Source organism: Culex pipiens, chromosome 1, assembly GCF_016801865.2.
Source record: "Culex pipiens pallens isolate TS chromosome 1, TS_CPP_V2, whole genome shotgun sequence".
NCBI classification, from domain to species: Eukaryota; Metazoa; Arthropoda; class Insecta; order Diptera; family Culicidae; genus Culex; species Culex pipiens.
Window position 1 is genome coordinate 88963192 of NC_068937.1, and position 72089 is coordinate 89035280.

Genomic DNA, 72089 nt, shown 5'->3' on the forward strand with positions numbered 1-72089 from the left:
ACATATCCCCAAAATTCGATTTCAATCCTGAGATATTCAATGAAAACCGAAAAAAAACTCCGTGCACTGCTGTCACTTTTCATATGAAAAGAAGTTTCAATCTTGTCTTGCTATCTTGACACACCCTAAACATTGATGTAAGTGCGACCACGGGCCAAAGGGATTTCAGGTCGGAACGCGTTTGACACAAGTACGAGTTCGACTACCGTAAACGTTTGTAATTTTAACTCGAAAGCCACCAAATTCAACCCAGCTTTGGGACAATGCACAGAATGGTCAACCAAACAAAACGTGTTTATTATTGTTTACATTGTGTGCTCTCGTTATTGTTTTATCAAGGCCAATCATCAGTGCTGAAAATGTCAGGGGTCATGACTCGAAAATCGGCGACGTTGACACGAATTTTTGAGATCCATTCACTGAACCGCAAAACCGTGACATAAATAAACCCGGCGCAGTCGTGAGTGCCCTAGCTCATTGAGCAGCTGCAATAGAGCTATCTAAGCCCGATCTAACGCACACCAGCTTACCATTTGTTTTTGCTGGTGGGTACAAATTTTAACCTAGAAATCCATCGTGTACGTACACGCAATACAAGCGCACGTAGATAACTCTATGCGAGGCAGTAGTCGACCAACGCTCATTCGACGTTGCACGCACACACATGAAGAAACAAGTTTTTACTCAAAAAGTTCGTATTTATGCATGAAAATGTAATTTTGAATATAATTTATGGGTGTTTTAAGTGTTTTGCACAGTCTACAACGATTCAACTTTTTGAAAATAGTCAAAATAGTGTTTAAAGAGGATTTTACGAGTTAGTCATATGACACGAATTGAGTGAGTGTAGCTCATTTTTTCACGTCTCTCATTCTCCAGGAGCCGACCGGCACAAGTCAGGCGGCAGTGGTTGAATAGACACAGTAGGCTTGCAGTCACATGCTAGCAGAGAACAGACATTTTGGTTTGCTTCATGTTTACACTGGGTTGAAAACTTTTTGCAGGCCTGCCAATCATCATTAAAACGCGTTTCTCGGAGCGTCAAAAAGCGATGTACGACAAGTTAGCGTCGAAGTGATGGTCTGTCTACAATCACCTAACCTAGAACATTGCACGTAGCGTATGCATTTGAACTAGAGACCCTAAATAGGGAGACTGGTCTAAGTTTGCTAAATTGATCTGGTAACGTATGTTTTGAGCTTGGCAACACTGATAAGTTTTGCTTTGCGTAAAGGCAAATGCTCGTTTGGATACGTCAGACTCGTGTCTGTTTGGGTACGTCCATTTCACTTTGACCAGTCTCCCTATTTAGGATATCTAATTTGCCGGAACGCTGTGGTGTAGGGGTAAGCGTGATTGCCTCTCACCCAGTCGGCCTGGGTTCGATCCCAGAAGGTCCCGGTGGGATTTTTTAAGACGAGATTTGTCTGATCACGCCTTCCGTCGGACGGGGAAGTAAATGTTGGCCCCGGTCTTACCTAGAGGTTAGGTCGATAGCTCAGTCCAGGTGTAGGAGTCGTCTCCCTGGGTCCTGTCTCGGTGGAGTCGCTGGTAGGCAGTTGGACTCACAATCCAAAGGTTGTCAATTTGAATCCCGGGGTGGATGGGAAGCTAAGGTGTAAAAGAGGTTTGCAATAGGGGGATGGCGTCGCTATTTTTAGACCACGTTTTCCACTTTTTCTCCATCGAAACCGACTACATTATCGACTTCATTTTGCTGGGCGAGATAGGACGCCTTCTTTTTTAGGCTAGTACGCTGATCGGAAGGAAAGGGGTCAAGAAACAGCTTTAGGGACAAGTTTAGGGACCATCCATAAACCACGTGGACACTTTGTAGGGGGGGGGGGGGGTGGGGGGGTGGTATGGCGAATGTCCACGATCCATACAAAAATGTTTTTTTTTGTATGGACAATTGTCCACGAGAGGGGGGGGTAACAGATTCCCAAAAAAGTGTCCACGTGGTTTATGGATGGTCCTTACGAACAGCAGAACAAAGGAGAGGGAGCGATTTCTTGGGGCTTCTCTTCACCCTCTCTGACTTGCTTGCGCTGCCGCTGCTGCCCATTTGATGTTTTTCTTGACCGGTTCCTTCCGAAGTGCGTATACCGCTTTTAGACGATGACTCAGCACTTCTCCACTTTTGCACTTAAAAAACAGATGGCAACACGATGTAACGCCACGTCGCTATAGAGTTATCTACGTGCGCATGTATTGCGTGTACGTACACGAAAAAGATTGAGGTTAAATTTTGTACCGTCCAGCAAAACAAATGGCGTGCTAGTGTGCGTGAGAGCGGGCTTAGATAACTCTATTGCCACAGCAATGCTATAGAGCATTATGACGTTTCGCGTACACACACTAGCGCACCATTTGATTTAGCTGGCCGGACAAAATTTAACCTCAATCTTTTTCGTGTACGTACACGCAATACATGCGCACGTAGATACCTCTATTGCCTCAACAATCAAGCCTTCGGACCAAGCTTCGGACACTTAGTTTCGAGTAGGACTCTCGCAATCGAGAACGCCAAGGCAAAGCTGTAGAGCGAATAATTTGATTTTTTTAAATTTTAGCCAATACAAAGGGCATCTCCACCGCAGAGATATAATTTCGTGGCAAACCTATCGGTTGGATCCTCAGTTTTAGCTTCCAACCAACATAACTGTTGTTAAATAATTGGAAAATGTTTTGGAAAATGCATTGAGTACTTGTACCGTTATTTTGCAATTATGGCGATTTTTGCGGTACCGTCATCTCACATATTTGGAACAGTTTACAGATCGGCCAATGCTCAAAAAAATTAAAAAATTATAACAGAACATGAAGATTCGCTTTAGCTTTATTGTTTACCTATTCTTGGGATCTTTTGATTGATGAGTCGACAAACTGCACTTTTTAATGTTTATTGCAATTTTTTTTATGAAATGCATTGAAATCTACAAATTCGGAACACAAACTTGGGTACTTTCCAAAAGTGCATATTTTCAACTAAATAATAACTACAAACGTTGAACCCAATAAATCCTTAGGTCAACTATTGTTGTGTAAATTGCTGGATATTTTTTTGTGTCGAATTTTCAATTAAAATTAGGTGTTTCGCAATTGTGGGAGGTACAACAACATCAGTCATAATTGAAAAATTGCAAAAATGAAACACAAAAAATAAATTTACGGAGATTCACGCCTCCGGCTTGCGAGTGCCCTCGTGGATTCCGCGTAGACGATGCATCCGTCCGAAGGTCACATTTTACTTCTCTACCGGCCAGACAACACGCGGCCTGACCTTTTGATACGGGCGACCCATTCCTTGCCCAAACTGATAAGCCGGTCGTTAATCAATTGAAGCTACTTTATGGGAAGCTGCCGTTCACCCTGATCGAACAACGAAGGAATTAAATCATTAGTCTTGAAGTTGCAGTCGTGCTGGTTGGATCGTTCTAATAGAATAGAAATGAGTTTTTGAATTTTCGGAAGTGTCTGAATGTTCGCTTGGTTTGAGTTAATTTAAGGTGTAGCTCATTTGGGACATTGACTAGTGCTGGTTCAAACCATCAAGTGACAGTGCTATTGTTAGCGTGAAACAATGGGTTAGTTGATTTTGTGAAGATCTGTTTTCTCGGTGTACATCTGTGTTTTTGATGCTTGTTAAAAATGATCATCTTCAGAACGACTGCTTACTTTCTGTCTGTTAAATTTATCCTCACAGTGCATCAGCAGTTGAAGCGCCAAAACTCGGGTCTTCCCAGGATGGAGTCCATTTCGCGCTTCGGAAGCATTCCGGTCGTGGAAACGGGCCTCAAAACAGCCGGAACGGTGTACCAAAAAGTGAAGACCAGCAACGGGCTGTTCAACTGGGGCTTCGAAACTGCCGAGACGGTTACGTACGCTCTGGTGGATTCACTGCGACCGGCAGCTAAGCTGATCGAGGGACCACTTCACCAGCTGGACAGCTTTATGTGCAAAAGTTTGGACTTTGTGGAGCAGAAAGTGCCCTCAATGTATCTGCCGCCGGAGATGGTAAGTTGGCTGGATGTTTATTTGTTGCTTAAGTTTTCTGATTTTCAATAATTAATAATTTTTTTTTTCTTTTTTTTGGTGAAAAATTCAAAATTATGTTTTTACGGCAAACATTTTTCACCTAGGAAACTACTGTACGAAATGATTTAAGTAAATTTTTCCTTCACCGTGACTCTTTTGTCTTGTTTGAAATGTCTTTTATAACTTTAATATTTTCACTAAATTGTGTTTTTTTATGGATAGGACCGAATCCTTAACCTACTAAACATATTATTATTTCCCCCGTTTAATTTGTTGATTTTATCTTCTTAATTGTATTTCTAATCATTTATACATCAAGCTAGGCCATTCTCATATGTTTTGCAAGTTAAGGATTTGGTCTCAATTCAATTTAATTTGCTGTTTCTATCACTATTTAAACAAATTATTTTGCAAAAACTTTTGATTGAAAGTTGCTTGTTCACATCCTACTGAGCTATTTATCACACGATTTTAGTTGAAAACGATTCTCAAAAGCTGTAATTGAACGTCAAAATGCTGATATAACAAAATTAGGTGAACGATGGAAATACATGTTGTTCCCTAGTTTAGTTTAATGGATTGTCTAAATTATTTCTTTTTCGATAATAGCTCAACAAAATTAACAAAGGATTATCCTCACCTCTCGAACCTTGCTCAAAAGCCGTGTTGATGACTCGTCACAGCACTTACATTTCTGCTTCAATAGCGCTGAGGACAACCTCTCGGTCACAAAAACTTGTTCGTACTCTCATCCAGCAGCCTCTTTGAGATGCATCACTTGAATAATTCACTCTATCTTTGCTTGCTGGTTAACATTTTCAGATGTACTGGAACACCAAGGAATACATGTCGGATCACCTGGTGAAGCCGGTGCTGAGTCGAGCAAACTCTATGAAGAACCTCAGCCACGCTGTGCTGGATTCGCGCGTTTCGAACTATGCCGCCGATCGGCTGGACGGAGCTCTCAACGTTTGCGACAAGTACGTCGAACGGTTCCTGCCCGCGGAGGATCAACCCGATGGTAAGAGATTCCATAACGGTGGTACCTTTTGTTACTTCAAGCCTGACCTTTTGACTCCGAGCTGTGTTTGAGTCGTGATGCGATAGTGTTGGGATCGTGTGCTATCAACGTAGCACATTTCGCATTCTACAACAGCTTGATTGCAAATATTTTGATAGCGCACTCACAAACAACAAACAATCTTTATTCAGCTGCCGCCGTTCCCCAGCCGGAACCGGACGAGGCTGGCGTGATGCACGTGTTCCAGACGATCCACCGGGGTCAGAGAATTTCTCGAAAGCTTCGCCGTCGGCTTACTTTCCGCACTCGGCAGGAGTTGAGCGCGCTGAAGAAGCAGAGTACCGAAGCGGTCCACGTGGTCTTTTACGCTGCGGAATTGATTGCCACCAATCCCCGGCTAGCGATGCAAAAGACCGTCGAACTGTGGCAGTACCTGAGTGCAGATGAACCGGAAAATCAAGCTAGACCTAACACGTTCGAACAGCTGGCAGTGTTGCTGGCCCGTGAATCCGTCAGGAAGGTCGTCCACATGATCAACTTTACAGCCAGTACAGTCACAAAGATCCCTCAAACGGTTCGTGCCCAAACACGTGAGCTTGTGCATCACTTGCTGTTTGCCACCGATCGATTGATTAAGGTATGAGTGATTTCCAACCAAGTCAGTCCGAAATCATTCATTTGAATCCTTATATTCAACAGGCCATCCACTTGGAAAAAGCGAAAAACGTAACAGTTTCGGAAGCAACCGGCTTGATGCACAAACTACAAAACACCTACGACGAGCTGCAGAACCAAACCAACCTGGCCCTGGTAAGGAACCGTTGAAAAAGAGTTCATTTGTTTTAAATTTCATACAATTACACGCACTGACAAAATTTAAAACGTTCTCCGCCAAATTAGCACGGTCAATTGTCGCTAGCCAAAATTGAAACACATCACGATTTCGTCCATTGGATGCTTTTGAAATTGGTAATTTGCTACATTTTCAACACAATTATCACGAAAGAATATCAAAGAATGCAATCGATAGATTTTGGATCACAGGAAATCGAATATTGCTAATTTTTGACATTCTGCTACGAATTTGTTTAGTTAATTTTCAGCGTGCTAAATTTATGAACCATCTAACGTGTATTTTCCCACTCCCAAAATTTCCCTGAAGGAACGTTTAGCAGTTTTTCTGTCCGGCCGCCTGGAAGCCGAGAAGATCACCACCAGCAGCGACAACCCCCGGCGACGGATCCAGAACCGAACAAACAATAATCCACTCAATAATAGCATCAATGGCGTTTATTAGCGTGCGCACGGCCGAGCTGCTCCAGCAGAGCCTGAGCGAAGCCCGGTGGGTGCGGCTCAACGGGAACGAGCCCAGATAATTTGTGGCTTTTTTTTATTTTTTTTTTTTTTTTTTTTTTTTTTTTTTTTTTTTTTTTTTTTTTTTTTTTTTTTTTTTTTTTTTTTTTTATTTTTTTTTTTTTTTTTTTTTATTTTTTTTTTTTTTTTTTTTTTTTTTTTTTTTTTTTTTTTTTATTTTTTTTTTTTTTTTTTTTTTTTTTTTTTTTTTTTTTTTTTTTTTTTTTTTTTTTTTTTTTTTTTTTTTTTTTTTTTTTTATTTTTTTTTTTTTTTTTTTTTTTTTTTTTTTTTTTTTTTTTTTTTTTTATTTTTTTTTTTTTTTTTTTTTTTTTTTTTTTTTTTTTTTTTATTTTTTTTTTTTTTTTATTTTTTTTTTTTTTTTTATTTTTTTTTTTTTTTTTTTTTTTTTTTTTTTTTTTATTTTTTTTTTTTTTTTTTTTTTTTTTTTTTTATTTTTTTTTTTTTTATTTTTTTTTTTTTATTTTTTTTTTTTTTTAAAGTGCACTGAATGATTTACAATAAAGTTATTTTATCTCTGTAGTTTTAACTCGTCTTGATCCAAGTCTTGAAAACAGTTGAAACTAGGCTTTTCTGTTATTTCTTTCCGATATCCAATGGCTCATGTAAATAATTATTATTTTAATAACGTGTAAATGGCTGATCAAAATGCTTGCAGCACGATACCATTATGTAGTCATCTGGTGTCGTAAATATCCTTCTTTGAAATTAAAACTGAACCAATGTTCAGTTTTCCGGCCAATCAAAGCGAGAGATAGAAATGATAATGGTCAAAATATTTAGTTTTCAACACATTTCTTTAGTCCATTTCAGCAAATTCATCATGGATTCCTATGGTTCCTATACTGCCCATGTTCGCATAAATGTCCCATATGCAAAAACAGCAAGCTGAGAAAAACGCATTTGAAGTTTGTCCCACACATAAGGCTACGTGTTAAGTTTTCACGAAAAAACTGGATTTCCTCCTGATTTCAAGAACAAAGTACTGGATGTTATATGCATTTCTGAAAGATCACACGATTTTGAGCAAAACTGCATACATAACTCAAAAACGATGAAAATGCATATGGGACATTTATGCGATCTGGGGCAGTATAGTGCTGAGCACTCTTAGCTGTTCTATTATATATACATATGAAAATTGCAATATGTAATCAAACAAATCATTCCAAATTAAGTACTGTTGAAATTTGACAATAATCCCATACTTCGCATACAGCTTCCATTCCCGGTTTATTGGATGAATTTCAAACTGTTTATCCAAATCAAACAACATTGTCTACTGCATTTGAAACAAAGTATTCCACGTAGGAATCAGTTTGCGAGGCAACTAGATTGATCAGGTTTGTATTGACCGCTTCGTCAAACCTGAAAGCGCCCCAAATCGTAAAAAGTAGCTGCGCCGATTTCTGACTGAGTTTGAGGGGGCATTTTGGGTGCTAGAGAAGAATAAGATTTGTACATGTTTTTTCAACAAAAATAATAAAGAAAAAAAAAACATTATTTTTAAGAATTTGGTTGAATGGTAGCCTAAATTTATTTATATGTACACAGCAAATAAAGTAGTAATCCAGCTGCGTGTGAAAGGCCAGGGTGTAAAATAAATTTTGCATTATTTTATGAAATTCTGTGTAATATTACACCCTGAAATATGTAGCTCATCAGTATGGGAAACCTACTTGACCGAAATGTCAAGCTCACATATACGTTTATCCCTTCCATTTTTCATCGGTCTGATGACCGAGCGGGCTAAGGCGCCAGTCCTTTCTGTAGGTGCTGGGTTTGAGTCCCGTCGGTTGCAACTTTTTTTTTGTGTTTACAAAAATTGTACATGCAGCGTGTAATATTAAGTGTCTTTTTTGACGAAGGTGATGTGCATTCTTTTGCTTGCGATTTTACCATCGGATTTTTTGCTGTGTACCGGTACAAATTACTCAAGCGCCAAACGACTAATCCCAACAGTTCGGCTGGCTTTAGTCTTAATCATTGGTGTCCACGACGGTGGTCCGCCTGAATCAGAAGGTCGAGTAATAAAAATGTTTGGTTTAAAATCCACATCGCTGACCTCGCTGTCGTCAGATGTGGCCAGCTCTGAAGGTGTCCCGATTATTGTCTGGTCCGGTTCATCCTCCTCCTCCTCTTGCAGCACAAGCTTCTCCAGCGGGATTCCCACCGGTATTTCCTCGTCCGCGTAGGTCGGCATGTCCAAACCGAAATCGGCAAAAGTTTCGCTAAGACGTGCAAAGATTTTGGTAGCCATGTCGTCCGCTTCTTGAATAAGACCGTCGAGGACAGCTGATGTTTGAGTAAACTCAGCACATGTCGATTCAATTTCTTCGAGTTCTCTGTTTGCCTTCGAAAGATATTCCTTGGACGGTTCGACTCTGCTGTTAGTTTCCGGGGTGTAGCCGCAGGCAAAGTTTGCAACTTTTCTGCGGATTATGCCAATCTTGGAATCTATTTCGGCAGCATGTTCACGGCACACGCTGGACATGGTGGTTGGTCCTGAAAATCGTCAATAGATAACTGAATTACAAATGCAATTTTATTAAAATTTCAAACGTTACTATTTACGCGCCTTTCGTCAGTTATTTAAAATTAGTGTTTGTTTACTTTTGGATCAACTGTGGCATTAGGCCAAGATAATTTATTACAGGTAGAAACCATTCCAGAGAGCCAAATAATGACAATTTCTTAGTGTTTTTCAGATAGCTAATTTTTTCAATGTTCAACTAGTGAAATTACCAAAAAAAATGTGCCGATATAAACATAAAATTACGGGAGCGAATGACCCATAGGGTTAAAGTTCTCCTAATAAAATCAACAACAACAACAAATATAAAATGTTATATATTGCAAATTCAAAAATTGAAATATAAATTTAAAACTTAACCAGGTTCGTGTCTTGGCTTTCCAACCTATCGAGAAATTAAAAGTGAGAGTGTGTGCAACATGGAGTTAAACTTTCTATGAAGTTGCTGTGAAGGTTACCATGGCACTTTGAAAAGTTTAACTCCATGTTGCACGCACACACTCTCACTTTTAATTTCTCGATTATAGACTGGCAATCCGGGGATTCACCTCCACAGTTGATTAAAGTGACATTTCTCGACTGACAGTTCAATCAAAACATTGCGCCGTGCTGCTGATTCTGGTTCTTCTGTTCGGATCGAAAGTGCCGAAGTTTAGCCAATCATGTACGGCGGAAAAAGTCCAACGGAGCTGCTTTCGGGAACCCACTCCAAGTCGTGGCTGCACGACAAGTGGGCCCCCACCGCGGGAGGGCTTTTTGGCTTCCTGGGAGCGTGTTACGTCAACTGGGGAATCGGACGGCCTGTTTTCAGCGGTAAGTTTGTGATCACACTCCTATGATGTAACACCTCCGGATTCGGATTGGTTTGGTAAACTTTGTGTGTGTTATTATTGTAGGAATCCAACGCCATGTGATTGCGACGGTTTCCGTCGGTGCTCTTGCGCTTACTGTCGACAAGTGGAGAACCCAATATTTGGCCGAGAAGGATGCCACTCTGCGGCACTACATTGAGCTGCACCCGGAAGATTTCCCTACTCCCGGTAAGCCAAAAACTCACTTTTCAGTGTTATTTTCTTTACCGTTACTTATTGACCTTAAGCAACAAGAACCATCAACTACAATCGGGACAAAAGTATGAATGCTGTTTGCTTGTTTACTTTTTACTCTTTGGTCTGATCGAGGGATAGGACCGATAGGACACAGCACCCTCCTGTATGATTAGGGACAGCCGTTATTAGAGCACATAAAGCTTAAAATTTTGGAAGACGATGCACTATTTTTTGCTCTGTGTCTGTTTTATCCGAAACCAGTAAAAATATCGAAATAATGTGCAGTAGCAAGGCTCTAAAAGCTTTCCCAATTTGCCCCATGTGTCCCGATTTGCGCCAAATGACGGTATACACTGGAGGTTTTAGATAATAAAAAAACAACTTGTTACTTCCTCGACTTGATATATATGTAGTTTAACAAACAAGACAACAACAAATTACAAATCACAAATACAATCACAAATTACGGGTTTTTTTTTTTACAATAGATCCTATCACCCATCGCATTTTTTTTTCTGGAAATATACTTTTAATTAAAAATTATCAAGTATTACACCTGAAAAATGCTTCCTTGATGCACCAGAGCCTTTTCTTGTGATATTGAAGTCGACGCCGTCGTGCTAACTTGTCGTACGTCGCCTTTGACGTTCCGAGAATAATGCGTTTTAATGTTAGACTTTGAATAAACAAAAACGAGAGCACGCAATGTTAACAATAATAAAAAAGGTTTTGTTTGGTTGTTTACAAATGATTACGGTGGTCGAGCTCGTACTTGTGAAAACGCGTTCTGACCTGAAATCCTTTTGGTCAATTGTCGCACTGACATCAATGTTCAGGCTGTGTCAAGATAGCACGATAAGATTGAAACTTCTTTCATATGAAAAGTGACAGCAATGCACGGAGTTTTTTTCGGTTTTTATTGAATATCTCAGGATTGAAATCGAATTTTGGGGCTCTGTGAAGGTCAAAAGGTAAGGCATTAAAAGCTGCACAAAATGGCATTTTTAACTCAATTTGGCCCAAAATGCACGTACGACAAGTTAGCACGACGGTGACGAATGACTTTGATTGTCCATCTCTCGTGTTAGTTTGCAATAGGCCGTAACAGCCTTCACGGCCTCCGACACTCATTAGATTTTTACCTTTTTAATCATTGATATTGTTGTAGGTAATGTTCCAGATGGTCCAAAGAGTCCAAACAAAAAAATCTGTTAAATGTAGAACCTAAAAACTATTCCAAGTTTTAGTGATAAACTTAATATTAAAAAAAAAAAAACATTTTTCACCAATTCAAAACGAAAAAAACATCATAATCTCTCCAGGCACCAACAACATTTCCTCAAATCTCTTTCTGTTGAACCTTTTTCCTTTTACTCCGTATCCACTTCTGTCTGAATGAAGATTCCACATCAAAATCCTCCTTCCTTTCTTCTTTTCCGAACCTGATTACTTCCGTTCCTGCTACCGAATCTACCTCTGCTAAAAGAGGCTTTACACCATCGGAACCTCTATCGTTTTTTCTTCCCCAAATTCTCCTTCCAACTCCAACTTCGGCTCCTTATATCTCCTTCCACCGAAAGTGATTCACCGGAACAGAAAATTTACCAAAACGACAATTTCAACAGCTCCAAAAACCGTCCCAAATGGCGCCTAATGTTTTTTAGGACAAGGGTTTGTTCAAATATTACGTCCAAAGATTTTCGGTCACGGTCGGTGTCACGAACTCCAGAAATGTATTAAACTATATAAAATGAATTTGATTTGGATATTCTAACCAACCAACAAGTCTGGAAAATTGTAACGTGCCGGCACTCAAACCAGGTTGGCAGGCGATGAAAAGCACGTCGACCTCTATTACATCGCCTGCCAATATTTTATGCAGTTCCAAAAAGGCATATCATACGGTCCACCGCCGGAAAGTTCGGGTGAGACGTTCCATCCACAAGACTAAAAATGTGCGCGATACATGTATGTGGACAAACAACGACAAAAGTTCCTTAAGAATCGACATCGCCTTGGACATATTGGTGGCATTGTCCGAAAGGAGTGCTGAGACCTTGACGAAGTCACAGCACATTTGGTTAGCGTCTGAACAATTGCTTGCGCTACAGTGGAATACAGTAACGGCATCCATCTGAAACCACGGGAAGTATAAACACGGTGTGTGAAGTGTCGAGCCTTCGGACAATCAAACACGCGTTTACTTACTTCAAGACTTTGGTTAGACTTAAGACTTTCAAGACTTGGGACGACCGTTCCGGACGACATTCGGGAACGTAAGAGACCGAATCTGCACGAGTTTTCTATGTCTAGGCTTAGCGCTATAATTCTACCTAGACTGACACTGACTGCTCGTTGTCAGTATGCACTTCTGATGGTGCCCTTTTGCGTGTGGTCCTATGTGATATTACATGCGGAGCAAAACAGTTTGTCGCCTTTCGTGAGAAGTGTTTGCTTTGGGTACTGTTGCACTCGATCAGCACACGGAATATGTTTCGCTGTATTAGGTTTTACGCCGACTCGATTTTTAGGTTAGAAATTTGACAGTTCGGCTGCACTCCCCGTAAAAAAAAATCCGACTTTTCGCATAACTAAGTCGGGTCTAGTCGGGTGGTTTCGGCCGAGTCGTTAGCCAACGAATCGGCCGACCGGGCAACAGACTTCTGTGTAATCTTTACATAAGCGTCTGGTGGTAAATCGGTTGTCAAAATCGGCCGACGAAGTCGGTTACAAAAACAACCGATTTTTTATCGATTTAGTCTGTGAATAAAATAAAATCTGACTCAATTTAATCTGACTCAATTTAATCGGTTTATTCGTAGGGCGACTAAAAATCTTACTCCTGACGAATCCCGACTAAATCGGCTAACTGGTTGGTTGTTTTTGATTACCCGATTTCGAAGGGTGTTTCGTTAGGTCGAGAACTGTCAAATTTTTTACGGGGAGCTGTTTACATTTTTTGCACGTGTGTCTAAGTAAAAATGTGTGTGCGTGTGCGCTCGTGACGTCACGCTGTAAAACCTAATTCATTTTGAAAGACTCTGAAAATCCTGATGAAAATGACAAAAAACTGCGCGCAACTGTGAAAGACAGCTGTCAAAATCAGTACACACTTAAAGGAATTCTTTTTTTTTTGGGTAAATTTTACTGATTAGGAAATTTATTGTTTTGGGCTATCTACAATCACTTAGCTTAGAACATCTAAGTAAAGTAGTTACACACAAAGAAAAATTACTCTAAATTTAAAAAGATCGTTCGTTGGATTAAAAGTTCGCGTTGGTGAATATTCGTAGAAAGTTCAAACTTTTCAATTTAAAAGTTGGAAAGTTTTTGATACTACCATGCATTTATGGAACAAAATCGTTGTATTGGTAAAAGTATTTTACTTTTAATTGGAAAAGAAACCTTTTATGGCAAGACAGGCCCGTAGCCAGGGGGGGGGCTACCGGGCTGCAGCCCCCCCCGAAATTTTTCCCATTTTTTTAATTGTACTACCTTAAAAAAATCTCAAATCAATGACTGTGTGTTCTCTTCCCTGAAATAATTTGTAAGATAGAGAATCAAGAATAGATTGATCAAACTAAGTAGTTTACCTGTCCATTGCCGGGCTCAGTTTTTGTAGATTATGGATCGAATCCAATATTCAAAAATTGGGTCTCTCGTGCTCATGCTCATTATGGATCCAATATTCAAAAAATGAGCTGCAGTTTTGAACATCGTTCCATTCAATAACATCTAATTTATCTCGTTTTAGCATTACATTGGTTAGGGTCTGGGCTTACTCGGGGCTACCCCCTAAAATCAAAGATTGACCCATCACTAGCCTAAGTTCCAAATTTGAGCTTTTTCACCAAGTTTGGCAAAAATCGTCCAAATGTATGGAGAGAGCAACTTTTTCATTTTTTTACCTGTGGAAGGTGCAATAACTATCCAGTTCTTACCAATTTTTAGAACTAATAATTATTTAAATTTGGAAAAACTTTCCTGAAGACACCTTAATGGGGGGGGGGGGGTTTTAGCTAAAAAGTTGTTAGCCATTTTTGCGCCGCCTTATGCCGGCTGCGGACATTTTCGGAGGTAATAACTTTTTAGCAAAAATCCTTAAATCACGTTGTCCAATCACGACCCAACTTTGGAGAAAAACCATTCGGCCCTGTCTAAATATATTTGAAGTATTCAAAGTGCAAGTGTTTCTGGGGACCCTAAACTTCATGCTTCCCCTCGAGTTGAGCCTGCGCAGTCATTTTTGTCATTTTTTGTTGGTCAGTGTAATCATATACGACATGTTTGGGGCTCGTTTAAAAATATTTCGAATTTTTTTGTATCATTTCGCGGAACCGCGGAAAGTTTTTATCTTCACGAAAAAAGCTTTTCGCCATTAGCTGGATATTTTGAAAACTAATTATGCAAAACAACTGTACTGATTTAAAGTGTGATAAAACCATGGCTCGTCATTTATTTTTTAATTTTTTTTTCATTGTTTGCTCTACCCTCTCGAATTTGATCAGAGTTTAGTGACATAAACTTCAGAAGAATATTCGCAACGGCCTAATTTAAGATATAAAATTTTTACAGCTTTTATTTTAATCCAAAATAAAAATAATTTAAACATTCAAAAATTTGTATAACAATTACACAGAATATTTTCCCCTGGGCTTTGTCATAATGAGTGTCATAGGTTTGATGCTTGTTTGGCAAAGAGTATGATTTGATTCGATGTGGAATTAAAATCGAAGTGTTCAGTATATTGCTGAAGCTTCCATTTTTACACATGGACACCACTTCATGCTGCGAGAACCCACTTTGGCGCAGTCTCAGGGCTTAATCGATGGCCGGTAAGCTGTCATCGAGACAAGGAGGTTCTCCGATAGTGGAAATATCACATTTGTACAATGAACCGCTACATATGTGATTTTTCCCTATCTCAATGTGGGTGTCAGGTTAGGATGCGGGTTTTTTTTTTTTAAATAGTTTTTGTAGAATTTAGGATTTTAACTATAAATATAAACTTTTTATACTTTGCCTTTAGTTATTTAGGGACAAAATTAGTAACAGTGAATTTAGTAATTCTATCAGAATCGGTGATTTTCATTCAAGTAGCATAAAAACCATTCTGATTTGTCAAAATTTCCATAGAGTCTCGATCAATCAATAGTGAAATGATATCGGACTAAATTCGTTGATCTGTTGAACTAACGGTTGTTTGTCGGATTATGATTGTATCGACCATTGTTGCGAATCGAGGATCTACTGGAATTATGACGATCAAATGGTCGTCTCTTTTTCAATTCACGACTTGTAAAATATGAACTGTTATTCATTTTTTTGTTTTTTAAAAAGAAGCTAGACAGGTTTTAAAAGAAACGTTTTTTGGCTATTAATAAAAATGTCGGGTATTTGAGATAAGAGTAGCTATCGGATAGGTTGCTTTAAATCTTGTATTCAATTCAAGTTAGGTAGTTATCCGCAAATGAATATTTGGACTTACATGAATAATTGAACATTCTGGACTTATGAATAACACACAACTGTGCATTTATTCTAGAGTCAGATCCATACAGCGTCAGTGTTTATTTGGTCGAAGTGTACTAATTCATTGGCAGATCTGATTTTAGTTGTAATGTACGACAAGACTACTGACGGACGTGACAGGACGAGGGCCCAGTTTAGAGGTTTCGACATCAACGATGTGCGGCTGGATCACCCTCCCAAAAAAAAAAAAAAAAAAAACAATTACACAGAATATTTTCCAAAAAATCTGAAATTCCAAAATTAAAAAAAAATCTAAAGCTTAAAAATTTATAAAATAATTAATACAAAAAAATCCAAAATTTCAAAAAAAATATCATTTTAAAATTAATTTATTCAAAAATCCAATAAATAATGTTTTTTTAATCTTAATTTTTTGACGCTTTAAATATTTTTATTTTTGAATTCTATTATTCCAAAATTTATTTTTTTTACCAGAAAATTAAGTGATTATTGTAATGGCTTTTCCCTTATTTTTAACTTCATTCTGAGCAAAACACAAAATCCATACTCAAAATGTTCGGCATTTTAAGACTCAGCGTTATTCGGCTTCATGAGGCAATGGTGGGTTTTCAGAATTCTGTTAGTGAATACATTTTTTTAAACGTTCGTTATTTTCAGTTGCATTCAATTAAACAAATCAAAATTTTTGATTTTTTTCATCAACACACACACACACTCATTTTTGGTTGTCGAGCTCGGCAGAATTCTGCCGAAAACAGAACAACTGATTTCTTCGGCAGAAAAATTCCGAACTTCGGCAAATTAACTGTCATTTTTCACGGAGCAATCGGTACAATGACTCACATTTTGCCGAGATTCGGCATATTTTTTCTGCCGAGCGATAAGTTGTTCTGATTTCGGCAGAATTCTGCCGAAGTTTGGCATAAAAATCTGAGTGTGCATATTGCAAATAAGCACCACGCGAAGAAATATCAAACGCCACTTTTTGTTACTGTTCCTTTTCAGCTGCGTACCGCTTAAGAAAAATCTTCTCGTAAACCTTTTCTTTACCGTTTCTTGAGCATTTTTTGTATGGAGTTTCAAGAGTCTCCGAGCTACACGACAATTTTTTAAATTTTCGTTTGAATGTAAAATATGGTTCTTGTAGCAAAATTCAGACTAAGATCAGATTTACAGGAAAAATCTAATTGATTTAAGAAATCTTTACTTTTTTTAGTTTTCTTTTCTTTCATAGCATCGGAAATTTAAGATAACAATTACACATGATTATTTAAAAAAAAAATCAGAAATTCTAAAAATAAAAAAATCAAAAACATGAAAAAGAATAAATTAATTAATACTAAACAAATCATAAATTTCTAGAAAAATAAACTTTAATCATTTTAAAATAAAGATATTCAAACATTTCAATAAATTAACAGAAAGTAACAGTGAATTTAGTAATTCTATCAGAATCGGTGATTTTCATTCAAGTAGCATAAAAACCATTCTGATTTGTCAAAATTTCCATAGAGTCTCGATCAATCAATAGTGAAATGATATCGGACTAAATTCGTTGATCTGTTGAACTAACGGTTGTTTGTCGGATTATGATTGTATCGACCATTGTTGCGAATCGAGGATCTACTGGAATTATGACGATCAAATGGTCGTCTCTTTTTCAATTCACGACTTGTAAAATATGAACTGTTATTCATTTTTTTGTTTTTTAAAAAGAAGCTAGACAGGTTTTAAAAGAAACGTTTTTTGGCTATTAATAAAAATGTCGGGTATTTGAGATAAGAGTAGCTATCGGATAGGTTGCTTTAAATCTTGTATTCAATTCAAGTTAGGTAGTTATCCGCAAATGAATATTTGGACTTACATGAATAATTGAACATTCTGGACTTATGAATAACACACAACTGTGCATTTATTCTAGAGTCAGATCCATACAGCGTCAGTGTTTATTTGGTCGAAGTGTACTAATTCATTGGCAGATCTGATTTTAGTTGTAATGTACGACAAGACTACTGACGGACGTGACAGGACGAGGGCCCAGTTTAGAGGTTTCGACATCAACGATGTGCGGCTGGATCACCCTCCCAAAAAAAAAAAAAAAAAAACAATTACACAGAATATTTTCCAAAAAATCTGAAATTCCAAAATTAAAAAAAAATCTAAAGCTTAAAAATTTATAAAATAATTAATACAAAAAAATCCAAAATTTCAAAAAAAATATCATTTTAAAATTAATTTATTCAAAAATCCAATAAATAATGTTTTTTTAATCTTAATTTTTTGACGCTTTAAATATTTTTATTTTTGAATTCTATTATTCCAAAATTTATTTTTTTTACCAGAAAATTAAGTGATTATTGTAATGGCTTTTCCCTTATTTTTAACTTCATTCTGAGCAAAACACAAAATCCATACTCAAAATGTTCGGCATTTTAAGACTCAGCGTTATTCGGCTTCATGAGGCAATGGTGGGTTTTCAGAATTCTGTTAGTGAATACATTTTTTTAAACGTTCGTTATTTTCAGTTGCATTCAATTAAACAAATCAAAATTTTTGATTTTTTTCATCAACACACACACACACTCATTTTTGGTTGTCGAGCTCGGCAGAATTCTGCCGAAAACAGAACAACTGATTTCTTCGGCAGAAAAATTCCGAACTTCGGCAAATTAACTGTCATTTTTCACGGAGCAATCGGTACAATGACTCACATTTTGCCGAGATTCGGCATATTTTTTCTGCCGAGCGATAAGTTGTTCTGATTTCGGCAGAATTCTGCCGAAGTTTGGCATAAAAATCTGAGTGTGCATATTGCAAATAAGCACCACGCGAAGAAATATCAAACGCCACTTTTTGTTACTGTTCCTTTTCAGCTGCGTACCGCTTAAGAAAAATCTTCTCGTAAACCTTTTCTTTACCGTTTCTTGAGCATTTTTTGTATGGAGTTTCAAGAGTCTCCGAGCTACACGACAATTTTTTAAATTTTCGTTTGAATGTAAAATATGGTTCTTGTAGCAAAATTCAGACTAAGATCAGATTTACAGGAAAAATCTAATTGATTTAAGAAATCTTTACTTTTTTTAGTTTTCTTTTCTTTCATAGCATCGGAAATTTAAGATAACAATTACACATGATTATTTAAAAAAAAAATCAGAAATTCTAAAAATAAAAAAATCAAAAACATGAAAAAGAATAAATTAATTAATACTAAACAAATCATAAATTTCTAGAAAAATAAACTTTAATCATTTTAAAATAAAGATATTCAAACATTTCAATAAATTATGTTTTTTTAATCTTAATTTTTTGATGCTTCAAATATTTTTATGTTTGAATTCTAGTGCAGACTAAGATTAGATTTACAGGAAAAAACCAATTGATTAAATAATGCCTACATAATGTTTTCTTAACTTTTTATTTAGCAAGGTTTCGTGAATATACAATTTCTAAACCAAAAAATGTGCAGAATTGTTCCCATAGTCAAGATAATGCTTGAATAAACATCGATTTTAATAAATTGTTACAATCCTATATTATTTAACATAATTTTTATTAGTTAAATCCCAGAAATCCAAAAAAGGATTTTATTTGTGTTTTTTTTTTGTTTTGCTTAGGAAAATACAGAGAGTCTTTTCTATAACCACCACAGTAAATTTGCTTTTACATTATTTTTCCACTTTATCTTGTTAAATCATATTAGTTATCAACACTTATTTTGAAAATAAATATAGTTTTGACACTTTTTTCAAAATAAAGAAATGAGTAAATTGAAGATTTTAATTTGTTAATCGTGTTCGCATTTATAATTTTTATCGTACAAGTTTTTTTTTTACTTCAAGAATATTTGTCTCAGGAACTAATAGACCATTTGCTTGAAAATACTTGTTTAACAGTTTTTACACTATTTTCAATAAATTGGATAATGTTAATTTTTGCGTTTTCATAAAATAGGCACTTTAAAGCTTCCTGTGATTTTATTTTTTGTCGATAAAAAAATAAATGATTTCTATGAATTCATAGACTTTCAAATATTTTGACTCCGGATATCTATAATAATGTCTTTAAGATTTTTTTGAAACTCTTTGGTTGAAATTTATCCGTTTATTCGATCGGAAAATTTTATTTTTAATTTATTAAAAAAAACTTTTTGGAGACAAGCAGCACTGCAACGAAACATTGAAATATTATTCAAAAATTACCTTAAGAAATTAAGAACCGATTTATATTTTTTGTCAATTTAAAAAAATATATTCATGCTCAAATTCTGGACCAATTTTTCAGAGTATATAATGAATTTTAAAATGGCGTTTAACCGGAACATTAAAGTTAAACATGAATCGTTTTAATGTTTGATAAAATCGAGGAAAATCATATTATTAGTTAGCTTAAAATGGTTACTATGCATTATTAACAACTTTTCCAGTGAATATTTTGCCGTTCAAATTTAATGTAATACATTTCATCGAATTTTTTAACACATTAAAATTAAACACAAGCACTGATTTTTTTTCATATCTATCTATTAACAAATATCCATTATAGGCCTATAGGGTCGTCCAATTACCACGGAGACACTTCTGAACCCAGAATTTCAACGATTATAATTTTTGTATTTCATTCAAATTATTTATTTTTGAGACGTTACAGGAGTTTCGAAAAATATGAAATGGCTTCAATAGCTTAGAACAATTAAAATAAAACATTTTTTTTTTTTTTTTTTTTTATTCTTAACTTATTTTTATTAGGTCCGTTTAGGTGCTGTGACCAGGTTAGGACCGAGGGACGGTTCATAATAATTTAGAATACATTAAAAAAAACTTATTTTCCGCCGTATTTGCCGAGCATGTAACTGACGAGTCTCAACTGGTCCACGCGGGTCTTGCAGGTCTGGAACCTGGCGCTGTACTCATTAAAAATGTGCCACAGTTCAGTCGAACTGTAGAGCACCTCCTCTCCTTCCGCCGTGGTGGTGGCACCGGCGCCGGCGCCGGTATTTACTTGACTGCTTCCTGCGGGTCGAGGGCGATCCTTTGGCTTCACGTCCGGAACTGCGCCCGGCAGCGGAGGGAACTCCGCCGGCGTGAACGCCGGAACTGCTGGACTCTGCTTCTCCGCCTTCCTTGCCGGCGGTTTCAGTTTCGTCGCCTGCTGGCGCCTCTGGATGAAGTCCGCACGCTTGGGGCAGCTGCGGTCCGTGGCTTCATGCGTTCCGTTGCAGTTTGCACACCGCTTCGGCTCGGCTTCTTGCACTTGGCAGTCGTCCGTCGTATGGGGACCCCCACAGCTGTTGCACCTGGCCTTGAGGTGACAGTTCCTGGTTCCATGGCCCAGATGCAAGCAGTTCCTGCACTGGGTCAAGTTCGGCCGCTTGTTCCGGTAGGCATCCCACCGGATGATGGTGCTTGCCACAACCTTCATTGCAGAGAGCTTCTTCAGATTGGTGTATCCCTTGGGGAAGACCACAATGTACGGAGTTTCGTCCACGGTTGACTTTTCCTTCCGCTTGATTACATGCACCTCCAGCGCGTCCAGCTTGAGATCCCTCTTCAGCAGGTACTTGACCTCATCCGGTTTCAGTTCATCGGGTAAACCACGAAGAACTACCCGATGATTTCGTTCGCTCCGTCGTTCGTGGGTGTAGAATTCCACTTTGTGCTTCTTGAAGAGCACTTGCAACTTGTCGAAGTCTTCGACAGAGAAGCTGTTTACCTTGGTGCCAAACCGGGTAATCTTGAAAATTGGCTCGAAATCGTATTGACCCAGCGATGTTATCTTCACAAGCCTGTAAAAGGCCGTGGAGCTCTTTACCACCAAAGGTGGTTGATTTTGTTTACCTGCCGACTGGACGGGTGGCGGAACCGCCGGGGCGTCTCCTCCTCCTGCTGGGCTGACATTGTTGTTGTTTTCCGCTAGCGGGCTGAACTTGTTGTTGTTGAGCACATTCTGCTCCACTTTTCCTTCTTCGACGACAGCTCCGGTGATCTCAGGGGACTTCTTCCGCTTCCGATTTCCGGGGATGAGTTGGAAATCATCCGTCTCGGAGGTTTCTTCCACCTCCATCCGTCAAACAACTCGAGGCACGCAACGATGCCTTTAGTGCGCACGACACAACAAACACGTCTGAAAATAAAACATTGTTTAAGTTTGTTTATAAAATTTCGAGAAAAACAAATATTTCAGTTATGAGTTTTATGTTGTGCTAGAAAAAAATTTAAAATGTCAGAGAAACCATCACAATGATCACACAGCTGAAAATGTAAATCCAGACGGTTTAAATTTTGATAGTTCAAATTTACCAGTTTGTTCGTGGGGTTTTTTCTCAGTATAAAGTACAAAAAACATAATACTTAAAAAATAATAATATCCATGGTTATAGATAAATCGATATTTTTTCAGGGTTTTTGTTTGCTTTCACAAATTTGATTCAAGTTATGTATATTTTAAATTGAGCGACAGTTTATCACGAAATTCGATTACAATTAAACAATTCAAGAAAATGTAAAAAAAAACACTTTCTTCTCTACTCATTTAATACAAACTAGCTGTATGAAAAAAAAAGAAATTTTTGAGGAAGGAGTTTCTTCAATAAAGACATTTAAAACTTAGGATGAAAATCTTTGAAAACTTTTTAGCATACATTACTTTACAATTTTACAATTCTTCTCAATAATTATACCATAAACCAAGTGATGGTATAAATGATTTGCTGATTTCTATTCTCTTTGAATTTTTGGACCCAAGCCCCCCCCAAACAAAAATCCTGGCTACGGCCCTGTGGCAAGAATACACAACATTTAGCACTACAGGGATAATTTCAGAAAAATGTGCTTGGTTTTTTACATTTATTTAAAAAAAATTAAACAGTATGTTAGAAAAACACTTTTTTTGTATTTAACGTTCTCCACTAGCTTCTGCTTCATACGGTACGCCACCGGTCACTTCCGAATACCCCAGGCTGGACGGTTCCGGATGGAGGCTTCGACGCGCGACAGCAGTGTAACACGATGGTCACGTTTCCGGCCTCAATCAGGACAGTCTTGGAGGAGTTGGCCATTGATTCGGGAAGGGTCGTCGACGTTTCCCGGCTGGAAAGTAAAGTGCCTGATCGGGGAGTTCCCGATCCTGGAAGCGCATCCGGAACATGGAGTTGATGAGGCCCTCGGAACGGAGTTCGATTTTGAGCACGTAATCCTACTTCGAGAATGACACAGATTTTTTTTGGCTCAATGTCCAGATTCATTCGGCTGAAGCTGCGCCGTCGCGACGTGAGTGTTTGTGGGCGGGAAGTTGCTAAAAGAGATTGAAAGTAAGTGATGTTGGCTAGCCACTGCACACATTCTCAATACTCACCGGTGCTGTAAACCGCCGGCACCGAGTGCAACATCTGCGCTGACCACCTCCGATTATGTAGCTTTTCGTCTTCCTCCTCTTCGTCGGAGGCCCATCATGAAAATAAACTTTCGCGTACTTGTCCAAAAACCGGAAGTTAATCTTCTTCAACGCAATCTCGTTGTTCACGCAACGCTTCGGCAGCGCCATCTCCTCGATGATCTCGCCCCAGTCCTCACGCGAACTGACCTTCAACCACCAATCCCGGGCCACCACCACCCAATACAACCGGTGCGAATCCACATTCCTACACAGCAAATAAAGTAGTAATCCAGCTGCGTGTAACAGGCCTGAGTGTAAAATAAATGTTGCATTATTTTATGCAATTCTGTGTAATATTACACCCTGAATTATGTAGCCCATCAGTATGGGAAACCTACTTGACCGAAATGTCAAGCTCATATATGCGTTTATCCTTTCAGTTCTTCATCGGTCTGATGGCCGAGCGGGCTAAGGCGCCAGCCCTCACTGTTGGTGCTGGGTTTGAAACCCCTTCGGTTGCAACTTTTTTTTGTGTGTAGAAAAATTGTACATGCAGTGTGTAATATTAAGTGTCTTTTTTGACGAAGGTGATGTGCATGCTTTTGCATGCGATTTTACCATCGGATTTTTTGCTGTGTACCTCTCATCCTACAAAAACAAACAAAATCAATCGCAAACCCCACAAAACACCCAAGCTTCCTTCTTACGCATTCCGGCCGTGGAACAGCTGCAGTTCCTGCAGGAAGCTGGCCTTGTCCTTTTCGAGCACTCGACCTCGTCCCGCTCCTGCACCACCCTCCTTCGAAGGCGTTCCGCTGCTGCTGTTTGGCTCACGAAGGTTTCCGCGTCCGAGTCCTGGCTGCTGCCGCGGTCGGCTTTGCTTTGCGTCCTAGACTCACCAGCACCACCGGACCCACCAAAGTGTTTGTTTACATTTGCGACTTAGGCGTACACGGTTACACGAGAACGTCAAAATGAAAGAAATTTTACAGTCGAATTAAAAGTAAAAACTTTTAAACCAGTGAGCAATGAGATTTTCAAAAACTGTAGCAGTAGAAGTTTTCATTTTCAAAACAAGAAAAAAACTTTTAATGTAGCAAATTTTAACAACTTTTTAATTCAAAAGTAAGTTACTTTTGTCATTACCGTAATATTTTTTTGTGTGTACTTAGGAAAGTACGCAACTTACGGCCGTCATCCACAATCAACTTAGAAATTTTGCTGGGCTGATATACGTTGCTATGCAGTTGTTTGTTTACCTTTGATATTGAAACGTCAACTTACCGTAGATTTTGGAATTTTTCAAACCATACGTCAGTTTCTAATTTGATTACTTTTCCATTGTAGAAGCTCGGCTTCATTTCCATTGATTCAAATTCCTAAGGTAAGTGAAATTTTCTATGCTAAGTGATTGTAGATAGGCCATTACTTATTGTTGTGTTGTTTGCACAACTGCACCATGTTTCCATGGTATAAAATGAGTTTCATTCAATAGTAAATAATTAAACAACGATATTCACGCGCTTAACACTAAAGAACCTTCATCAGGGGTTAAATAAGATCTGGGAGGTTTCATGTTCACTATGTTTTGACAGCTTGAACCATTATAGAGTTAACTAAGGCCAATCTCACGCAAACTAGCACGCCATTTGTTTTGCTGGCCGGTACAAAATTTAACCTAAATCATTTTCGTGTACGTACACGCAATACATGCGCACGTAGATAACTCTATACTCGTTATACCTTATCGAATATTCATATATTGAGCTACTAGATTGAATTCAAAAATATCCGTTCAAAAATCATAACGCATGAAAATATTGTACGATCAGTACCTAGCTGGACTCGGTCACTGGAAACGACCGGCGACTCAGTGACCGACGAAATAGGCGGCGGGCCAGATGCGGGCATAAAAATGTCAAAATCTCTTCCCCCCTCACTTCGTCTCACCATCCAGCTGCAGCTTTGTTGACATACAAACGGAGTACGCGGTCGCATGATGGCGGCATCGAGCCAGAATTAGGGGTGGTCATGTGATTAAAAATGAAAGTATTTTCAAGAAAAATAATATTTTTCCGACCGATTAAAAAAATTGAGAGCATGTTCAAACAATTATTCCTGATGTCGGAGAAGTGATAAAAAAGCAAAATTTTAATCCATAATATTTCTATAAATTGAATTTTTTCACTCCAACTGGGAACCCCTAGGTCTATCCACGACCGTTTCCAATGACCGTGAGAAGATGCCAGAAAATCCAGCTACGAGCTAAATCCACAATATCATAGCGCCTGCTAACATTACGAAGGCCCAACAACAACAACGGAGCCACAAAATTTGATGACTTTTGTTCGGACCTTCCCCGTAAAAAATTTGACAGTTCTCGACCTAACGAAACACCCTTCGAAATCGGGTAATCAAAAACAACCAATCAGTTAGCCGATTTAGTCGGGATTCGTCAGGAGTAAGATTTTTAATCGGCCTACGAATAGACCGATTAAATTGGGTTGAGTCAGATTTTATTTTATTCACAGACAAAATCGGTAAAAAATCGGTTGTTTTTGTAACCGATTTCGTCGGCCGATTTCGATAACCGATTTACCACCAGACGCTTGGCGTCATCCACAAAGTACGTCACGCTCTAGGGGGGGAGGGGGGGTTGTCACAAGCGTGACAAAGTGTGACAAGGGGGGGAGGGGGGTCTGTGAGACTGTGACGTCACGCTAGACTATTTCTTGAATACTGGAAATTCAGTCTTAAAATATATATAAAAAAAAGTTTAATGATTGATAAACTTTACCGTCATCTGGGGCGAATTCGGACAACAGTCTATATAGGGACAGCAGGTTTCAGAGCAGTTGAAAAAATCTAATTTGGAAATGGATGTACACATTCCGTTGCTCTGAATCTGGTCTATCATAAACCACTCAAAAATATCAAAATATTGGGCCGCAACAATGCTAAAACAGCTGTCCCAATTCACCCCAGATGACGGTACTCATAAATAAAACACGGTACAAGGCTTTAAGAAACACAGTTTTTAATTATAATTAAATCATCATATTTAAAAAAAATCCAAACACAACCTTTAAAAATAAAATAACTTCCTCGATTGAACACCGAATTAAAAAAATAATCCTACATTTATAAATCATGCAACAATTGCTTAAGTAAATTTTCAAAACAACCTATGAGTCATGGGTTTCCTATTCAGATAGGACCTTTTGAAAATTTAATCTAGATTGTACAAAAAATCTAGATTGGGAAGGGGGGGGGGGGTCCGACACAGCGTGACGTACTTTTCGAGGGGGGGTCGGAGCCAGGGTGACAAAGTGTGACATAGGGGGGAGGGGGGGTGGGTTAATTTTGGTCGATTTTAGCGTGACATACTTTATGGATGACGCCATTATGTAAAGATTACACAGAAGTCTGTTGCCCGGTCGGCCGATTCGTTGGCCAACGAATCGGCCGAAACCACCCGACTAGACCCGACTTAGTTATGCGAAAAGTCGGATTTTTTTTACGGGGTTCGGCTTGCTCATTCACTTAGTGTTAAAACTGAGTAGTGACAACCTGCTTTCTTTTTTTCTATTTTCAGAACGCAAAAAGTTTGCCGACGTGTTCGAGTACTGGCAGCCAATCCGTTAAACAACAACATCCGGGGCCTTCTATCAGTGGCCAAGGGCTATAATTTAGCGTTTTAGTTGTAAAAGCTATCCCCAACCGGAAGAGGAGGTAAATAAAAAAAATGTCCAAAGTTTAGTTCGCTGCTCGTTATCCGGCGTGTAATCCGAAACATTCCCTTTTTGGGGCGAATCGTCTCATTTGATGCGTATCTTCTTCGGCCACTCCTTAGTCAAGGCACGAAATCGAAAAAGGGCTCATTTTCGTGTGTCTAACGGCAAATCATGTAACAGGCCAGGTTTTGATGGATTTAGACTAAATCGACCCCGCTGAGTCCGAAAATCGCGGTCACGAAGCCGAATTCCTTAAGGGAAGCGAGATATTCAAGATGGCGACCAATATGGCGGCTATATAGAGAAGTTAACAAAATCACAGTATAAAGATTGTTGACGTGTCGATTTTAACTAATTTTGGGCCGCTGAACCCGAATATGACCATGAAAATCGGTCACGGCGACCCAGTAGCGTGTAATCCAAGATGGCGTCCAACATGGCGAATAGTGAATCTTCAAGTATTTTTAAACAACATGTAACAGGCTTGTGACCGATAAAATTTAACTAATTTGGGGTCGCTGAACCCGAATATGACCATGAAAATCGGTCACGGTGACCCAGTAGCGTGTAATCCAAGATGGCGTCTAACATGGCGAATAGTGAATCTTTAAGTATTTTTAAACAACATGTAACAGGCTTGTGACCGATCAAATTTAACTAATTTGGGGTCGCTGAACTCGAATATGACCATGAAAATCGGTCACGGCGACCCAGTAGCGTGTTATCCAAGATGGCGTCCAATATGGCGAATAGTGAATCTTCAAGTATTTTTAAACAAGATGTAACAGGCTTGTGACCGATCAAATTTAACTAATTTGGGGTCGCTGAACCCGAATATGACCATGAAAATCGGTCACGGTGACCCAGTAGCGTGTAATCCAAGATGGCGTCCAACATGGCGAATAGTGAATCTTTAAGTATTTTTAAACAACATGTAACAGGCTTGTGACCGATCAAATTTAACTAATTTGGGGTCGCTGAACTCGAATATGACCATGAAAATCGGTCACGGCGACCCAGGAGCGTGTAATCCAAGATGGCGTCCAATATGGCGAATAGTGAATCTTCAAGTATTTTTAAACAACATGTAACAGGCTTGTGACCGATCAAATTTAACTAATTTGGGGTCGCTGAACCCGAATATGACCATGAAAATCGGTCACGGTGACCCAGTAGCGTGTAATCCAAGATGGCGTCCAACATGGCGAATAGTGAATCTTTAAGTATTTTTAAACAACATGTAACAGGCTTGTGACCGATCAAATTTAACTAATTTGGGGTCGCTGAACTCGAATATGACCATGAAAATCGGTCACGGCGACCCAGGAGCGTGTAATCCAAGATGGCGTCCAATATGGCGAATAGTGAATCTTCAAGTATTTTTAAACAACATGTAACAGGCTTGTGACCGATCAAATTTAACTAATTTGGGGTCGCTGAACTCGAATATGACCATGAAAATCGGTCACGGCGACCCAGGAGCGTGTAATCCAAGATGGCGTCCAATATGGCGAATAGTGAATCTTCAAGTATTTTTAAACAACATGTAACAGGCTTGTGACCGATCAAATTTAACTAATTTGGGGTCGCTGAACCCGAATATGACCATGAAAATCGGTCACGGCGACCCAGTAGCGTGTTATCCAAGATGGCGTCCAATATGGCGAAGAGAGAATCTTCAAGTATTTTTAAACAAGATGTAACAGGCTTGTGACCGATCAAATTTAACTAATTTGGGGTCGCTGAACTCGAATATGACCATGAAAATCGGTCACGGTGACCCAGTAGCGTGTAATCCAAGATGGCGTCCAACATGGCGAATAGTGAATCTTTAAGTATTTTTAAACAACATGTAACAGGCTTGTGACCGATCAAATTTAACTAATTTGGGGTCGCTGAACTCGAATATGACCATGAAAATCGGTCACGGCGACCCAGGAGCGTGTAATCCAAGATGGCGTCCAATATGGCGAATAGTGAATCTTCAAGTATTTTTAAACAACATGTAACAGGCTTGTGACCGATCAAATTTAACTAATTTGGGGTCGCTGAACCCGAATATGACCATGAAAATCGGTCACGGCGACCCAGTAGCGTGTTATTCAAGATGGCGTCCAATATGGCGAATAGTGAATAGCGAATAGTGAATCTAGTCACAAGCCTGTTACATCATGTTTAAATATACTTGAAGATTCACTATTCGCCATATTGGACGCCATCTTGGATTACACGCTGCTGGATCGCCGTGACCGATTTTCATGGTCATATTCGGGTTCAGCGACCCCAAATTAGTTAAATTTGATCGGACACAAGCCTGTTACATGTTGTTTAAAAATACTTGAAAAAATACTTTTATCGGTCACAAGCCTGTTACATCATGTTTAAATATACTTGAAGATTCACTATTCGCCATATTGGACGCCATCTTGGATTACACGCTGCTGGATCGCCGTGACCGATTTTCATGGTCATATTCGGGTTCAGCGACCCCAAATTAGTTAAATTTGATCGGTCACAAGCCTGTTACATGTTGTTTAAAAATACTTGAAGATTCTCTCTTCGCCATATTGGACGCCATCTTGGATTACACGCTACTGGATCGCCGTGACCGATTTTCATGGTCATATTCGAGTTCAGCGACCCCAAATTAGTTAAATTTGATCGGTCACAAGCCTGTTACATGTTGTTTAAAAATACTTGAAGATTCACTATTCGCCATATTGGACGCCATCTTGGATTACACGCTGCTGAATCGCCGTGACCGATTTTCATGGTCATATTCGGGTTCAGCGACCCCAAATTAGTTAAATTTGATCGGTCACAAGCCTGTTACATGTTGTTTAAAAATACTTGAAGATTCACTATTCGCCATATTGGACGCCATCTTGGATTACACGCTGCTGAATCGCCGTGACCGATTTTCATGGTCATATTCGAGTTCAGCGACCCCAAATTAGTTAAATTTGATCGGTCACAAGCCTGTTACATGTTGTTTAAAAATACTTGAAGATTCTCTCTTCGCCATATTGGACGCCATCTTGGATTACACGCTCCTGGGTCACCGTGACCGATTTTCATGGTCATATTCGAGTTCAGCGACCCCAAATTAGTTAAATTTGATCGGTCACAAGCCTGTTACATGTTGTTTAAAAATACTTAAAGATTCACTATTCGCCATGTTGGACGCCATCTTGGATTACACGCTCCTGGGTCGCCGTGACCGATTTTCATGGTCATATTCGGGTTCAGCGACCCCAAATTAGTTAAATTTGATCGGTCACAAGCCTGTTACATGTTGTTTAAAAATACTTGAAGATTCACTATTCGCCATATTGGACGCCATCTTGGATTACACGCTCCTGGGTCGCCGTGACCGATTTTCATGGTCATATTCGGGTTCAGCGACCCCAAATTAGTTAAATTTGATCGGTCACAAGCCTGTTACATGTTGTTTAAAAATACTTGAAGATTCACTATTCGCCATATTGGACGCCATCTTGGATTACACGCTCCTGGGTCACCGTGACCTATTTTCTTGGTCATATTCGGGTTCAGCGACCCGAAATTAGTTAAAATCGACACGTCGACAACCTTCATACTGTGATATTGTTGACTTCTCTATATAGCCGCCATATTGGTCGCCATCTTGAATATCTCGCTTCCCTTAAGGAATCGGGCTTCGTGACCGCGATATTCGGACTCAGCAGGGTCGATTTAGCCTAGATCCATCAAAACCTGGCCTGTTACACGATTTGCCGTTAGACATGCTATTTTTGGGTTTTTAGCCTTGACTACCTTGTCCTCCCAGCGTACGTGAAACTTCCAAGTTCATCAACCTCCTTGCCTCCCCGTGGACATTGTGCGTCTGTTTTTGTCTATTTTCCCGCATGAAATAGGCAGTTTGAAAGAAATGAGCCCATTTAAAAGCCACCAGCCGTAAGGGTCTTCCCGCGGAATCCTCAAAAGATTCGCACGCATGTAAGGGAGGGACATCACGAGACACAAGAGAGCAATGGGTCACGAACAGGTTTGCGTCGCGCGCTCCAAGAGTTTAATCAACTTTCCTATGTTTTGCCTAGCTTAGCTGAACGCCGCCGCGGGCTCCAATTTCTCCCTCTCTCTCGTGTCTGGATTTTCGCAATCAATGTCGAGGGGCTGCTGCTGCTAAGTCTGTGTGGATTGGGAATGAAAGGATGATGATGGCACTAGGGGGGTGCCACTTCGGTTCCGGCGGGTTTCTCGCGTCTGAAACTGCGTGATCGGCTCCGTCGGCTTCGAATCCGATCCGAACCCTCGATTTTTTTTTCAAACAAAGTTAATTCAATCCATTTAAGCGTGTAACGCTCCGCTGTGGGTTTCGAACTGTCAACCGTTTTGTTTTGTTTTCCTCCAGTTTTGTGGCGAAGTGCGAACGAGTACAAACAAAAAGGAGTTTTTAGGTGTTTGTCCAACTGGACCACTTCCACGACGGCCAACACCACCGCAGAACTTGCCGTAGAAGCTTCCTCTGTTCTCGCTCCAGCAATTAATATGCAGAACATCACTTCCGCCGCCGTCGTCCACTTTTTGCTGGACGAACTGGTCCGGGAGCTGAAGTTGTTTGCCTAGAAGAAGATGGACACGATTTGGCAGAAAACCTAGGAGGATTTAGAGAAAAAATAGATCCTGCAAGAAAACAAGGGCTAAGCCCGTGGTCCGTGGACACGATCATCGACGTTCATCATCGACGCAGTTGCGGGTTCAGCTGGCGGAGAATCCGACCAAGGCGAAGCCGATCGGTGCGCGGCTGGAGGCGACCGTTAATCGGATGATTCAGCGTTGCGTGTAAGATGGACATTGCCGACAGGCCGGATATGGATGGACGTGGTGGGGTCTTCGATTATGAAGGTGAAAATTCTCAATTTTTATAGTAAAAAATAAACTCATTTAAATTCCTACCTTTATGTTACCCAGAGCCTCCCCTTCCGCAACACGGTACTGCGTTGCTTGTATATGGGCGTTCCACAACATGTGTCCGTCAACATGTGCCAGGGTCGGATCTCCCTGGAAGACCCGTTGGCCGTCGCCAAACTGCTCGATAATCTGTCTAATTGTGGCAAACACACGGACCTGATGGCCTACTACATCTGTACGATTTTGTTACGCAGCAGTTCCTGAGACAGGTTCTGCAGGCGCTCAAAGCTACCGATTCCGTCGAAATGTATTTCAAACTTAAGCCGCAAAGCACGAATGCTGCGCCGGAAGAGCCAATATCAAACAAGAGCAAGAGACACACCAGGCGAACTTTGAGACACAGGTGAGAATTTTGTCCGGAAAGATTACGATCGATCTGCAGTTCTCAATTCGGACCAACACCGCGGATCTGCAGATCCTGCGCGCGACGAGGAAAGCATCGCGGGTGTCGATTTCCCACACGGCAACAGGAGTTGCGGACGCGCGCACAGCGGTATAACGTACGATCCGTTCCTGAACGATAATCTGGTGTTTGGTGATTGGTCAGGGCTACGAATTGGGAAAAGTTTTCGGCCACGGCCACGCTGCGAGTGATTCATCTCGGGCACGAGATAGAATCGTTCGTGTTGATGCAGAGTTATCTGCCGAAAGAGAGTGGACTGAGCTCCAGATGTGGCCTGTACGCGCTCGGATTGATCCGCGCTAATCACGGGTTAACATTATTAGGTAATTAAATCTGCTGCAGCAGCAGAAGGACGCTTAAAACGAGAATGTTTGAGGCTGGGGCTTGCCAACGGGAAATCACCGGCAGGATATTTATGAGCAGTCTTGTGAGCAATTAATCTTTGACTTGTAACAGAACGATACTGAAAGGGTGAGACGACTGGAATTATCATGGGAATGGTCATGCTCGGTTCAAAGCAAAACCATGGTCGGGTCGCGTAAGCCCATTAGACCCAGCACGAGAAGATTCTGCGTTGGTTGGCTGTCGGAATTCTGCTGACCATCAACACTAAACCCTGGTCATCACTAACAAGCACGAGGACATCATGGTCAAGTACGGCGCCATCCTTGCCCACGGCATGACCGTCAGCTTCCAATACCGTACCGTACCAACTGCAAGACAGGTCAGAATACTCGGTTTCACCCAATACTGGTACAGGTTCCCTCTGGGTCAGTATTTCTTTCTGGTATTCTGGAACGATCTCTAAACCGCCGCCCACGCATCTCAGCTACCTTGTACCACTCGAGGAGAAGAAACGCAAAGTAAAAAAAAAACGTTACTTAATCCACCTTTAGGTAGGTGGCTGGTGCCTTCCTCTCATTTATAGAGTGATTACAATCCCCTAAAGTGTCTACATGGTTTATGCATCTCCCCTAACGTGATCGCAGCACCTAAGAGGTCCTAATAAAAATAAGTGACGAGTAAAAAAAATAGACTTCCTACAGACTTTTTGTCAAGATTATACAGACACCGCCTTTCAGGAAAATGGCATCCCTCTACAAGGCTTTTTTCGTGGCGATCAGACGAGACCATTTGAGGTTATGTAAATTCAGACCATTTTTTAAACTGCTTGTAATTTAGATAGGTAAGTCAGATCTTGAAAATTCTTAATCCACAAGAAAGGTCTTCTCATATGCTTTCTAAAAATATATAACATGCTAGGATTTCATGAAAAAACCACCCTTTTGCCTTCCTCACCTTACTGAGGAAAGGCTATAAAATCACTCGAAAAATGAACTTCTCAATTAGACCTCCTAGACCCACCTTCATGTATACCTATCGACTCAGAATCAAATTCTGAGCAAATGTCTGTGTGTGTGGTGGGATGTTGATCAAAAAATTGTCACTCGATTATCTCGAGACTGGCTAAACCGATTTTGTCCGTTTTGGTCTCATTCGATCCGTCTTGGGGTCCCATAAGTCGCTATTGAAAATTATAAAGTTTGGTTAAGTACTTCAAAAGTTATGCTAAAAAAAAGATTTTAGCAAAAGTCCGGAAGATTGTAAAAAGGGTGGTTTTTGTTAGAAACCTCGCCATGTTATACATTTTTAGAAAGGTATTCAAAAGACCTTTCCAACGAGTTCAAAAGATTGAAGATCTGACGACCCTATCAAAAGTTATTAGCACTTAAGTGTTATTTATGAACTTTCCAGAGGCCGGATCTCATATATTTCGATGAAAACGTTGTCCGGATCTATCATGCGACTTGTAGTTGGATAGGTAATCAAAAGACCTTTCCAACGAGTTCAATTGGTTGCAGATCTGACAACCCTATCAAAAGTTATAAGCACTTAAGTGTTATTTATGAACTTTTTAGAGAACGGATCTGAGATAATTTGATGAAAACGTTGTTCGTATCATGCGACCTGTCGTTAGATAGGTAATTAAAAGACCTTTCTAAATGCGAGGAAGGCACCAACCACCTTAGGGTGGATTAAGTAACGTTTTTACCATAATTTTAATTTAATATGAAACAGTTTTTTTAACATAACTTTTTAAATACATGATAAAACTGCATGAATTTAAATAGCAACTTAGGGGACGTTAAGACGGATCGATTAAAACCATTCCGGCCAAAATCGGTTGAGCATGTGACAAGATATTCCAGTGACATTGATTTGGTACACATGTCTACATACAGCCAAACACACAGACATTTGCTCAGCTGGTGATTCTGAGTCGATATGTACAAATGAAGGTAGGTCTAGGAGGTCTAACTAAAAAGTTCGTTTTTCGAGTGATTTTATAGCCTTTCCTCAGTAAAGTGAGGAAGGCAAAACCTCCGTCAAGGACAAGAACCCAGCTTCCACATTATGCACAACCTGGCCTGCGTGATGTGCGCCCAGCTGAAAGTGAATTGCATTGCCGAGGGAATGCCGTTTACGTCAACTTCAGCGGGATCGTGATAATGCACAACTCGGCAACTGGCGAGCAGGTGCTGATCGAGCGCGTTACGGAGTACGGGCCGAAGAGTTATAACCTGATGAAACCGGAAGCCGCTATGTCATTTGAGAACATTAAGAATTATATGAAGAGAGATCGTTTTATTGCAATTCATTTCCAATATCATTATACACATAACTATTGTAACAGTTTTGTATTCGATTCGAATGTCATAATAAATTCTATTCTTTTTTTATGTTACTGTCCAACAGGAAGTTGGATTCTTCGTTGCGTTTTCTTTCGTAGTTCGATACTTGCTCACGGTATATTACGGAAGTGCCCTCTGATGGGAGACATTTTCCCAAGTTCTGTCAACGGTATCTCCCTCCCTCGAGCAGCTGTCGTCGAATACTTTCTCCTGAAACATGTCCAAACACGCTGGCTTATCCGCGGTCATCGCGTAGTCACCGTCCACCTTGGGCACGCGCTCAATGGTACCCCCACGAAGATGACGTTCCTGGAAAGATACAAGATTAGTTTCGATACGAACTTATGTCGCTACTAGTTGAATCTTACCTTAGCAGCCACTGCTCCTCGTCCTTCTTGGGGGCCATTCGTTTGTGCGAGTTGCCAGCACTTCCAGTGTCACTCAAGTGCTCGAGTCGAGCGTTTCTTTGCTACCTCCGGACTCTGGAGGCTTTCTTGGTGCTGCCACTGCCCAAACTAAAGCTGCATACTTTTTCTTTGATTTCCGATGACGACAGGAGGCCTTTGGTTCCGGTTGAACTTGAGTTGGATGCTCCACCGGAGACGATCCCCTCTTGACGTGGGACAGGGTCGACATTGGGAGTAGCTTGAAGCGACAAATGTTGGTGTAATCCCAAGCGGCGTTCAGTAGCTGACCAAATTTCGGAACTCCGTTCGAGATCGTGAATCCGATCGCTCTGTGCTGGTACATGGGACTGTTCTTCATGCATATCTGGGCCCCGGCGGTCACTTCCAGTGTGTCGACGATCGGTCGAAACGGCTTTTTAGCCGTTGCTTTGTATTTGTCCCAAAGTCGTTTACGTTGGCCAAACGGCAAGACGCCCCACCAGTTCGTCACTTTCAGTGCTCGAAACGGTTTAGAGCGTACACGTGGGATTTATACGGCCTTGCCCAGCCTTGGTCCAGCCCAAACAGCTGGTGGCCACATGTTCCAGCTTGCTGCCGGCATAACCGAGCAACTTGTCCTTCTACGTGGCGGTGGAGACCGGAAACCGGATTGATGTCCGTACAGTAAATCCTGCGGAACCGTCCTCGGGTGGTAGATGTCGGTCGGTTCACTGCTCCGTCTGCCCAGCGCCAGTGATGCAACTTCCCCTTACTTGTCACTCCGATAAACACCGAGTTCAGGATCTACGGTATAGAAAAGTTTTACTGTTAGAGATATATTTAGTAAGTCCGTTTCTTATTCTACAAACAACGCTTCTTTACCGTGGGGGACATCGTACACGGAATCAGAAATTTGTCTTAAAAGGCACGCAGACAATTTGGCTCAATAACTATTGGCCAAACGCCAATACCGGCGGTCCTCCCCTAGCAAAAAAAAAAAACACTTCACAACCTTTCGGATTTCCCCCACCGGCTCTGGTGTGCCCTACTTACTTGCCTACTTACCACGCTTCTTTTCACAGGCGTCCTCGCGGAACCACAGACATGGTCCAAAGTACCGTCGATCACGCCACCGTCCGAATTCTTTCCACTCGGCACTGTTCAATCCAGATCTGCTTCCACCACTGGTATCGCCTCCTCCTCCTCCCTTGGAACCACCGACCAGAAGTCCGGACGTTTCTCCCATACCGACAACAGAACCGGAAGCCGATACTTTGCCGATTGGTCGCTCCGTGGCTCGCTGCCTACCAATTCTCCCCTTAGGCCACTTTTCCTCGAATCACTCAACTTTTGCGCAAGGCACTCCGTGGCCACAGATTCTTCCGCTGGTTAACTTCAGCACAACTCACGAAAATCAAATTGAAAACATTACGATTGGAAAACACGATTTTCTAAAACATAAACAAACCAAACGAAATGTCAAAACGGTCAAAACCAACACTCTGAATGGAATTACTCAGATTCGGCTAAATAGAGGGAGCGAGTCTCAAGGATTTGGAGCGGATCCAAATCCGCTTCGAAAACTCGAAGTGGCACCCCCCTAGTGATGGCACATTAATGATTAATGATCATTATAGCAAACAAATTCTCCCGCTGCCGCTGGCTGGCGTTTTGGTCTGTCCACGGATTGTTGCGGGCACACGCGATTTCCCGCGCAGCTTGGCTCGTGGCAACGCTGATTGTGAACACCTGGCCAACACCTGGCAATCGGCGAGCACTTGAAGGTAGAGATCCTAAAAGGGAGACTGGTCGAAGGGAATTTGACGTACCCAAACAGACACGGGTTTGACGTATCCAAACGAGCATTTGCCTTTACGACCAGCACAACTTATCAGTGTTGCCAAGCTCAAAACATACGTTGCCAGATCGATTAAGCAAACTTAGACCAGTCTTCCTATTTAGGGTCTCTACTTGAAGGTGCACACTTCGAAAAAATCGTGTAATATTCCGTCTCATTTGATGCACATAACTGGAGCGTCAAATAAGACTTAAAATTACATCAGATTTTAAAATTACATGCCTCAACCGACAGGGCTTATTGAATGTAAAATTACAGCAGACGAAATTTTGTTGGCTACTTTCTTGTTGGATTTTCGGACCATTCTTATTGGGATAAATAAAAACGACCCGTTTTAAGTTTTCATATATATTTTTTTTTCTTTATTTGCACTTATCTATCACAATATCACTTTTTTTTCTTGTCACTTTTAATTCACTATCATATTTTTTTCTTTTTTTGGTCTGCTCTATTTCACTACATTTTTTATTCGATTCTTCCATCCACTTCCGAGGAAATGATCATCTTTGGTTTCGCGCACCTGTGTTGACCGCAGAACTGGAGGATTCCGGTCCTGATCCGCAACTGGATCCGTGCTAAGGAATCCGGTCCTGGCCACCTCGCATTTTCCGGTCGAACTCTCCTCACCTGTGTCTCTTCCAACAGGGGCTGCTGACGACAAGTCGACCTTCCGGGAAACCTTTTCGCGGAAACCTTTTCCCGGAACGCAGAGCACCTTTTGACAGCTGTATCTTGGACCGGAGAGTGGTTGCGGGGATGATAATTGTTCCAAAGCCCCAGCAGCTCCAATCCGAACAGTATCCGTAGCGGGAACCATCAAGTTTATTTCCCAAACTAAAATGGAAAAAACAAACAAAAAATATGTTGGTGTACATTACATTTGATGGCATGAAGGTAAAACTTACCTTCTCAGGAAATTTTGTTGTAATTTTTCTTCATTTTTTGCTGATTGCGGACAGTTCCAACAAGATTAAATTAAAGCTGCCGCCACAACAAATTTTGCGCAACTTCAAACATGGCTGTCGTTTGTGATGAGTCTCTACACTGCATAACATTTCCACGCTCTAGCTATGTGCATCACAATTGACTGAAAATTGGGTAGTAACTTATTGAATCTTACGTTTTCTTTAATGTAAAATCGATTTTCACACCTCCGTGTAAGCACGAGAGCAAGCAGCAGTCAAGTGCTCAGTGCTCCATCGTTTTTTCGATTTTTTTCGCCGTAAATTACCGTGATTACCCGCGAGTTTGCTCCTGCAGCATGCCAAAGGCCGGCCGTGGCCGTGGCAGTTCGAGTGCGGCCTCGAAAAACCGGCGAAGTTCGTCTACCGGCCGTGTGCAAAAAGGTAAACAAACCGTGTCGACCGCCATCGCGCAGGGGAGCGTGAGCGCAGAAGGCATCGACAAAAAGTTACTACATCCCGGATATGTTCCGAGATCACCAGTGCGAACCCGTTCAGGTACTTCCGGTGCCACGACCAACACGTCAACATCCGCCAACATTCCCATCAGGAACGAGTTCCAGATGCTGAGCGACGACGAAGAAAACAACAACAACAACACCGACGGTACACTGAGCAAAACTTACACAGCTCAATGAAGTGTTCTACACATGATCTGGCCCTGCTGTACAGAGCACTCAAATATCAATCGCAAAACACTTGAAATTTCGGTGATTGGCCATGAAATAATGTCAATAGCCAAACACTTGAATTTTAAATGGTGTTGAAAAATAAAAGTACGTACAAGCGATTTACAGGTTCTCGCTTGCTAGTCGTGCACGCTACCACTGCGCCGGCCGGCCAGTTGAAGACGGGAGAGTTTTTTGTGCTATTGGTTCTTGCCTCGCTTCTAGCTTTCGATGAAAGTCGCGCAAAAATCAATCAGTGAAACACATTAAATTCATGTGGATAATCACGTTGACTTTGAATAGTGCCTGTTTTGGGTAGATCTTATGATCATTTTCAAGTGTTTTGCTCATCACTTTGAATAGTTCAAGATGGTGGGACAAATTCATGAGCAAAACAATTGAAAAGCTTGAGCCACCCGAATGAAAATAACATGTTAAAAATACCAAAAAGTCAACCGCCCAAACACTTGCATTTGATAGTGGTTTGGATTGATGTTGAAACACAAAACCAATTAGATCTACGATGTGACTTTATTCAATCATTCAAGTGTTTGGGCACTTGAATAAAAAGTGTGGCATATTTTCAGTGTAGCAGCACTACCGACGACGACGACGACGATGATGGTCGTGCACGGAAAAAAGTGCCGACGTCAAAAAAGAACAATTCTCCAACGGAACGAAGACCACCTCCAATTTTTGTTTTGGACACGTTGGCGGACGATGTTGACGAGTTGCTGGAAGGCCTCGGATATTGTCTGAAAATCGGTAAGTCGGCAGTGCAAGTGATCACACTGAACAGAAAAGATTTCGACCTGGTACTTGAAGAACTGAAGCGTAGCAACTTCAACTTCTACACATACGACCCAGAGAAGCCCCCTGTTAAGGTCATCTTGCAGGGTTACCAAGACCGTCCGATTGCCGACCTGAAGCGACACCTCTCGAACGCCGGAATAAAGCCACGGGAGATAAAAGTGCTCTCGCGAAAGACAACAGTCACGGGTACGCATACCCTGTACATGTTGTACTTCGACCGCGACACCGTCAAGATCCAAGATCTGCGGCGGACTAAGACGTTAGACGGTTTTTGGGTAAACTGGCGGTTTTACACCGAGAACCCGACGGACGTAGCGCAATGCCACCGTTGCCAGAAATTCTGCCTCGGCTCGCGGAACTGCAACCTCCGGCCCCGCTGCGTGAAGTGTGGTGAGTCACACCTCTCGGAGGCGTGCGCACTGCCACGAAAGGCGGACTTGGGGAAAAACGCAGAACAAACTAAGCCGCGCGTAAAGTGCGCGAACTGTGACGGCATCCATACTGGCAATTACCGCGGATGCGTCGCGCGCAAGGCCTACCTCGAGGAGCAGGAAAAGAGGAAGAAGAAAGCAGCAGCGTCCCACTCTCCTCAGCGGAGTACGAGCGCAGCCGTTCCTGCATTTGGGCAGCGTACGGTTCCAGCGGAAAACCCAGCGATCCCTCCTGGATGGGGGCGTTCGTTTGCCAGCGTGGTCGCTGCCGGTAGCGGCGATGCGGCCCAGCAAGGATTCACCGGGGAAGATCTCTTTACACTGCCGGAGTTCTTTGCTCTCGCGGGGGAGATGATGACGCGGTTTCGGAGCTGCCGTAACAAGGCGGAGCAATTTTTGGCCATCGGGGAGCTGATGATCAAGCACATCTATAATTGATTATTTTTGTCTGTGATCTAGGTTTAAGCTTTCTCTCTATCTATCCTTTTCCAATTGCAATATCTGTAAGTTTTTTGAAAACTTTTTCTTACTCTTGTCTATTCCATAGTTATAAGTAATAATTTTTCGATTGAATTACGATGTAAAACACAGCTGAAAGGAACACCAAAACTCTGTTGTGCACCTAAATGAACTCATTGTAACTTGATTATTCACATATAAAACCGAATTGAATTGAATTGAATTAATTTGACAACCTAGATCCACCTTTACGTATATACTATACATATCGACTCAGAATCATGTTCTGAGCAAATGTCTGTGTGGATGTGTGTAGGTGGGTGGACAAAAAAATGTCACTCGATTATCTCCGGACTGGATGAACGGATTTTGACCGTATTAGTCACATTCGATTCGTCTTGGGGTCCCATAGGTCTCTATTTAAAATCAGCAAGTTTAGTAAAGTACTTCAAAAGTAATGCTAAAAAAGCGATTTTGGCGTATGTCCGGAAGATTGTAAAAAGGGTGGTGCAAGAAAACCTATCATGTTATACATTTTCAGAAAGGTATTGAAAACCTTTCCAATGAGCCCAAAACATTGATGATCTGACAACCTTATCAAAAGTTATTAGCACTTAAGTGTTATTTATACTCTTTTTGGAGGCCGGATCTCAGATATTTCAATAAAAATGATGTCCGGGTCCTTCATGCGATCTGTCGTTAGCTGGATAATCGAAAGACATTTCAAATGAGCCTAAAACATCGACCTTTCAAATGAGCCTAAAACATCGAGGATCTACAACTCTATCAAAAATTATTAGCACTTAAGTGTTATTTATACACTTTTTGGAGGCCGGATCTAGATATTGTGATAGAAATATTGTCTGAATCTTCCATGTGAACTATCGTTGGATAGGTTTTTTATCAGACCTTGCCGATGAGCCAGAAATGTAGAAGGTCTGCGAACCCTATTAAAAGAAATGAGTAATAAAGTTGATTTGTTAAACTTGGTAAGGGGGAATGTTGCTATTTTTACTGAATGTATTGACTTTATGAATATGAGGAAGGCACCAACCACCTGAAGGTGGATTAAGTAACGTTTTTGCATTGAAATGATGAAATTCTGGATTGTTATTCAATTGTGACCTCGTCCAGAGCCGAGGTACAAAAACTATGAAAAATATTTGCATCGGCCTTTTAAAGGTAAGTAACTATGATTTTTTTCACTTTGTAGCCATAATATTTATAAAACTTCAAATTCCAGTAAAAGTATATTATGTGGTTTGAATATTTTCATCCATCAACAAGAAATAAAGCTCCCAACATCTGTAACTAACCGGGATTTTTTTTCTAAATCGCCTAACCTTCCCGGTTCAAATCTGCTCCCATCTCATCCAATCTTTCCTCAACAGTTGCGTAGCTCTTTAATCACCTCTCACGTCTCAACTAATTGCGTGCGTCGGTTGTTGTTGTTTTTTAAATGGTTTAAAATTTGCTTCCCCAGAATAATTGTGGGAAATTAAATACTTTAAAACTTTAAAGATCGCGCACTTGCGATTACCCGCGAAACCGCCGCCCGGCAGCAGCAGCAGCAGAGTGCGATACCCTCACCACGGGGCTATGCTCTGATCTGCGATGAAGACTTTGACTTTGCCGAGAGCAAAAGGAAAGGAAAGGATGTTGACCTCCTTATTTCTCTATCGCGCTGGTTCTGACGGTAGAACTGATCTTCTCCTCTAGTGGCGGATGCTGGCCGAGCGAAGGTTTTGCTGTGGGAAGACGAGACTTTTGAAGGCCACCGCAGGGCATCGGAACAAGTGCGCCGATGCTGAGTTTGTGGGGTAATTTTCCGGATTAATGAAAACAATCACGCTCTTTCTTTGCTTGATTTTGCTACGGTTTTATGTTTCGGGAGATCAACGAACGGGAGTACGTTGCAAGTTTAATTCTTTTTTTTTTCTAGAACGACGGTGGCGGCAGAGAAAATTTTAAAATTTAGTCAAATTGCTGGTACAAATATATATCTCCATAATTAGTTTTTACAAGAGGTTGGACCTTTGACCAGACACAAAAACGGTAAAAATAAACGTCGAAAAACGACGCATAGCTTTAGAAAGCTTAAAACATTAATTACCAGAAAATGTCATACTTTGTCCAAAAACATTCAAAAGCTAGTGGCTACACCAATATGCTCTGTATTCATTAGGGTGTTTCGTCCAAAACCAAAAGTTCTCAGAATCAGGCAAACCGAGGTTCCCCTAGTAGAGGATATCCATAGGGACTCTCATGCCAAATATCAGCCCATTTGGTTGAGAATTGGCCTGTCCCCAGCGGTTCAAAGTTTACATGGAAATTACTATGGGATTTTTGTGCTTTTGGTTCAATCGTTCCTACAGGTCTGGGGACAACATGGATTCACTCGGAATAAAGACAGGTGGGTAGGGGATGGTCCAATGAACACATTCCAGAAGGAATTAGGGTTGTCCATTCTGTCCCCAAGGTGCGCATTGGATCGACGTCCGGTGTCTCCAGAATCAATGATTCACCCTTCAAAAGTACGCATTGTCCTTAGTATGCTATGACGGCTAGGTGAAAATTACAACGCCCCATGTCAGATGGTGAACACGGGGCAGAGCATACACTCAAGTTTTGACTCAGAAACATTCTTTAAAGTAATAAAATTATAATTATTGATGTTCCTGTAACAATTTGAACTATTCTAATTAACTGAACATGATGATTTTGTAATAATGCTATCGATGCCTCTCCACGTGTTCATCGTCTGACATGGGGCGTCGTAATTTTCACCTAGCCGTCATAGCATACTAAGGACAATGCGTACATTTGAAGGGTGAATCGTTGATTTTGGAGACACCGGACGTCGATCCAATGCGCACCTTGGGGACAGAACGGACAACCCTAATTCCTTCTGGAATGTGTTCATTGGACCATCTCCTACACACCTGTCTTTATTCCGAGTGAATCCATGTTGTCCCCATACCTGTAGGAACGATTGAACGAAAAGCATAAAAATCCCATAGTAATTTTCATGTAAACTTTGAACCGCTGGGGACAGGCCAATTCTCAACCAAATGGGCTGATATTTGGCATGAGAGTCCCTATGGATATCCTCTACCAGGGGAACCTCGGTTTGCCTGATTCTGAGAACTTTTGGTTTTGGACGAAACACCCTAGTATTCAATCCAGGGGTCATCTTGGTTCATTGGCAACATGTTGAAGCTTAAAAACTTACTTAGTTCATCTTTACCAAAAATGTGTAAAAAAATCTATCATCAAACATGGTGTTCGGTAACTTGTGACAATGATGCCAATATCTTCAATATTTTGGGCCTGTTTGGAAGGCCTTTTGATAACGTATCCAACTATAGTTTGGATGATTGATTCGGACATAGTTTTCATACAGATAAGTATGATCCGGCTTTGAAAAAGTTCATAAATATCACATTAGATGGCCATAACATAACACAGGGTTGCCAGATCTTCAATGATTTGGACTCGTTGGAAAGGTCTTGTGGAAACCAATCAAACTGCATCATTAACTCAAAAGTGATCAAAATGCATATGGGACATTTATGCGATCAGGGGCAGTGTTGCCATTTGAACAATTAGTTTTTTCACTTCAGTTCCAAAATACGGCCATTTTAGTAAAATAAAAATGGCAAATTTCAAAATTCCTTATGAAAACTAAATTTTATCACTTACATCGCTGCCTGCTACTGTCAGCCTGTTTTTGTTTCAAAAGCTTTTGCATTGTTTTTTAGTAATAACAAATTTTTATTGATCTGAATATTTGACGTATGCACCCCCAGAAGAAAAGAATTAATAATGGTATGCAAATAATTGCATTTTTTAAACTTTAACATGTTGCCAATGAAAAATGACGACTTCCTGAATCAATATGAATACAGCGCATTCCTGGTGGGAAAACTGGTTATGATTTAAATTGAAATGCGGGGCAATTTGAACTCATTCTTTAAAATTTATAATGAAATATTAAAAATGAAAACAGGTATAACAGTAAATTGCCAATCGCGTGTTCTAAACGGTTTTGGGAATTTTTCGGAAGAGTCTGAATGTTTCCTCAACATTGCGTTTGTTGGGACACCCTTATGTTCATTTAAATTTGGGAAATCTATCAGCTTTTTCCTTTCAAATTTTCAATAAACAAACAGGTTGCTTGAATTTATAACAATTTGTGTCTATTATAAGTAAAAATAGGTAAATGTTGTTTTTAAAAAATATTTACAACGGCATGATGAAATAGAAGGTTTTGAGAAAAATTTCAAGTATCGAAAGATTATGAGTTTCAACAAATTGAGGTAAATCATGTCAAAGCCAAGCTAAACCTCCTTGAAGCTATGTTCAAAGCTACCACTGCGTTTGCAAGCATGCGCGTGCGCCTCAGCTTTTCGCGCCGTATTTGCAGGTTTCTTCTTTCCGCGCTGAATAAAAAAAAAAGAACTCTACTGAAAAATGACCCTCCATCAGAGATCCCCACAGATAACACACAATTCCGCGAAAAAAGGCCACATAATTACGCGCGCGCGCGGGCAGTGCTGGAATAAATACCGAAATAACATGCAATCCGTAAATTTATGGTGGCTACCGGAATTTAATAGAGGGATTTGGGCACCAATCAGACGTGGCTCCTGCTGGGGTCCAGCCTTAAAACCTTCCCACCCAAGACAGCGAATGACGGTAATAAAATTTGTCTCGACGACCGCCGTCGCGGCTTTGCCCGCTGCGACACCAAACTGCGGTGAGGATCGAACAATTTCCTGTCCATTTTCGTGGTAAATTTCAAACTAATGCGATTTTCAATCGAAGAGCATTCGCGAGGGGTTCTGCAGCATTTGATGTTTATAGACGCCTCGCGAAACATTAAATGCTGCCAAAGCATTGAAAAAGCGACGCAGATGGTTTAAATTATCATAAACAAATTTTTATGCTAATTCAGCTGGCTAATGTTTTGCTGAGAGATAAACTTATAGTGTCGACAGGCGGTAATTATATGTGCAGAACTTAGAAGATTTTCATTTTCAATTTCAGTTTTTTAATTAATTGATTAAACTCAGAATATGAATCAATATTACTTGCAATCACCAAAAGCTACACGGAGAAAAAAGAGTTCCCAAAATCGTGAACAAGCGTTCATGAAATTCAGAACCACGAACAAAGTGTTCAAATTCCATGGTACGATTTTGAAAAACGTACCATGAAATTTGAACACTTTGTTCGTGGTTCCGAATTTCATGAACATTTGTTCACGATTTTGTAAACTCTTTTTTCTCCGTGTATAATTATCATGAAATGTCGAAAAACTAAACAAGAACGTTAATTTAATTTTGCAGATTTGAAAACTAAACATTACGTTTCTAAACTGCAAATTGTTGAAAACAAAGATTAAAAAAGCTTCGTTATTGTAATAAGAGACCAACATAATCCCCCAGACAAGGTTTTCATTTTATTTTGAAAGTTTTGAGGTGAAATCATTTAAAAAATGTACCTTCTGAACTGCTTTTCCCCTAAACTTCTAGCATAACTTCGCGCCCTCGCGCGTTCGTTAAGCTTCTGTTTGTTCAGTTAAATTGGCGCGCTTTTCGCATCAGCATCGATTGTGGGGCTTGAAAAGAATCGTAAACATTAAAGCCATCGTTCGCGTGATAAAACTATAATGTGGCAAAAAAAGCGCGCAAATTTTTTGCGCCAAAAAAATCCGACAGTCATCATATTTTGGCGTGCGTTGTTCCCCGGAGTTCCCCGCGTCCACTATCTGGTTCTGCGAACGGCGGCAACAAACCGCACAAGCCAAAATCAGACTCGTGCCTAAAAAGGATCGAATGTCGAAATTGATCTGGTCAGCAGCAGCAGCATGCCATAAAATATCTCCCGAGCACACTTCTTTTTCACTCCGTGTGGTTCACTCCGCGTGTGCCCGCAATTCCCCCCGGTGTTACTCTTACCGGTTGGGTTTTCCTCTTTTTGACCGCGCGCAATACGGTCGGGATTTGATGGATTGTGAATAATTATGAGACAGGAGACAGGGTCACAGCCATGGTACTGTTATGGATATAGCAATTGTTTATTGTTTGCTTAGAATGTATTTTCTAAGTACAACTAGGGAAAAACCAAACAAAATTGTTTCAGTGTTTTTGAAGATCCCGAGATAATTTTGTATTTAGATAGTTAGGTAAAATCGTCCTATATCGTCCAATTCGTCTCTGTGCTCTCTTCTGCTACCTACATAGGACTCCCAGCAAGCTAACATTTAACATTTAGATTTTTTTTTTACCGAATTTGGTAGTTGAAAAATCGGTAAAGTTTAGATCGGTGAAACATCTGTCAAAATGAACAATATTTTACCGAATTTTAGCTGTACGATGAAAAATAATGAACTTCATTACCGAAACCCGGTAAGTTTTTACCGAATTTGTGTAAATTTCAGTTTACCGAACTGTCCAGCATTTGAAAATTCGATAAACTATACCGAATTCGGTAAAAAATCTATGTGTGTAAGTGTTTAAGATTTAAAAAAACCTTTGACTCAAAAATTCCACTGCAAAAAAAAAAAACAATTTTAGAGATTTGTAGAATTTTTATCAGCTAAATTCACAGTTCAGCTATCTTTAATTTATTATGATGTCAGAAATTTAATTTCACAAAATATCTTTCAAACGAAGCACATTTGAAATACCTCAAAAAACATAAAACATCTGTAACCAAGGAATAATTCATAAAATGCAACAAAATAAATGGTAAAGCATCCCAATTAGTTAAATCTGAAACAATACCTACACCTTAGGGCGATCGATAAAAAATATTCTGAATTGTTGTGATATTCCATTGTGAGAAACGTCCGTTTGGGTAATAAAGGAAAAATGTTTATATGTTATACTTCACATTGTATAATCCATGGCATACCTACACAATCAAAGCTATTTTAATTTTAATTGCGTTGTAATAACCATTCCAAAATCGATTCTTATGCGGTTGCCTCGAAATTGCGAAAAAAAATCACTAGCCCTAGTTTTGAGTTTTGAAAACATTTGTTGAGATGATAAAACTGATAAAAAGGTTTGAAAACTTTGAAATTGCACATTCATGTTTAACAGTAGCATTTAGGAATCTTGCATAAACTACTTAGCCTTCAAATTTGAAATGTTTACCCGTCTCCACATTGGTTTTTTTTTTCTACACAATACTTTTACTATTTGTATGGACTTAGCCCCCCCCTCAACAATCACAGTTATTGGCGATTTTTTAAATATTGTTTCAGATTTTTTGAAAAAAATACCAAACTTAGGAGGTAATTAGGTTGCTCAAAAATTCAATGTTATAGATACCAAAACATGCGCAAGGATTTGACCTACACGGCTGTGGTATTGAAAGTAAAAGGATCTCAAATCCCATTTAAAATTAGGGGTTCTTCAAAGTCGTGAGGTTTAAAAGCAAACCCCTTATGTTTATATATCATTTTTTTTGTAATTGTCTGCTTTACAACTTTGTAGAACATTATTACACTCTAAAAAATAACCCTGCAAAGTAAAAAAAAACACGAAATATTAAAATGAAAGTTTTTGTTCTAAATGAAAAAATACTCTTCTGGTTCAAAGTACCGTCATCAGGGGTGACATTGGGTCTGGGGGGGTGAGATTGGGTCATACAAATTTCAGCATTTTTGTATGACCCAATCTCACCCCGTAATATAACCCTTGATGACGGTACATTAAATTTCCCTTCAAATGACATGTTCCAAAATTTGTTACAGTTGAGTAACGGAAAACGGCAGAGTTTTAAAAACTTTTTTTTGTGTTTTTTTTTTGACGAAAAGTACGTTGTTTTTGGAATTTCGAGTACGACATCAAATCGGGCGTCCAATTTTACATAAAAGTCTCTTCGACACCATATTTCTATCTCATCACCGTTTCAGGCTGCAAATTATTGAAAAACACCTCTTTTTTCGCATGTTCAAAAGCGAAAGGGGTCGTACCGCCCCTCCGTCACGAGATATCAAAAAACCTAGCTCGGATTCTTGATCAGGGACAAAAGTTACCTCTTAGGACAAAGTTGCATGCAAATCGAAGAGGGGTCGGGGCAACTTTTCCCTATTTCGTGTGAGTTAGTAGAGAATTACCCTAATAAAATTCTGGGTGCAAAAGCTCTGGTGCATGTGCACCATTAACAAGTTATTTTTTTCGCTGATACTTGCTAACTTATCAAAATTTAAACAAAATCAATTAATTAATTAACTGCTTTATATTCATAATATATTCAAATAGAAAAGCAAATTTTTGATATAATGTTCAAATTATTTTTATTTCTAGACTTTTGAAAAGTCTAATTGCCACTAAAATATCCTACATAATCCGTCCCTCGGCAATATAAATGACCGCTTCTCCTGATTGCTATCTCGCAACGATGACGAGCGGTGATAAAATTTAGATACGCTTGATCTGCTTACTCCGGTCCGGCATTCAACCAGCTGGCTCCAGCAGTTCCAGTAGTTGCTACCGACTTCCGCGCGCGTTTTTGGCTACTGGACACCGCGAGTGGGCTTTTTTTTATCTTCTTTAAAACTTGACCTGGCTTTACGTTAGAGGCTCGAGGAGCTTTTGAAATGGCAATGAAAAAAAAAATAATAATAACAGAAGGATCGCCAAATCGTGAAACGTGTGCAAAATGAACCATGACGGGGGAGAAGTTGATGAAAAAGAAGAAGAAGTTGGTGCGGTTTTTCTAAAGTTATGCGACGCGACGTGGTTTCTGACTCGATCTTCATAGTGTTAATCGTCCTACCTAGAGAAGATTATGTGTCTCTTTTTCTGCAGTTGTTTATTTGGTTGTTTATTTGTTTGAAACTATCAGATTGTTTTTCAAACAATTATCGGAATTCATTTATTACTGGCAGCTTTAACCTTCTTAGACTTACGATGCTTTTAATTTTCAGATTGATTTTAATAAAACTACACGGAGAAAAAAGAGTTCCCAAAATCGTGAACAAGCGTTCATGAAAATGGGAACCACTAACAAAGTGTTCAAATTTCATGGTACGTTTTTCAAAATCGGCGATTGTTCACGCTCCATACAAAAAAGATTTTTTTTTGTTTGGACAATTGTCCACGAAGAGGGGGGGGGGGGGGGGATGGGGTTGAGATTTCAAAAAAAAAGTGTCCACGTGGTTTATAGATGGTCCCTAACAATAGAATTTTCAAAAAGTTTATTTATTCAGTATACTGGATTTTTGCTTCGTACCTACTCGTTTGTTTGGAGATGTTTTTCTGTAATAACTATATACAAGGAGGGCTAATAATTCGCGAAGCGAAATGAAACTCCTGCAGATGAAACACCCTTTCTCGGGACGTGCAAGTATGTAAAGTTCTGCTTCATGTAGGCTATCATGTTGGTATTTTTTTGTCAAAATACGTATTTTGTTTGAATTTTGAAAAGACTGTTCATCAGATATCTGAATATTTGAATTTTTGAAAGGTATAGAAAAAAGAAAATTCATGCATTGAAACAGACTAAAAGAAGTTAGCTTTACCCTAAATCACACAACCTTAGATGGCTGATTATCCTCTGAAAAACCAGATATAAACACACGGAGGATGAATAACTAATGATACTTTGCTTAGCGAGGCACTTAATTAATCACCGGGTTGTCGTAGCGTTCGTATTATTTCATTTTCTGGATTTCTTTAGCTCCTTTTTCGCATATTTTCTTAAGTTCACCTTGCAAGTCCCAGTCCCCTGTTCCTTTGCAATATATGTTATGAAGAAATGGGGTGTGTTTGATAATAAAATATCTCATTTGAAATTTTAAATTTCAAAATTGCGCATATTTGACATACTACTACTACAGTTAAACCTCACTTACTGCGCAGGCGTTACGCTTTGTATTTCTTCGATTACTCTGAAATTACATAATATTTTTGCAATCTTTTTAAAGCGCACTATGCGAGGTTTAACTGTATGTACTAACATTTCAAAGTCCAAGAGTTTCACTGAGTACCGACTGAATCATGACTTGTAGGGGGATTGCTTGTCCTTTTTTTCGTCCTCCTTATACACGATCCCTGACTGAAAAGTCCGTCCGACGTCCGTCGTTTGTCGTACGTGCAATCGTACGACGTCGCACGAATGTCATACGTTTTTGCACCAAAATGTCGTATTTGTCGTGCGATCGATCATCGAAATTGTTCAACATTGTCGTACGACATTCGACCGACGTCGCACGGTTTTGTTATTTAGGATGTCGTGCTATTGTCGTGTGCTGTCATTTCGGAATTTTTAGGTTATTTTCGAAATAAAATTCATTTTATTTGTTGTTTTGCTGATTTTTATTGATATCTATTAGTTTTCACTGGCCTGGCACTTTGTTTTCCAAATATTCACTATCACTGCAGTCACAATTTTCCAAATTTCGCTTGATGATGGCCAATCCGGTAGAATTCGTGTGCTGCCCCGTGAGTAGTTCGTTCGCCTCCATCGCTTTCACTCAGAGGTTGTACTCGGCCGCAAGTTTGTTCTTTTTTCCAGGTCTTAGTATTGATAATGGCGATTTTGACATTCTCTAAAAATCAAACACCACCAACACTTTCATTGTCCTGTTTGGAGACTGTTTGATACAGATCTGAAATGAATTAAATAATAAAAAAAAAATACTGTAACTAGGGGAACAGCATCTAATTCCAGCGTGCCTTTAATGTTGCCATATCAGCACTTTGACATTCAATTACAGCTCATAAAAAGCGTTTTCAACTGAAATCAAATGATAAATCGGCCAATAAGAAGTGAGCAAGCAAATTTCTATCAAAAGTTTTGAAAAATTAGTTGTTTGAATAGTTAAAATAAGTAAATTGGATGGAGTCAGGAGCGAGTGCTTATTTTGCTAAACATACGAGAATTTCTCCTATTTGATACCTGGCGAAAATATTCAAATTATTTAAAATTTCTAGAAGTTAAGAATTTCAAAACATAATAATTAATAAAATTTAAGAATTGTAGATAATAATTTTGTGTTTGTTTTAAATTCAATAATTTAATAATTTAATAATTTAATAATTTAATAATTTAATAATTTAATAATTTAATAATTTAATAATTTAATAATTTAATAATTTAATAATTTAATAATTTAATAATTTAATAATTTAATAATTTAATAATTTAATAGTTTAATAATTTATTAATTAAATTATTTAATAATTTAATTATTTATTTATAATTTTATGATTTTATAAATAACACCGACCAACAAAGTTTCTGCGCAGGCTCAACTCAAGGGGACCCCAAAAACATGTTTACTTTGTATTTTTCAAAAATTTCAAAAATATTTGGACAGATCCGAATGGGTTTTCTCCAAAGATTGTATGGAGAATTAGAGCTGTTCGCTACTCCCACAAACTTCATGCTGCCCCCTCGAGTTGAGCCAGGTTTCAGAATTTTAGAGTTTTATAATTTTTACTTTATTTTTGTTATATTTTTGAATACTAGAATTTCAGAAGTAAAGAATTTCAGAATTTTTGTGTTTGAGATTTAAAAAAAGTTTTGGCTCGTAGAATTGAAGAATTCAAGAATTATTTTTTTTATTATTTTATTGTTTAGAATTTGTGATTGCATTAGGTTTGGATCCCCCCTTCTGTCCTCCCCCACGCACATTTCCATCGTCCTCTTTTTTCCTCCCGGCACACCTCCACCGTTTAAAAAAACACGACTCACCCCAATCCGCTTTCGATCTCAGACCGGTTCCTTCCCGTCCCATCTTCCGGCATGATCCGCCGGGTTAACGATGTTTCACGTTCTCTTCCACCGTCGCGAAGGCTGAAATCAGGAAATCTGGAACATAATGTTATGATTTAGCAGCTCGCCCACTCCGGCCGGAACTTTCCAGCAAAAAAAGGAACACAACTTACCAATCAACCAGCCAAAATCCTCACGAACCTTTACAACAATATTGTTTTTCTGATTTGATCAAGTCCGAACAAGATCAACTGAAGAGAACTGTCAAACTGTTTGCGTCGACGATAATCGACGTCGGATTGAAGGTAAATCGATGGAAAAAACAATGTCGAGCATGTCGAGTGTTTGTCGCACGTTTGTCGTCCTTTCGACCAATCGATATCGAAACGGTAAAATCAAAACCGTGCGACAACTCGTACGACGTGCGACATTTTTCAAACAGGGATGGTAGCGAAAGCTGAGCAGATTGTGTGGCAGAAGATGATTATCTTTAGCTGACAACATTGTTGCTTATATGGCCAGAAGCAGCACCAGCGTCAAAATCCAAATCCGTTCCGAGGAATGACAAAGTATGTGAGCATAAGCCCAAGGTGGAAAGGAAGGACTCGCGAGTAATGCTCAAACAAATTTTGTTGTAGGACTTTGAGATGCTGCTGGGCGATAAGGTGGGTGTGTGTAGCCATGGGAGTGACGCAATGTCTGCGGATTCCGAGGAATTGTGCGCCGCAGGGATTTTTCGGTTTTGACGAGGCTTAAACAAGAAACAAGTCAAACTATAGACTTTCGAGCTAACGTACAAGTGATCACAGAAACTTGTCGTTTCTAAGTACAGTCATCCTACATATTCGGAACGGTTTCCAGATCGGCCAATGTTCAAAAAATCATAGCAAATCGATAATTGAACTTAATGATTCGCTTTTACCTTCATTTGAAAGCTTTTCTTGCGATCTTTCGAATGCTGTATCGAACATGAAACATGAACATGAACCAATGAAACTCACGCTTAGTGATGTTTTATACATGGTTTGATACCTTTTTTTGTGAAAATATCAGTTAAATTCAGGTGTTCCACAATTGTGGGAGGCACAATAACATCCCACAATTATGAAACAGGCCATTTGAAGGCAGTGTTTTGCTGCTCTAGACAAAATAGTCTTGGAATGAAGTTTTTTGTTCAGAAAGTACTACTTTTACTAGTGAAATAGCAAGATAATGTCCAAATGAAGGTTCTAAAAATAGTAAGGTCGACAGAAAAGCTACTTTTGGCATGCTATTGACAAATTATCATAAAAGTGTTCCGAATTTGTGGGTGTTCCGAATATGTGGGATGACTGTATATCATAGGATGGCAATTAAGCTCTTTGAACCATAAAGTTGTTGATGTTTTTTCCCTTATTATAAATCCTTTTATAAGTTCTTGCAAAAAATTCCTTGATCGTCACATAGACTTGTAGATCGTCGATTCTTGGAAACAATTTGTTGATTACGTTACGTTGCTTACGAACGTAACATCTATGGAATTTGCATGTGATACTACGTGTATTAAGATATGCTTAAAAACTGTGGTCGAATTAATTATTTAAACAAATAGCATAATATGATGTAAATGATTTTTTGGCGGGCATTTAGGGGCTTGTTCCGGTGGGCGTAATGAGCTCAAATCCCTAATATGAGCTTAATTGGACATAATAGAAGCTGAGCCGGGAACCGTGGTGTAGCGGTAAGCGTGGTTGCCTTTCACCCAGTCGGCCTGGGTTCGATCCCAGACGGTCCCGGTGGCATTTTTCGAGACGAGATTTGTCTGATCACGCCATCCGTCGGAAGGGAAGTAAATGTTGGCCCCGGACTAACCTAAAGGTTTGGTCGTTAGCTCAGTCCAGGTGTAGGAGTCGTCTCCCTGGGTCCTGTCCCGGTGGAGTCGCTGGTAGGCAGTTGGACTAACAATCCAAAAGTCGTCAGTTCGAATCCCGGGGTGGATGGAAGCTAAGGTGTAAAAAGAGGTTTGCGATTGCCTCAACAATCAAGCCTTCGAACGCCTAGTTTCGAGTAGGAATCTCGCAATCGAGAACGCCAAGGCAATGCTGTAGAGCGAATAATATGATTTTTTTGAGAAGCTTTTTTCCAAAAAAGGAAATTTTTGGGGCATTTTGGTCACTAAAGCTTTTATTTTAAACATCCTTGCGCAAGTTTTGGTATATATAACATTGAAGTTTGGAACACTCTGGCGCTCGGTAGAGGCTCCAGCAAAAAAAGGAGGAGTCAGGAGTCGCACCTCGCGACGCCCGAGACGCCATTTGAATTTGTTGGGGCTGATTTTTCTAAAAATCAAAACCTATTTTTTTCTTCCGTACAGGCTTTTTGTGTACACGTTTTCTCATACAAAATTACATGCTTTTGCATGAAAATTTACACCAGAAATTGTTTACTGCTAATTTGTACAAAAAAGAGGAATCCAATTCGCCCCTACGAAATGTTAAGGGAAAATTTCAAATCGCACGGACCTCTGAGAACAGGCATTTTGTGCACACGTTTTCTCATATATGGACATATAAACATACATGGATGGACTGTTTGTTTACATTCAAGGTTACGCCCTTTTTAAAGTTATTACGGAACAATTTTCAATTTCTAATCACATGCCTCTTGATTATAATTAAAAAAAGCAAATTTTACATGAATCGAAGATTCTTTTTCGTTACGTGTTTGCATCTATCTTGTTTATTTTTATTTTTTTTGTATGGTCATTTGTTCTCATGGGGGGGGGGGGGGGGGTTGTTTTGGAATTTATAAAAAAGAGTTTACGCGGTTTATGGATGGTCCCTTGTTTTAATTCAATATTATTTTGATTTTGATTGATTATTTGAATGATTGCAATTAAAAGCGATAATGTGTATCTCAGACGATTTCAAATGAAGATAACAAAAATAACTTCCGATAGCTTGAATTTTGCTTATTTCAAAAACGAAACGAGGTCTTACGTCGAACTTATTATGATTACAATGAAGTACAGTACCGAAGGAATTGCGGTTTGGTGCGTGCTGAGCCGTTTTTCCTTGAGTGCCCATATGGCGTAACTTTGCTCCTTCCAGACATGCTGGGGTTTGATCCTCACTATGGCCAAGAAGAAGGATGAAGACAGATAAAAAAACAAAGAAGAAGGCTGACTAATTGCAGCAAAAACGTGACGAGGATTATTCCTCCCTTTCGCCGTACACTGACCCTGATTCTTGACGGATGGACGCTTTAATCTTCTTGTCTGGTCCGGGTTGGACGTCGCCGCTAGTGCTCCCCCTCCTTCGTCCCCCTAACCCTTGCTCCATACAACTTTAAGACCTCAAAATCTGGAAAAGAAACACCGGGAGCAAACCGCAAATAAATTACTGTGCGTCCGATTCGCGATGGTACGATTCTAAATTACTGTTATGGAAAAAGTATTGTGTTAAATATAGAAATTTAAGTCCTTGGCTTTGGATTTTTAATACCGTCAATTGGGGCTTTTAGAAACAGTGTTTGCTCTGAATCTACTCGAGTGAGATTCTTTTGATCCTCTTTGTTGCAGTTTAGCAGTTCAAAATGTACAATAATTATCCTGGAATGGTTTCACTTTTACTCCTTGCTTGAGCAAACTTTGGCCAACCTAAGTTTGTTTTTCTTTAAATTAGACGATTTTTCTGTAACAAACTTTTAACAAGGTTAACTTTTGTCCAGTATGCGCACCATACCGCATTTATTGGTCTTGATTATAATCCTTGAGAAATTTAACATGAAGTGTAATTTTGATTTGTAAATTGGTAGTAATCTAACTATTTTTTCAATCAGAATATTTGTTTAAAATTCTTCGTTATAATATACATGAGCCCATGTCTGTTAGGATGATTTCCGCAAAGTAATCGGTTCCACAATATTTATCACCCATAAGATCAGGACCGGGTGCGTAATTTGCCTTTTACGTGGTTCATTGTGTTTGAAGGGCAGTCGTGGTCCTATTGCATCCCTCCCGGGCGGGAACGCACAACCGGGACCTTGGAAAGCGCGGAACGAGAGAAGGGTTGTGGCGAATCGGCCGAACAGAAAACTGATTACTCTTCCGCCTACCGATGATGATCATCAGCCAAAGCCAGCCAGCAGTAGCAGCAGAAGCCAAAAAGTGAGGGCCCCAGCAGATGAGGCGTGTTTTGCGTGGTAGCACGCGAAAATTGGACCACGCGTTGATCCTGAAATTACCGGTCTCGGTTTTTGGCTGAACCACTTTACGTGGAAAATAATAATTTGCTTTGTTGCAATTTATTTTTTGTTATCTTTGTTGGAGCTGTGCTGGATCAGAGGGAGATTATGCTTTTGAAATTTACAGACTTTTTAAAGCTTTTGTAATTTTTGTATTGAAGATTGTTTTGTGATGTGAGGAGAAATTGTTTGTAATGCACTAAGCCTAATAGAGCACGGGGTCTTTTTTGGGGGGGGGGGGGGGGGGGTAGTATTTTTTAAGAAATAGCAAGAAAACTATCATATATACATATGAAAGTTTGGAACATCCCCGTTCTTTTGCGGGGTGAACGAAAATCTTTGGTCGGGAAAAATTAAAGTTGTCCTCATTTGAAGTTTTTGAACTGTTTTTCTATGGGGCGAAATGTTGCCTATTTCAATGTATTATTGTTATAAGTCTACATGGACATGATTTATGGTTCAGATGCAGGGAACATTTTTTCTGAAGCACGCAAAGTAATTGGAAATAAGGGGAAAAAGTTATAAAGGTTTTATTGGAAATTGTAAAACTAAATGTGCTGAACAAAACCACAAAAATTAATCTTTTTAATTACAATATTATCATCTGACCTCAAAATCCCTGGGCTTTGTCATAATGAGTATCATAGGTTTGATGCTTGTTTGGCAAGGAGTATGATTTGATCCGATGTGGAATTAAAATCGAAGTTTTCAGTGTTTTGCTGAAGCTTCCATTTTTACACGTGGACACCACTTCATACTACGAGTACCCACTTTGACGCAGTCTCAGGGCTTAATCGATGGCCGGTAAGCTGTCATCGAGACAAGGAGGTTCTCCGATAGTGGAAATATCACATTTGTACAATGAACCGCTACATATGGGTCATTCCATCTGAAGCGGAACAGCATTTGAAAATTACCCTCTCCGATCCTGCTCAAATTTGGCAGGGCTGTTGATACTATCAAAACATGCAAGAATCCCGAATTTCATCCAAATCGGACCACCCCCTCCATTTTTTTACCTCCCCAAAAAATCGACTTTTTGGCGATTTTTGAGCAAACCTCCTAGTTTCAAACGACGATAACTCAGGAACCACAAATCTTAGAGGGTCGGTCTTAGACTCAATTTTGAAGGAAATTGGACGTAGAATCCATTTCCGTGATCAAAATGTTGATTAATTTATTGTGTCTACCTGTATTGCGCAATTGAAAACTTTAAACGGCCGTATCTCAAAGACCCCAACTTATTGTTTTTGATTTGACCTCACCATTGTGTTCCCCGGCCAATTTTAAATAAGAATCACTTATCGACAGAAATGAATATGTTTCGTTCCAGAGATATCAAATTTTAAAGTTTTGTGTTTTCGAGATTACCTACATCAGCTTCATTCGCCGCATCTGCTAGAAGCACACAGGCGGGCTGATCAATAACTGCTACCTGGTCATTTATTAAAATATTATTTCATCATAAATAATCTTTATCAAATTGGGCAAAAATTAACTGTATAACACTGTAGGAATCTGGAGTTTAATCGCGAATGTTTATCTGCTCAAAAAAATTAAATGAAGTGAATTTCTGTGCTAACCCACAGGACAGAGCAATAACGACACATTGTAAAGGGCAGAATTGAATTCCGACGGAGCGAGCAGGAAAATGCAATTAATCTTGTTAGTAACACTGAACAATAAGTGCACGATACATTATTGAGTAAAAAATATGAATTAAAATGAATAAAATTTGTTGACACTTTGTACTCTCTAGTGAAGGACGATCACAAGGAGTAGGAAAAGGATTTATGGAAAGTATAAAACTGAAAAATGTAAGAAAATCACAAAGTTTGATTTGCTGCAATGCGGCTAATTCCCCAAATTTAGCTGCGATGCTTTCGACACCGTCCGAACAACAGTGTTTTTTTTCTTCTATCATTCTTGGATTCTTGGAACACAATACGGCTGCTGTCCTCACGTATAAGGATTTTTTTTAAAATTAAATGTACCTTGACCAAAATCATCTTTTAATCAAATGGAGCTGGCTCACAATATAAAAATTGATTTAATATGATCAATCTTTTAAACCATAAATCAGATTTGCCAAATTATGGTAAAGTGTCAATAATAAACTATAATAATAATAAACTATAATAATAATAATAATAATAATAATAATAATAATAATAATAATAATAATAATAATAATAATAATAATAATAATAATAATAATAATAATAATAATAATAATAATAATAATAATAATAATAATAATAATAATAATAATAATAATAATAATAATAATAATAATAATAATAATAATAATAATAATAATAATAATAATAATAATAATAATAATAATAATAATAATAATAATAATAATAATAATAATAATAATAATAATAATAATAATAATAATAATAATAATAATAATAATAATAATAATAATAATAATAATAATAATAATAATAATAATAATAATAATAATAATAATAATAATAATAATAATAATAATAATAATAATAATAATAATAATAATAATAATAATAATAATAATAATAATAATAATAATAATAATAATAATAATAATAATAATAATAATAATAATAATAATAATAATAATAATAATAATAATAATAATAATAATAATAATAATAATAATAATAATAATAATAATAATAATAATAATAATAATAATAATAATAATAATAATAATAATAATAATAATAATAATAATAATAATAATAATAATAATAATAATAATAATAATAATAATAATAATAATAATAATAATAATAATAATAATAATAATAATAATAATAATAATAATAATAATAATAATAATAATAATAATAATAATAATAATAATAATAATAATAATAATAATAATAATAATAATAATAATAATAATAATAATAATAATAATAATAATAATAATAATAATAATAATAATAATAATAATAATAATAATAATAATAATAATAATAATAATAATAATAATAATAATAATAATAATAATAATAATAATAATAATAATAATAATAATAATAATAATAATAATAATAATAATAATAATAATAATAATAATAATAATAATAATAATAATAATAATAATAATAATAATAATAATAATAATAATAATAATAATAATAATAATAATAATAATAATAATAATAATAATAATAATAATAATAATAATAATAATAATAATAATAATAATAATAATAATAATAATAATAATAATAATAATAATAATAATAATAATAATAATAATAATAATAATAATAATAATAATAATAATAATAATAATAATAATAATAATAATAATAATAATAATAATAATAATAATAATAATAATAATAATAATAATAATAATAATAATAATAATAATAATAATAATAATAATAATAATAATAATAATAATAATAATAATAATAATAATAATAATAATAATAATAATAATAATAATAATAATAATAATAATAATAATAATAATAATAATAATAATAATAATAATAATAATAATAATAATAATAATAATAATAATAATAATAATAATAATAATAATAATAATAATAATAGGGTAATTCTCTACCAACTCACACGAAATCGGGAAAAGTTGCCCCGACCCCTCTTCGATTTGCGTGAAACTTTGTCCTATGGGGTAACTTTTGTCCCTGATCACGAATCCGAGGTCCGTTTTTTGATATCTCGTGACGGAGGGGCGGTACGACCCCTTCCATTTTTGAACATGCGAAAAAAGAGGTGTTTTTCAATAATTTGCAGCCTGAAACGGTGATGAGATAGAAATTTGGTGTCAAAGGGACTTTTATGTAAAATTAGACGCCCGATTTGATGGCGTACTCAGAATTCCGAAAAAACGTATTTTTCATCGAAAAAAACACTAAAAAAGTTTTAAAAATTCTCCCATTTTCCGTTACTTGACTGTAAAAAATTTTGGAACATGTTATTTTATGGGAAATTTAATGTACTTTTCGAATCTACATTGACCCAGAAGGGTCATTTTTTCATTTAGAACAAAATTTTTAATTTTAAAATTTCGTGTTTTTTCTAACTTTGCAGGGTTATTTTTTAGAGTGTAACAATGTTCTACAAAGTTGTAGAGCAGACAATTACAAAATTTTTGATATATAGACATAAGGGGTTTGCTTATAAACATCACGAGTTATCGCGATTTTACGAAAAAATATTTTGAAAAAGTTACTTTTTGCGTTTCTCTTTGTTTCGTCGTCCGTGTCTGTCGCGGGTGACCATGAACGGCCATGATCGATGACGACCAACTTTTTCAAAACTTTTTTTCGTAAAATCGCGATAACTCGTGATGTTTATAAGCAAACCCCTTATGTCTATATATCAAAATTTTTGTAATTGTCTGCTCTACAACTTTGTAGAACATTGTTACACTCTAAAAAATAACCCTGCAAAGTTAGAAAAAACACGAAATTTTAAAATTAAAAATTTTGTTCTAAATGAAAAAATGACCCTTCTGGGTCAATGTAGATTCGAAAAGTACATTAAATTTCCCATAAAATAACATGTTCCAAAATTTTTTACAGTCAAATTACGGAAAATGGGAGAATTTTTAAAACTTTTTTAGTGTTTTTTTCGATGAAAAATACGTTTTTTCGGAATTCTGAGTACGCCATCAAATCGGGCGTCTAATTTTACATAAAAGTCCCTTTGACACCAAATTTCTATCTCATCACCGTTTCAGGCTGCAAATTATTGAAAAACACCTCTTTTTTCGCATGTTCAAAAATGGAAGGGGTCGTACCGCCCCTCCGTCACGAGATATCAAAAAACGGACCTCGGATTCATGATCAGGGACACAAGTTACCTCATAGGACAAAGTTTCACGCAAATCGAAGAGGGGTCGGGGCAACTGCTGTGTGAGTTGGCGGAGAATTACCCAATAATAATAATAATAATAATAATAATAATAATAATAATAATAATAATAATAATAATAATAATAATAATAATAATAATAATAATAATAATAATAATAATAATAATAATAATAAAGCAGGTTTTGGGGTTTTTGCTGAATGGCACTATTTTGCAACCGCCCATAATAAAGGCCCTAGTCATGGCCTCGGAGGTACTCTAAAACGGTTAGCAACACGTAAAAAACGGTGCATTCATAATAACCCAATAAATATTCCTTCCACAAAAATAGATTGATCAAGGTAGAGGAACAGCATCTAATTCCAGCGTTCCTCTAATGTTGCCATATCAGCGCTTTGGCATTCAATTACAGCTGATTTTCAACTGAAATCGAGTGATAAATAGCTCAATAAGAAATGAACAAGCAAGTTTCTATCAAAAGTTTTGAAAAATTTGTTGTTTAAATAGTGAAAATGAGCAAATTGGACAAAACTAGGAGCGAGGACTTAACCTGCCAAACATACGAGAATTTCCCCTATTAGCCATTTGAATAAATATTTGCGTTATGTTTTAAAAATATTAATTAAATTAATCATCTCACAGAACACCAGGTATCAGTTATTGATCAGCCCGCCTGTGTGCTTCTAGCAGATGCGGCGAATGAAGCTGATGTAGGTAATCTCGAAAACACAAAACTTTAAAATTCGATATCTCTGGAACGAAACATATTCATTTCTGTCGATAAGTGATTCTTATGTAAAATTGGCCGGGGAACACGATGGTGAGGTCAAATCAAAAAAATAAGTTGGGGTGTTTTGCGATACGGCCATTTAAAGTTTTCAATTGCGCAATACAGGTAGAACACAAATGTTAATCTTAATTTTGATCACGGAAGTGGATTCTACGTAAAATTTCCTTCAAAATTGAGCCTAAGTCCGACCCTCTAAGATTTGTGGTTCCTGAGCTATCGCCGTTTGAAACTAGGAGGTTCGCTCAAAAATCGCCAAAAAGTCGATTTTTTGGGGAGGTACAAAAATAGAGGGGGTGGTCCGATTTGGATGAAATTCGGGATTCTTGCATGTTTTGATAGTATCAACAGCTCTGCCAAATTTGAGCAGGATCGGAGAGGGTAATTTTCAAATTTGCACTTTTTCGTGCACAGTTGAAATGGAATGACCCTGTGATTTTTTGGGTGTCAGGTTAGGATGCGGGTTTTTAAAAATTTAGTTTTTGTAGAATTTAGGATTTTAATATTAACTTTTTATACTTTGCTGTTAGTTATTTAGGGACAAAATTAGGAATAGTGAATTTAGTAATTCTATCAGAATCGGTGATTTTCATTCAAGTAGCATAAAAACCTTTCTGATTTGTCAAAATTTCCATAGAGTCTCGATCAATCAGAAGTGAAATGATATCGGACTAAATTCGTTGATCTGTTGAACTAACGGTTGTCGGATTATGATTGTATCGACCATTTGTTGCGAATCGAGGATCTATTGGTATTCTGACGATCAAATGGTCGTCTTTTTTTTCAATTCACGCTTGTAAAATATGAACTGTTAATCTTTTTTTGTTTTGTTTTTTAAAAGAAGCCAGACAGGTTTTAAAAGAAACGTACTAGAATTTTTGGCTATTAATTAAAATTTCGGGGATTTGAGATAAGAGTAGCTTTTGGATAGTTTACTTTAAATCTAAACGTATTCAATTCAAGTTAGGTAGTTATCCGCAAATGAATATTTGGACTTATATGAATAATTGAACATTTTGGACTTATGAATAACACACAACTGTGCATTTATTCTAGAGTCAGATCCATACAGCGTTAGTGTTTATTTGGTCGAAGTGTACTAATTCATTGGCAGATCTGATTCTACATAATTGTAATGTACGACAAGACTACTGACGGACGTGACTGGACGAGGGCCCAGTTTAGAGGTTTCGACATCAACGATGTGCGGCTGGATCACCCTACAAAAAAAAAATATCATCACCTGACCTCAAAATAAGTACGAGATCCTCTATGAGCTTTAATAAGACTAATACAAGTGTGAAAATATAATGAAAACGGTACATTTCATAACCAAATGCACACACAAATATGTTGATTCGGTTAAAATTCAAAATTAATAAAAGTGACTAGTTGAGCATCAATCCAACCAATTACACTTTTCGGTAGTGATTTGTATACTCAATGGGCCTAGACACATTTCTCAAAGAGAATTCGTCAAAATAATGAATTCAATATCAAAAACATTGCGGTTTTTGGGAAAGAGGGTGTGCAATTTTATCAGAAAATCTCCCAAATTTCCAATAAAATCTTTATAACTTTTTCCCCTAATTTCCAATCACTTTGCGTCCTTCAGGAAAAATGTTACCTGCAGCAATTCCCATGAGAAATGATATAATCTGAACCATAAATCATGTCCATGTGGACTTATAACAATAATATATTGAAATAGGCGAAATTTCGTCCCATAGGAGAAAAGTTCAAAAACTTCAAACGAGGATAACTTTAATTTTTCCCGACCAAAGATTTTCGTTCACCCCGCAAAATAACGGGGATGTTCCAAACATTCATATGTATGTGATAGTTTTCTAGCTATTTCTAAAAAAATACTACCCCCCCAAAAAAGACCCCGTGAGGGAATTTCAATTCCTTTTTCATTAAAAAAGACTATGCCGAGATAGGTGGTGTAGGAGTAAGCGTGGTGGCCACGCCTCTAGGTGGCGTTGGTTCAATCCCAATCGGCCCCGATTGATATTCTTCGAGACGAGATTTTTCAGATCACACCTTCCATCGGATGGGGATATAAATATCGGTTTCAGACTAATTTAGAGGTCAGTTAGTAAGGTCAGTCCAGGCAAAGGTGTCGTTTCCCTGGTACAAAAAGGTACCGTCAGTGGGGGTGACATTGGGTCAAAGTGATTTTTTACGGATTTTACCATTTCTCAGGTTCTTCTCAATTAAACTGAATTCTGTTAAAAGGGTTGTGTAGGGGACACCTTAAGACAGGGTGGCCACCTCGGGAAAAAACCGGGAACACCGGGAAAAAGCCGGGAATTTATTCCACCGGGAGAAAACCGGGAAAACTCTGGAATTCGACTGAAAAACCGGGAAAATATTTTATGTTTAGTTAAAATTCGACAAATTCCTCTTAAATGAATTCAATGTATACTTTTCTCTATTAGAAAATTTTTCAAGTTATTCTAAATGAAGAATTCGGGACTCAAGCTACTAGGCTTTGGATGTTTTTTTCTTCTATTGAGTATTTCATGATATTTTGCTTTGGAGAGCTTGCTTTTTTTAAAATAAAATAAATTGTTCAAGGCCATGCTGTAGACTTGGCGCTATTGCCAGATTCCTACTCAAAACAAGGTGTATGAAGGCTTGATACAGTGGGGTAATCCAAATCCAAACCTCTTTTTCCACCTGAGTCTTTCAATTACGAAAATTTTGGTACCCAAACATGTATAGGTCATCGCTGAAATTTTCAAGTTATCGCAGTTTTAGTGAAAAAAGTTGATTTTTACCCGTTTTCTTCATTTTCCCGTTTTTGCGCGCGGCGCGTCGAAAAACTCAGTTTTTATGTTAAAAAAATCATATCTCCGAAACGTGTTAATGGATATTCGCAATTTTTGATATGTTATGTAAAATATTCAGACATGGGCTCTTTGATCCCGAGACCTTGAAATCGGCAAGTGAAATTTTCATAGGACCTTTTCAAATATTCAGCTAGTTTTTTTGGACCTCAACATATTTTTCCTTAAAAGCTCAACTAATTACCTTTCTTTTGAATTGTGGCGCTCCAAAAATGGTTCAGCCGTTCCGGAGATATGATTTTTTTTAAAAATGTGGTTTTTGCGAAAATCGACAAAAAACGCAATTTTTTGGACCACTCTATTTCGGATAGAATCACCCTAATCAACAAACAAAAAAATACGGGTCTAATTATTTGGGCCAAAGAACCTCCACTCCAAATTGGAGCCAAATCGGAGCACTTTTGATTTGGAGACTTCCTGTTTGACGTGGAATGGCTGTAAGATGAGTTTTGGCTTTCTCAATCAAAAACATTATAAAGGACCAATCGCTATGAAACTTTGTGTATGTGTTTTTTAAATCAGATTTGAGTACTTTTGTAACTTTAAAATTTCGGAAATATTTGGTTTTTAAGATATTTTTATATAGTTATTTGGGAATCGTTTAATAGATAAATCCCTTTCAAATTGTGTTTGTTTAAAAACATTTGAAAAAATATCATTCTTTAAATTTTAAATAAAACTTTCAGATATTTTAAAATAAGAATATTTTCAGAGTTCTAGTGCAAAATAGTAATTTCAATACAAACAGTCACTTTTATGTGGATACTACATCAACACAAAAATTGGTATTTTTTTGGGTTTTATTTAATTCTCATCTGATAATTTCGTAAAAAAAGGTTAACTCAATATTGACTGTTTCGGTTGTGTTGTTCAGAAAATCGTAGCAAGGTCAATTGATTTTTTACCATGAGCAATTCTCCGGAATCGGTCTTTTTTTTAGAATTTTAATTTTTGATTTTTTTAATCGGACTGAAACTTTTTTGGTGCTTTCGGTATGCCCAAAGAAGCCATTTTGCATCATTTGTTTGTCCATATAATTTCCCATAAAAATTTGGCAGCTGTCCATACAAAAATGATGTCTTCGGAAAAGTTGTAGGCATGGATACGGACTACACTGAAAAAAATGATACATGGTAAAATTTTGTTTGGTGGTTTTTAATTTTACTTTTTGTCACTGAAACTTGATTTGCAAAAAAACACTATTTTTATTTTTTTTTATTTTTTGATATGTTTGAGAGGACATCAAATGCCAACTTTTCAGAAATTTGCAGGCTGTGCAAAAAATCTTTGACCGAGTTATGAATTTTTGAATCAATACTGATTTTTTCAAAAAATCTAAATATTGGTCGCAAAATTTTTTCAACTTCGTTTTTCGATGTAAAATCAAATTTGCAATCAAAAAGTACTCTAGTGCAATTTTGATAAAGTGAATCGTTTTCAAGTTAAATCCATTTTTAGGTAACTTTTTTGAAAATAGTCGCAGTTTTTCATTTTTTTAAATTAGTGCACATGTTTGCCCACTTTTGAAAAAAATATTTTTGAAAGGTTGAGAAAATTCTCTACATTTTGCTTGTATGAACTTTGTTGATACGACCCTCAGTTGCTGAGATATTGCCACGCAAAGGTTTAAAACAGGAAAATTGATGTTTTCTAAGTCTCACCCAAACAACCCACCGTTTTCTAATGTCTATATCTCAGCAACTAATGGTCCGATTTGTAACGTTAAAATATGAAACATTCGTGAAATTTTCCGATCTATTCGAAAACAATATTTTCTGAAATTTTAAATCAAGACTAACATTTCAAAAGGGGCAAATATTGAATATTACGCCCTTTTAAAATGTTAGTCTTTTGAAAATATTTTTTTCGAAAAGATTGGAAAATTTCACGACTGTTTCATGTTTTAACATTAAAGTCGGACCATTAGTTGCTGAGATATCGACATTAGAAAACGGTGGGTTGTTTGGGTGAGACTTAGAAAACATCAATTTTCCTGTTTTTAAACACTTGCACTGCCGTTCTACGCATAATTCAAAATCATCCCAGTTAGCAGTTTATCACTCTTATTTGTAATCCTCTTGCTACACAACAGGTAAACAAGACACAATACTTTGTAAAATTGATAATTTCGTGATAGAAAATACTTGGTGGGACAATTATGCGTAGAAGTACAACGATGGGACAAACAGACTTGGTGTTGTTTTCACTGAGTTTACGAACAAAGTACTAAATTTTATGTGTTTTTCGAAAAGTAAACGTCAAACTAAACCTAAAAATGACAAAAGGTCAGAATCGACAAAAAATGACATGTGACAATTATGCGTAGAACGGCAGTGCATGGCAATATCTCAGCAACTGAGGGTCGTATCAACAAAGTTCAAAAAAGTAAAATATACAGAATTTTCTCAGCATAGCATAGCATAGCATAGCATAGCATTACGGGTCTGCACCACGCTGTAGGGGGTGCCACAATGGTCAATTCAATATTCTTAGACAATTTGACTGATGCCCGGTACAACCAAAAATATCTAAGAAAGTAAATTTCCACACTGTGCTCCAAGGCTACGCCCATACAGTCCCGTGGGGATTTGGGAGGGGATGGTTTTGTTGTTCACTAGTGGCAAAAGTGCAGGGAACCCATGCGACTTTTAAAAGTGAACGGAATATTTTTGGGAGGTTTGGAATGGGGGTTAGGGGAATTTCATCGGGCCGATGAAAATGGTTGATGCGTAAAGTATTTAATGTTTTGGAAGTTAGTAAGTGTAAGTGTGAGTCTGTAGTGTATTATGTAATAAGCATATAGTTTAGTGATGATAATATATATAATCTAAATGATTCCAGGAAGCTGTAAAAAATAGCAATAATTTAAAATACAAATGCTCCAGATGGTTCCTTTCCTGTTATAGTTATAAACTAACGACACTAGTTTATGCAATTTGATCATATATGATATGAGGAAATGGTAAGATACATGAAAAGGAATAAGATAAGGAATAATTTGAACATTTAAATAAATCATATGGTGAATAGATGAATATACATATCGACATTAAATTTGAAAATAATTCCAAGAAGCTGTAAAAATAACAATAATTTAAAAACAAATACTCCAGATGGCTGTTTTTTATAGTATCGATAGTTTATGCAATTGGAATATATAATATATGGGGAAATGATATAATTAAGGATTAGGAATAGGACAAGGAATGACATAACAATATAAATAAATCATTTAGTGAATAGATAAATAAATATTAGCAGTTAATTTAAATATGATTCCAGGAAGCTGTGAAAAATATAAAAAAAAATTAAAAACTAATGCTGCATGATTGGAATGAGAATAAAGCACAATAGAATACGAACAAAATCAAGTAGGGCATTAACACACAACACAAAAAGAACGCTCTCACCCGGGGCAAAGCATGCTTCGCAGACGCCTTCCTTTTACATGATCGATGCTGCCTCCTTCTCTCTGGGCGACGGACGAGCGTTGAACCGTACTCCATCACCTCTTAGCAAGCACGCGGGGCTGCCATCGGCGCTGATGCCATCGCAGTCTCGCTTCCGCACCATCAAATGCAGCCACCAACAAAGAAACCGAGAGAGGAGCCGCCTCTCTTGATGTGGACAATCACTCCACATCTAGCTCACTTCAGTCAGCCACCCCACAAACCCCCCTCACTGCTCAGTGTGCAGTGCACACACGCACAACACTGTCGCAAGATGCGCGCTCCGACAAAAAAAAAAAAAAAAAAAAAAAAAAAATGTCATCGGCGAACCAACCAGCTCACACGCAAACACAACCAAGACTTTGCTGCACCAACACTACACCACGAGACCACGAGCCTCTCACTCTCTCTCTCAAAAGTCAGCTCTTTTTCTCAAATCCAAAGAGAAAACACGCACAAGCTGAAACGTGCTGAAACTCCAAGCACTTCTTCACACCGGGGCAGAGAGCATTTTTCCTTTTTCTCTTCCGGCAAGGTAACAACTACACTCTTACACTTTTCACGTGTGTATTTGTGTGAGATGTTATATTTTCTCTCACTTGCCAAACCACGCCAAAATTAAAAGAAGCGACCATGAATTAAATTGGTCTGAATCTACATAAAACTTCAAAAAAACAAAGAATATTTTATAATCCCCGGAAAGAACACTTCACGACCGAACGATTAAGACCATTTTCGACCCGAAATTCACAACATGTACACCATAGAAACCACTTTTTTGCGGAACCCGAAACGACGTGACTTGCGCGTTTGACAACCGAACTCTCTCCTCCAAATATACAGAATTTTCTCAGCCTTTCAAAAATATTTTTTTCAAAAGTGGGCAAACATGTGCACTTATTTAAAAAAATTAAAAACTGCGACTATTTTCAAAAAAGTCACCTAAAAATGGCTTACACTTGAAAACGGTGCACTTTATCAAAATTTCACTAAAGTACTTTTTGATTGCAAACTTGATTTTACATCGAAAAATAAAGTTGAAAAATTTTCGACCAATATTTCGATTTTTTTTTAAATCAGTATTGATTTAAAAATTCATAACTCGGTCAAAGATTTTATGCACAACCTGGAAATTTCTGAAAAGTTGGCATTTGATGTCCTCTAAAAAATATAAAAAAATTAAAAAAATTAAAAATAGTGTTTTGCAAATCAAGTTTTAGTGAGAAAAAGTTAAATAAAAAATCACCAAAATTTTGTTTACCGTGTATCATTTTTTTCAGTGTAGTCCATATCCATACCTACAAATTTGCCGAAGACACCAAATCGATCAAAAAATTCCTTCAAAAAATACAGATTTTTGAATTTTCATACATCGTTTTTGTATGGACAGCTGCCAAATTTACATGGAAAATTATATGGACAAACAAATGATGCAAAATGGCTTCTTTGGGCATACCGAAAGCACCAAAAAAGTTTCAGTCGGATTAAAAAATACAAAAAAATCGAATGACCGAAATCTGAGAGAACTGGTCCCATTTTGTGTTTAAGTAACAAATTAAAAAAATAAAATTAATTAAAAAAAAACATCTAAACATGTTTTTTTTTCTTTTTTTCATGTCCGTGCATTACTTATTTGCATTGAATTTGGCACTGCTCATACAAAGGATGTATCGAGGATTACAGTATGTCAAAAAAGTATTTACACCCCTTGGGCACAATGCACATTTTGTGATGAAACATGTAAACTATTTAAAGTTTGACAGAAACCTAGTACTACGTTTTGTTCAGAAACTCATGCCGAACATTTTGCTACAAAATGCTTATGAAAAGATGATTTCTATAAAAAGTTATATAACAAATACTATTATAAAAATCAAAAAAGGTGCAAAAAAGTTTGTACACCTTTCGAAAAATTAACATAAATAAAGTGATTTGTTGACAAATCACCATAAATCCAGTTTTCCAACTCCAAATAGGCATCCTTGACTGATTAAAATAATAATTTGGATTGAATATATAGTTCACTAACTACTTAGTATAAAAGTTTATATAACTCTGGAAATTCGATATCAAACTTATCTAAACTAAATTTTGCAAACTTTTAATTTAACTAAATTACAATATATTACCATAGAATTGCTAAATAAACATTTTGGAGTGGGTATAACACCGTTTTGGTGGTTTTTGTATCGATAGAATAGATTTTTCGTTGGAATTTCATACCAACTCGGAATTGCGTCGTCGGAAAATCCGCCGGCATCCGAACCGGTCCACGATTCACAAGTCAACCTATGTGGCATTAGGGTGCCCAGAAAAAATGACCCCTGCTCCACAAGCGGAAAACGGGTTTTGGGCTATTTTAAGCATCTTTGCAAATTTTGAGCGAAATTGATTGAGACTAACCCATTGATACCCGAGCCTAAAGTTGGCGAAAAAAAAGTTTTTCATACAAAAATGACTTTTTTAAATCGCCAATAACTTTTCAGGATCGAGTTTTACAGCTTCGGAATGTTCTACAAAGTTGTAGAGCATTAAATTTCCATTGAGAATCTCACTTTTGAGAATATTTGTATGGAAGTAGCGCATCGTGCAGACATAACCGTAAGAAAATTTTGTTTTCCATACATTTTTTCGATTTTTCCTATACAAACTTCACCTTTGAGTATCAATGGGTAAATGTTGACCAATTTTGCTCATATTTGGCCCAGAGTCCTAAAATAGCTCAAGGAGCAATATTCAGCTTGTGGAGCGTGGTTTTGAGAAAAAGTCCCATATTCTGGGCACCCTAATGTGGCATGGGAAAGGGCATAAAATTTCCGATCTTTTGATACCCAGACATCTAGGTTTTCTATAAAACCCACGCAGAAAACTAAACAAAAATTAGAAAAATAGTTCCCGAGACATTGCGAGTTTAAAAATTGGGGTGTATTAAATTACACTTGAAAAAAAAATCAAAAATTTTTAACTTTTAAATCTGTATCTCAGAAGTGAAATACTTATAAGATGCAAAAATGTAATATTTTTTTAAAACCTACACTTTATCAATAAATGTGTAAATCATTTTCGACTGCAAATTTGATTTGCATCTTAAAATGATTTTGATTTTTTTTACGGTTTTTCAAAAAATATAATTTTGCACCATACTAAACTCTACGGCAAAATATGGATTTTAAAGTCTCCTAAAACATGAAGTGATTAAAATTTAAAAAAATGTATTTTTTACCGCGTACCGCGTAATTCTCTGAGATTTCGGTCATTCGATTTTTTCTGTATTTTTTAATCCGACTGAAACTTTTTTGGTGCCTTCGGTATGCCCAAAGAAGCCATTTTGCATCATTAGTTTGTCCATATAATTTTCCATACAAATTTGGCAGCTGTCCATACAAAAATGATATGTGAAAATTCAAAAATCTATATCTTTTGAAGGAATTTTTTGATCGATTTGGTGTCTTCGGCAAAGTTGTAGGTATGGATATGGACTACACTGAAAAAAAAATGATACACGGTAAAAAAAATTGGTGATTTTTTATTTTACTTTTTGTCACTAAAACTTGATTTGCAAAAAAAAACACTATTTTTATTTTTTTTTTGATATTTTTTAGAGAACATCAAATGCCAACTTTTCAGAAATTTCCAGAATGGGCAAAAATCTTTGACCGAGTTATGATTTTTTGAATCAATACATTTTTTTCAAAAAATCGAAATATTGGTCGCAAAAATTTTTCAATTTCCGTTTTTGATGTCAAATTGAATTTGCAATCAAAAAGTGCTTGAGTGAAAATTTGATAAAAGGCACCGTTTTCAAGTTATAGCCATTTTTATGTAACTTTTTTTTCAAAATAGTCGCAGTTATTGTTTTTTTTTAAATAGTGCCCATGTTTGCCCACTTTTGAAAAAAATATTTTTGAAAAACTGCGAAAATTCTCTATATTTTGGATTTCCGGACT

At 37.9% G+C, this 72089-nt stretch overlaps 3 protein-coding genes, 1 long non-coding RNA gene and 1 pseudogene across 10 annotated transcripts; 3 read left to right on the plus strand and 2 right to left on the minus strand.

Annotated features, from left to right (window-relative positions):
• The first annotated feature begins 3390 nt into the window (after positions 1-3390).
• On the plus strand, positions 3391-6953 carry LOC120427881 (lipid storage droplets surface-binding protein 1). 6 transcript variants are annotated; one of them, XM_052706764.1, is made up of 9 exons: positions 3391-3587; positions 3707-4017; positions 4648-4776; positions 4861-5059; positions 5251-5696; positions 5759-5869; positions 5960-6028; positions 6222-6445; positions 6911-6953. In XM_052706764.1, exons 1-8 carry the CDS (start codon positions 3584-3586, stop codon positions 6354-6356), a joined length of 1404 nt encoding a protein of 467 aa, XP_052562724.1. In that variant the 5' UTR covers positions 3391-3583; the 3' UTR covers positions 6357-6445; positions 6911-6953. The 6 variants fall into 6 exon arrangements, with proteins under 6 accessions (XP_052562724.1, XP_052562723.1, XP_052562725.1 ...); XM_052706763.1 differs by having other exon boundaries at positions 6232-6445; XM_052706765.1 differs by lacking the exon at positions 5960-6028 and having other exon boundaries at positions 6232-6445.
• A 1011-nt stretch (positions 6954-7964) lies between these two features.
• LOC120427880 (uncharacterized) lies at positions 7965-9080 on the minus strand. The gene is made up of 2 exons (XM_039592812.2): positions 8999-9080; positions 7965-8936 (listed from the first exon to the last, which is right to left on the minus strand). Exon 2 carries the CDS (start codon positions 8923-8925, stop codon positions 8362-8364), a length of 564 nt encoding a protein of 187 aa, XP_039448746.1. The 5' UTR covers positions 8926-8936; positions 8999-9080; the 3' UTR covers positions 7965-8361.
• A 471-nt stretch (positions 9081-9551) lies between these two features.
• LOC120427882 (NADH dehydrogenase [ubiquinone] 1 subunit C2) lies at positions 9552-26636 on the plus strand. 2 transcript variants are annotated; one of them, XM_052706768.1, is made up of 4 exons: positions 9552-9777; positions 9861-10004; positions 24225-24261; positions 26473-26636. In XM_052706768.1, exons 1-3 carry the CDS (start codon positions 9627-9629, stop codon positions 24245-24247), a joined length of 318 nt encoding a protein of 105 aa, XP_052562728.1. In that variant the 5' UTR covers positions 9552-9626; the 3' UTR covers positions 24248-24261; positions 26473-26636. The 2 variants fall into 2 exon arrangements, with proteins under 2 accessions (XP_052562728.1, XP_039448752.1); XM_039592818.2 differs by lacking the exon at positions 24225-24261 and having other exon boundaries at positions 9555-9777.
• A 4192-nt stretch (positions 26637-30828) lies between these two features.
• On the plus strand, positions 30829-34566 carry LOC120427883 (26S proteasome non-ATPase regulatory subunit 1-like; annotated as a pseudogene).
• A 15839-nt stretch (positions 34567-50405) lies between these two features.
• On the minus strand, positions 50406-52413 carry LOC120427886 (uncharacterized). The gene is made up of 3 exons (XR_005606989.2): positions 52150-52413; positions 51956-52072; positions 50406-50867 (listed from the first exon to the last, which is right to left on the minus strand). It is a non-coding gene; the product is annotated as an uncharacterized LOC120427886 (long non-coding RNA).
• Positions 52414-72089: the final 19676 nt, after the last annotated feature.

Excerpts from the sequence above, each read along its gene's own strand:
- LOC120427881 (XM_052706763.1), top strand. Across the intron at positions 5,060-5,250 it reads CGCGGAGGATCAACCCGATG|CTGCCGCCGTTCCCCAGCCG; the intron begins GTAAGAGATTCC and ends ATCTTTATTCAG. Across the intron at positions 5,870-5,959 it reads ACCAAACCAACCTGGCCCTG|CACGGTCAATTGTCGCTAGC; the intron begins GTAAGGAACCGT and ends CCGCCAAATTAG.
- LOC120427880 (XM_039592812.2), bottom strand. The coding sequence starts at position 8,925 with ATGTCCAGCGTGTGCCGTGAACATGCTGCCGAAATAGATTCCAAGATT.
- LOC120427882 (XM_039592818.2), top strand. The coding sequence starts at position 9,627 with ATGTACGGCGGAAAAAGTCCAACGGAGCTGCTTTCGGGAACCCACTCC. Across the intron at positions 9,778-9,860 it reads CGGACGGCCTGTTTTCAGCG|GAATCCAACGCCATGTGATT; the intron begins GTAAGTTTGTGA and ends TTATTATTGTAG. Across the intron at positions 10,005-26,472 it reads GGAAGATTTCCCTACTCCCG|AACGCAAAAAGTTTGCCGAC; the intron begins GTAAGCCAAAAA and ends TTCTATTTTCAG.